Source organism: Borostomias antarcticus, assembly GCF_949987555.1.
Source record: "Borostomias antarcticus genome assembly, chromosome: 5".
Taxonomy (NCBI): domain Eukaryota; kingdom Metazoa; phylum Chordata; class Actinopteri; order Stomiiformes; family Stomiidae; genus Borostomias; species Borostomias antarcticus.
In genome coordinates, this window is record NC_140238.1 from 34,531,697 (window position 1) to 34,603,785 (window position 72,089).

At 46.1% G+C, this 72,089-nt stretch overlaps 1 protein-coding gene across 1 annotated transcript; it reads right to left on the minus strand.

Annotated features, from left to right (window-relative positions):
* Positions 1-22,685: 22,685 nt before the first annotated feature.
* On the minus strand, positions 22,686-56,195 carry shisa9b (shisa family member 9b; the record flags this gene model as incomplete). Its single annotated transcript, XM_084439152.1, has 4 exons — positions 22,686-23,083; positions 27,418-27,600; positions 28,556-28,638; positions 55,690-56,195. 4 exons carry the CDS (start codon positions 56,193-56,195, stop codon positions 22,686-22,688), a joined length of 1,170 nt encoding a protein of 389 aa, XP_084295278.1.
* Between the last annotated feature and the right edge of the window lie 15,894 nt (positions 56,196-72,089).

Sequence of the window (72,089 nt, forward strand, 5' to 3'; positions counted from 1 at the left end):
CTATTGAAAAAAAGTACTGTTCTTTCAGCGTTCATTTACAGTATGTGATTAAATATCAGAGAACTTCTTTTAATGTCATAATTGTATCTCATATTTGAGAAAACAATGTTTTGCATGGATGGAGACCACTCCCCCTGGTGTGCCTCCTTATGGCCACACAGTAACGGAGTACCCTGCGGGTAGGTCCCAGGTCCCTAACGGAGTACCCTGCGGGTAGGTCCTAGGTCCCTAACTGAGTACCCTGTGGGTAGGTCCCAGGTCCCTAACGGAGTACCCTGCGGGTAGGTCCCAGGTCCCAGGTCCCTAACTGAGTACCCTGCGGGTAGGTCCCAGGTCCCAGGCTAAACGGGAGGGGATCTCAGAGCAGCAGTGGCCCCACAGGAAAGGCACAAAGGCCCACCTGCATGTGGACAGGCCCTGGCGTCTTCTCAACCACTGTCCCAGCTATGGGCAAATAACAAGGGCAGATAGGGCCCAGCCATGGTAGCCAACCTATCTAGGAGAAGATCACTCAAACAAACAAAAAACAGGGCTATGAGGCTTGGCGAACCCGGCAAGAGGCCAAGGGTGAGTGGGAAGATCAGCAAGGAGAACGAGGCTGGCTGGATACTGCTACAGACACCGTGAGCTTCCGGCCAGCAGGCTGGTGTTATGGGAGCCATCTCCATGGTGTGGACGCAAGTCGCGAGGACGTCCTACTAAAGATGTGGAAGTGGAGACCACTGATGAGATGGCCAGGTGTATGGAGGACCAGGATAACTGGAGACCATGATGGGAGGCCCGTCTGTGGGCCAGGTGTATGGAGGACCAGGATAACGTGAGACCATGATGGGAGGCCCGTCTGTGGACCAGGTGTATGGAGGACCAGGATAACGTGAGACCATGATGGGAGGCCGTCTGTGGACGACCCGATGATGATGACCAGCGAAGCTTTGACTCACTGGTAATTCCACAGACTGAAGCAGTAATATGGTGTCTTACAGTTCATTTCACTATACTTTCTGTGTTTCTGTTTAAGTGTCAATAATCTTAGGACTTACTTGTTGACTCACATCACACACGGCCCAGATCGCATAATGTACTGGAGCATGGTTCTGGGCAAAACCACAAGAAGATTAACAGGTTGTGGTGGCGAGAAGAATGAATCTGCTCTTCCACAGCACATTGGCAACGATCACACCTCAATCCAATCCACTGAAGAACATCGCCATTAGAGATGCACTGTATATCTGTGTAATCTAGCCTCTCAATGAGGAATTCTGTGAGCGTTAGCAGGCTAATACTTCAAAGGAGCTGTGGTGTGGCAGAGGATAGGCGCAGTATCTGGATCTCAGTCGGCCGTGTCAGCAGGATTACTCCCCCCCCCTTCTGCAGCCCATTGATAGGATTGTATCCTGGCCTCCCTCAGATATTTGGCCAGCGATTCATCAGTCCACCTTCGGCATTCTGAACCTTTGGAATCCTCTTAAAGGAGACACTGAAGGGTGACCCGACAAAGACACATATATACAGTAGTATAGTCAAAGGTATTGCCACCATCATCCCCCTCTTGGGCATTCAATGCCATTAATTTCATTTAATTTCAAACCTTTATTTATACTTGTGAAGCACTGAGGTTACCCTAATTTACAATGATGACGAGTTTACACACACAAATCAACAAAACAAATGCAATGTACAATAATAATAATAATAATAATAATAATACAAATTAAAATTAAAAACAGTTTCAGGTTGAAGTACATATGTCTAGAGCCATGGACTTAAAGCTCAATGAGAACCTTTTTATAGTTCAATATTCACCTTTACTTGCTATTAGTTGCTATTAGACTTGGCCTTATCAAGACCCCAAAAATCATTTTCAAGACATGAGATTGCATGAGACCCTGTGAATTTATTATTTTAGTATTTCGGTGTACTGGCTAGTACACTGGCGGGAAATCTTGTGGTGGAAGCGGAAGTGACGCGTTTTGCGTGTCACAATATCAGGAAGACAACAAACACTTCGCCCCGCAAATTTATCTACATGCACATAAAAGAAAGAAGACCGGTATTTACCTGCATTGAAGCCATCCTTCCAGAAAGTCCATTGAAGTAGCTACAATCTCCCAGTCCAGTCTGCTCCACGCACGTTTGTTATCATATTTTTTCCCCATCATTACAGTGGGGGAGTGGGGAATTGTGGGAAGTGTGGTTCTTAAAACGCAGTGCTGATTTTATCACGACCAGAGAGGCCGCCAGAGTGCTGAGATATCTCATGTAGCTTTAAACTCTGTGACTGAAGGAAGGACCTCAAGCTTTGGAGCATCATAGAAAAAAGCAGCCCTTCCAAGTTCAGAATGCACTCGATGAACCCTGAGAACAAACTGATCATTAGATCGGTTCTGGTAGGTGCCAAGACTCCAGTTCAACAGAGACGAGATCTAAGGTGGAAGTTTACCAATAATGGCTTTGAAAATAAACAAATACCAGTGATAGTTACGCCTTAGAGAAAGAGATGGCCTTCCCACTTCACGATAGAGAACACAATGGTGAGTGGCATATCTATCACCCGTAATGAATCTTGGGGCGGAGTGGTAGACAGAGTCCAAGGGTTTCAAGGTTGTCATGGAAGCATGTCTATAGATAGTGTCACCAAAGTCTAATACTGATAGAAAAACAGCTTGACATTTTTTTCTTCCTGCTGAACATAGGAAAGCTAGAACGGTTTCTGTACAGGAAGCCAATTTTATGCTGCAGTTTATAGGCTAGATTATCTACATGAAACTTGAAAGAGAGTTTATCATCCAACCACAAATCAAGATATTTGTACTCTGTGACCCTCTCAATATGCAGGGCATTAGCAGTTGAAAGGTGGAGTCGATCATAATCAATAGTCCTGGCTCTAGAGAACAACATACATTTAGATTTTCTGGGATTGAGGACTAGTTTAAGATTGGCGAGAGCTTCTTGTAGTACATTGAAAGCAAGCTGCAGATTAACAATAGCTTCCTAAACAGTATCCGCAATACATTGGACAACTGTATCATCACCATTAACTCTCAACACTCAACGCTGTGCTGAAAGATGCACATTAGCGTGACAGGTGACAGAAACCCATTTGTGTTGTTGTGGTGATTGATTGCTACTGTGTTATTTGTTACACATGGAAGGCAGTGAATAGATTTACAATGTTACCTGGCCAGCCATTTCTCTTCTGTCAGTGGATATACACTGGCAAGTCAAGGCAAGTTTATTTGTATCGCACATTTCAGCAACAAGGCAATTCAAAGTACTTTAAATTAGACATTAAAAACATCAAGACAAAGTGCAAGAAACATAAAAGGTCATATAAAACGAAATGCAAAAAAAGGACATTTAAAACAAAATGCAGGAACAATAAAATACAGGAATAAAAGCTACAGTGCAGTCTGTATGAATTATTTGATTTAATGAAAATTGCGGCAAAAAGAAAAGTCTTTAGTCTTGATTTAAAAGAACTGAGAGTTGCAGTTGCGTCCCTACCTGGACGTTTGTTTCAGATATGTGTTGCATAAAAACTGAATGCTGTTGCCATGTTTTGTTTTAACTCTGGGGACAGAAAGCAGGCCTGTGCCAGACAACCTGAGAGGCTTGGATGGTTCATAACGTAGCAGCAGATCAGAAATGCCCTAAACCATTCAATGCTTTATAAACCAACAGCGGTATTTTAAAGTCAATTCTTTGACAGACATGAAGCCATTGCAAGGACCTCAGAACTGGAGTGATGTGATCCACTTTCTTAGTCTTAGTGAGGACTTGAGCAGCAGCGTTCTGAATCAGCTGCAGATGTCTGATCGTTTTTTTAGAGAGACCTGTAAACACACCGTTACAGTAGTCGAGTCTACTGAAGATAAACGCATGGACAAGTTTTTCCAGATCCTGCTGAGACATAAACCCTTTAATCCTTGATATGTTTTTCAGGTGATAGTAGGCTGACTTTTTAATTGTCTTAATGTGACTGTTGAAATTCAGGTCTGAGTCCATGACTACACCAATATTTCTGGCTTTGTTTGTGGTTTTTAGCATTACTGATCGGAGCTGAGCGCTGACTGCCCAGATATAACTTGTCTAATCAGTATGCAACAGAGGTAGAAATCTTGTCCACCTGTTGTTTCAATCAGATTGTCTAATTTTTTCAGTGTCCCCATATGGTGTCTCCTCTTGCTTTTCGCCAGGTGCTGTCACTACACATTGGCACATTGAAAGCCTTACCTCCGGCCCAGAGCCAAAATAGACAGGCTTGGGTTGGGGGAATACCCCTGAAAATGCCTTTTGTTCTTTCACACCATGTCTGAATAATGTATTCACCACGTTTGCCTCCTGAGTCATATCATTTAGGGTTGTGCACTCCCACACACTCCTGCACGGTGTGAATTTTGTGCGTGTAAATAACAGAAATCACCCAGATTCAAGTCGAGGAGGCAAAAAACTGTTGCTCCTCTTCTGGTCGCCCTTCGCCTTGTTGCTTGGTGGCCGTTGCAGAAAGTGGGTCAGCTCAAATTAAATGATATATGTCACTCAGGGATGCCAATTACAGGGGAGGGTATGTGCTAAATGGAGCAGAACATTCATATTGGTGGGAATCAGTCACTAGGCTGCATGAGTGCACCAGGGCAGGCTACTGAATGAGCCATGTGGGGGTCAGGATGGGTTAGTCACTGGGGTCCCAGCCAAACACCCCGGCATCTCTGTCTTTGTCTCTCTGTCACCACCCCCTCCAGTGTCCCATTCCAGGGTCACGCCACACCCAAAGTCAAGCACTCTGAGAATATTACCTGAATCCTGCCAGAGCTCTATCACTACATAAAAACCTATTTATCCTACTCATACTGTATGACAGGAATAATGGGTCCCTGGGGAAGGCAGTGGCAAGGTGAGACTGAACACTATAATGTAGCTCTACCCAGGCAGGCAGAGGTTGGGGAGGTTCGAGAGATAGTGTTAAAATGAGAGAATGTTCTAGACATGATTTGACATGAACCTGACATGAAAAGTGCTCACTAGCAGTTTGTAAAGGTCTCGGTGGGTTCTCAGGGAAGACCTCAGAGACACAGAGAAACGTTCCTTCACACTCTCCAGACGGATAATGGACTGCAATCTGTAATCTGTCTTGCGACCGTGTAACCCCAGACGCATTAAGGGGTTGACCTCCCATGGACTGGCCATTCATCAATCTAATGTCAAACTCACATTCGCAACATTCATTCCTCGGAAAACACGCAGGGTGTTGCGCAATCTCCACAGCTTGTCTCCTCCTGTTGGAGATTTATTCAGTTTGCATCATTCAATACACCATTTGAATGTGTCATTCCATTAGAAATATTTTTTCACACATGAAGAGTGCATAGTTATGTACTACAGTTGCAATCAAAATTATTAAACCCACATTGCATATTAGGCTTATTGGCTAAATTAAAAATGACTCAGCTGTTTGAAATAGTTCAAGAAAACTAATATTGCAATGTTTTTTTTTTTCCAATTTCAAGACAAAATGCTACTTTTAATCACTACTATAGTCTCAAAATTATTCAACCCCCTGCCTCAAAATTATTCTACTCCCTATCTCAAAATTATTCTACCCACTGTCTCAAGCACACCTGATGCAACTTATCAGAATTACCCACTTGTTTCAAGCACACCTGGTGGGAGCAAGTTTCAAGTTAAAGGAACAGTGGCCACACTACCTGGACGTGGCAGAAAGAGGACCACACTACCTGGACATGGCAGAAAGAGGACCACACTACCTGGACGTGGCAGAAAGAGGACCACACTACCTGGACGTGGCAGAAAGAGGACCACACTACCTGGACGTGGCAGAAAGAGGACCACACTACCTGGACGTGGCAGAAAGAGGACCACACTACCTGGACGTGGCAGAAAGAGGGCCACACTACCTGGACGTGGCAGAAAGAGGACCACACTACCTGGACATGGCAGAAAGAGGGCCACACTACCTGGACATGGCAGAAAGAGGACCACACTACCTGGACGTGGCAGAAAGAGGACCACACTACCTGGACATGGCAGAAAGAGCTGCCACCAGACTCCTGAGGAGGCAAGAGGTCAGAAACCCCAGAGTGACTGCAAAACACCTGCAGCATGATCTGGTGGCAGCAGCACTGAGGGTTCAGGTTCCACAGCAGCACTGAGGGTTCAGGTTGCACAGTAAGGTGCACTGAGGGTTCAGGTTCCACAGTAAGCAGCACTGAGGGTTCAGGTTCCACAGTAAGGTGCACTGAGGGTTCAGGTTGCACAGCAGCACTGAGGGTTCAGGTTCCACAGTAAGCAGGACTGAGGATTCAGGTTCCACAGCAGCACTGAGGGTTCAGGTTGCACAGTAAGGTGCACTGAGGGTTCAGGTTGCACAGTAAGCAGCACTGAGGGTTCAGGTTCCACAGTAAGGTGCACTGAGGGTTCAGGTTGCACTGTAAGCAGCACTGAGGGTTTAGGTTGCACAGTAAGCAGCACTGAGGGTTCAGGTTGCACTGTAAGCAGCACTGAGGGTTCAGGTTCCACAGCAGCACTGAGGGTTCAGTTTGCACAGCAGCACTGAGGGTTCAGGTTGCACAGTAAGGTGCACTGAGGGTTCAGGTTGCACAGTAAGGTGCACTGAGGGTTCAGGTTGCACAGTAAGACGCATACTGAACACTGAAGGGCTCCATGCCCGGACTCCAAGACTCACACCACTACTGACCCAAAAGCACGAGAAAAGTTTGCTGCAATATGCTCAAAACCATATAAATAAGGCACAGACGTTTTGGAATTCTGTTCTGTGGAGCGATGAAACAAAACTGGAACTTTTTCGGGCCAATGGACCAGCGGTACGTCTGGAGGAAGAAGAATGGAGCATATGCTGAAGAGAACCCCCTGCCTACAGAGAAGCATGGCGCTGGCTCAGAGAAGCATGGCGCTGGCTCAGAGAAGCATGGCGCTGGCTCAGAGAAGCATGGCGCTGGCTCAGTGATGCTCTGGGGCTGCTTTGCTGCCTCTGGCACTGGAAACCTGCAGTGTGTGGAGGAGACGATGGATTCAGTCAAGTATCAGGACATCTGAGGGGAAAACGTCATGTCGAGTCTGGGTTGTCTGATGGATGAGTCTGGGTTGTCTGATGGATGAGTCTGCATTGTCTGATGGATGAGTCTGGGTTGTCTGATGGATGAGTCTGGGTTGTCTGATGGATGAACTCCACTAGGCCTTAGATAGAGTAGGTTGAACCATAGGCTAGTGGCATAGTGTAACAACTAGTCTGCTCTAAAGTCTCAGAGGCTCGGTGAAATGCTGAGTCCACAGAGAGTCCTCCCCTACCCATCTACAAAACACACACACACACACACACACACACAGCTTAAATGGTATGGTCAGGAATGAATGGAGCAGGAGATGGGGGTCACTGGCTCCCCTGGGGGAGTAAATAATAATGTAATAAATAATAGCGTTTGGCAAAAATACTGTCCTTGCTGTCCCCTTACCATTGCTTCAGTGACCCCATTAGGTCTGAATTATACCGGTTCACAGGGTCCTGCCTGCACAGGTAGTCTAGGCTATAGTGCTTAGATTAGAGTAAGAACCAAGAAACCAAAGTCAAATATCTTGTATGTGAGAATGTACTTGACAAATGAACTGAATTCTGATTTTGCCTCGGATTCTGAATTGTTACATTACTAGTATCAGCACGGGTTACATTACTAGTATCAGCACTGGATACATTACTAGTATCAGCACTGGATACATTACTAGTATCAGCACTGGTTACATTACTAGTATCAGCACGGGTTACATTACTAGTATCAGCACTGGTTACATTACTAGTATCAGCACTGGTTACATTACTAGTATCAGCACGGGTTACATTACTAGTATCAGCACTGGTTACATTACTAGTATCAACATTACTAGTATCAACACTGGTTACATTATTAGTATCAGCACTGGTTACATTACTAGTATCAGCACTGGTTACATTACTAGTATCAGCACTGGTTACATTACTAGTATCAGCACTGGATACATTACTAGTATCAGCACTGGTTACATTACTAGTATCAACATTACTAGTATCAACACTGGTTACATTACTAGTATCAGCACTGGTTACATTACTAGTATCAGCACTGGTTACATTACTAGTATCAACACTGGTTACATTACTAGTATCAGCACTGGTTACATTACTAGTATCAACATTACTAGTATCAACACTGGTTACATTACTAGTATCAACACTGGTTACATTACTAGTATCAACATTACTAGTATCAACACTGGTTACTAGTATCAGCACTGGTTACATTACTAGTATCAACATTACTAGTATCAACACTGGTTACATTACTAGTATCAACACTGGTTACATTACTAGTATCAGCACTGGAAAACGACAGACCGCACTTTTTTGCAGAAAATATCAGTTCTGTTTGTTTCTGTGCATCACAGCTGGCTGAACCTATTTTTAAATCCCTTCTATATATATTTCGCACTTAATATCATCCAATATCAATTCAGTATCATTCAAACTTCACAAGTTCTGAGGAGAGACAGAAGGAGAGAGGGCGCACTGACTGCTGCAGTTGATACCAGCTTTTCAAAAGCGGTATTTGCACCTCTAACTGCGTGTGGCAGTTATCTCATGGTGTTTGTGGATCAAAGCCAAAGGCTTTTTGCACAGAAGTACCTAATTTACATACATTCAAATGAGCCTGGCGCAGCCGTGGAGCTATTAGCTCATCAGTGCAGTTTGCAATGCTTTCCTCCCTTTGCGTCTGCTTGGTGGATTGAATGCTATTTTTTTGTCTCATTTGCATGGATTTTGCCGCTGCAAAAACCGCACAACGCTTTTGTGGATTTGGCCCTAAGAGTATAATCCAGTGCTTAAGGTAAAGTGCAAAAGTAAATAACAAAAAAAAGTGCTTAAGAGGGACAATCCTGTTAGTACTTCTGGAAGAGTTGAGTTTTGAGCCTATGTTGACATTTGAGCAGTCCTAGTGGGCAGTTCACTGTGTGGCCAGGACAGAAGGAACTGTGACCATGTCACAACCTCAAACCTTGTTCCATCTCCTAGCTGTAGCAGTTAACAGGAACACATATCCCTGCACCAGTTTGTGTATACAGTATGTGTGTAAACCTAGACCCTCATATATTTGCCATTTGTCTCCTTCCTCCTCACTCCGCCCGGCCCCGACCCAGTGCTGCACAGCAGATAGAATTGTTGTTGATATTCTTCAACAGCTGTGAAAGAAAAGAAACAACCTTGCATTGCAAAGGTTCTGCACTGAATGATTTCCATATGGATCATACACGTCTCAAGAGCATAACAAAGTACCACACAAGGAGCGTAGAATGCACAGTCAACAAGTTTCCAAAATAAATGTGAGCCTAGCAAAACATGGCTGAAGGGCTCCAAGCACATTTATAATTCACTTAACACAGAAGCAGCAGCTTGTCCTCCCACCCCTCCATCTGCCTGCTGGCCCAAGGCCCGGTCCCCAGGGCCAGCAGGACCAGGTTGCCTCACAACCATACTGTGACTGTTTCATCTCAGTGCTCGCTGCACAACACCGTTCTGTTCTCTGGCTGACGCTGGTGCAGAGAGCATGGTGGTCCTACCAAAGGATCCCAAAATATGGTGGTTTCATTAACAAGCTGCCATTTAGAACTCTTTGTTCCACAACCTTTTGTTTCCCAGATTTATGCTGTGTTCCATTTGGCTCGTGAAGTCGTGATTCATGCGATACTACTTTTTAATATCGCATGATACTAAACACTGTTTTAACTGGAACACCTCTCACGACTTCTTTTCTCGGCTCGTGAAGTCGTACCACTTGACCCTTCCTCCATTTAGCTCTGGAAGTCATGAACAAGAAGGCAGCTCCCTGGGTAACTGGGTGAAACTTCAGTAATACTGTTTTATTAACATTTCTGTCTTATTTGTGTCTCATTTAATCAGTCGTACACAGTATTCCCCGACTGTTATCTGAGGACATGTTCACAAGCTCTTTTGTATGCGCAAAATACCGCGTAGTGCGTTATCTGCTGGTTTGGCAAACAAAGCTAGCTAGCGTCCATCTGTGTTCCCAGCTGTTGTTGTCTGCTGTAACGCGGTGACCTTGTGGGTGATGTTGTTCTCCATCTCTCCCACCTCAGCACTTCCCAGACAAATGGAACGCAGCATTAGAACTTGTTTTTAACAAGTTGTGAAGTTGTGACTAACACTTTAGACCAATCAGAGCATAATGTAGGCACAAAAAACAAATGTTGAAATAATGTAGCTTCTATTTTATTGTATCTACTTTAGGTTACTCAGATGGTAAATCAAAATGTGAACATTTTGTCATGGTTTGTCATGTAAAGGTTTAAAAGTAATTCCAGATAAAAGCAAACCCTGAAAAGAGCAATACCTAGTGTAGAGTAAAGGGGAAAGGGCCTCAGAAGCAGTTGGAAATATCAGTGCATCTCTCCTTTCACTTCTTGTTCGCATAAACTGATGATTTATTTAGGGGCTTAGGGAAATCAGGAAATACGTGTTTTAATGAAACCTTTTAAGGTGCTTTCCTCTCTTATTACAGGTGTTTAGGTGTTTGCTCATTGCTCTGCATCAGCAAAATCGGGTTAGGGTTACCTCCGCCCAAGCAACAGCAACGTTTGTTGCATTTGTGTGTTTGTTTGTTTGTCTGTTAGCAGGATTACGCAAAAACTACTGGACCAATTTTCATGAAACTCAGTGGAAGTGTATAGCATAGTCTGAATTCTGGAGCAGATCCGAATCACGGGGTGAGTCCATTCACCATAATTCATTTTGTGGACCAGGATTATGCAAAACATTAACTTACATAAAGTTCTCAACCTAATGATTGCAGCAATACCAAATCTGTCCTGCTCACAGCCAGGGAACGCGTCCATGGGCAGAGGTCTGTGCTCTCAGAGGTCTGTGCTCTCAGAGGTCTGTGCTCTCAGAGGTCTGTGCTCTCAGAGGTCTGTGCTCTCAGAGGTCTGTGCTCTCAGAGGTCTGTGCTCTCCGAGCACCATTTCTAGTCACACAAGGAAGAGGATCTAGACACCTGCTGTTCAATGCATGCAGGTTTTCACACATCTTCTGATGCACACCTGGACACATCATGACTGTTGCATCCTGGAGTCACAGGGTGATTCGGGTCTTGCAACAGACGCCCTCATCCAGGCGACCCGGCCGAGATTGGTCAGACCTTCATGTGTCCCAGGGGCTTCCTACAGACCCTACTGCTCCCCCCTTTTCAGGCACAGCCACCTTAGAAGCTCTCTGCCAAGAACTCTGTCCTCCTCATCACCCAGAACTCCTTTCACTATGGATTTCTTTTCTTCTTTTTTTATAGATTATTTTTCAATTTATAAAACTTGAGCGTGGCTTGGAAATATCAAAACATTCTAAAAGGTGAATTACTTTGTTGCATCAATACTATAGCTCAAATCCATTCTGAGCTGCACATTTATTTTTTGTCCACCTTTTGAAAAACTGACGTTGCCTCTAATCTCAGGGATTTAGTAACAAACACAAAACTCTCCAAAAGGTGATGCAGGAGACAATTGGAATCACATGACAGCCAAAACGCTGTCAGTACAATCTGAAAGGAGATGCCACTATTCCATAGATGTTTACATTGTAGGCATTTTATATGAACTGTTTCTTAAAATTACGATTTTTCTAATTCATTCTTGCAGTGCTACCTCAGAGTAAATCGCTTGCAGAACAGAGACGCTGGGTTTCCCACTGTAGGGAACTGTGTACCAGTCATCACAGTAGCTACCATCCAAGTGGTGAAGATGTTGATCTTGGAAAGAGGAGAAACTGCTTCATCCTGCAGCCCCTCAGGAAGCCGACTGAGACTGTAGGACATGAATGACGCTGCCCCATTTAACATCCATCAGCACAGGGTCACGTGTTTGAGCAGTTATCGTGTCTAAAATAGTCAGTGGCCCACTTCTTGTCTAAAAGGTGTAATTTCATCAGACTGACTGCTATGCTAATGACAGTAAGTGGCTCTACATTGATCAATCTTCATGCCGTCAAAGACTTTGGTCCTTAATAACATTTTACAATTACAGTGACCACAGTTATGATTTCATAATGGCAGTTGTGAAATAATTGCGATAAAAACACATATATTCTCAATAGAACAAAAGGCGTGTGCTAAGTCTCTATACAGTTTGATGTTCTCTGTTGTAGCCCATGCCTTTCATCTATGAACACCCTCCCACAAATGTTTTAGTGGAGAGAAAAACAACCGATGAGATGTTTCATCCCTCTGAGGTCATGAAGGCGGCACTGCACCTGCACATCCAGAGATCAATCATGTCATTTTGCTTCTGGTTTTAAAGGAAAAAAGGAAAGGTTGTTCATTCATCTTGACACACACACACACACACACACACACACACACGCGTGTGCAGGGAGCGATATCACTGAGACACACATGCAAGCAGGAATGGTCAATAAAGAAATGTGTTGTGTGCATCCATGCTGTCCTCCTCCAGGGGCAGCCGGGAGCAGTGGGCAGCCCTCACCCTAACCCTAACCCTAACCCTAACCCTAACCCTAACCCTAACCCTAACCCTAACCCTAACCCTAACCCTAACCCTAACCCTAACCCTAACCCTAACCCTCATCAGCAGCACAGAGGGAACCGGGTCCAGGTGCTCATGCCCTGGTTTGGGTTAGGGACAGGAGAGGGATCGGTTCTGCATGCTTTTATATTGGGGTTCTTCATGGAAGAAATCCATGTGAGCACGGGGAGAACATGCCAACTCCACACAGAAAGGTCCAGGAGAGAGAGAGCCCCCCTGGGCACCGACAGGCCCCCAGGCCAGCAGCAGCCATGCGGGGCCACCTGCCCCTGAGCCAACCACCTGCCCCTGAGCCAACCACCTGCCCCTGAGCCAACCACCTGCCCCTGAGCCAACCATCGCTTCTGTCAACCAGAGTTTTGGAACAGTGCTGTCAAGTTCTGCTGCTTTAACCGAAACCAGGACAAGATTTTTAGTGTCCTCATTTACAGTAGATGCCCTTTGCCTTGTTAACTTGAAAAAGCAGCGTGTTAGATTTAAAATCAACTTCCTGCTCAGCTTTCACAACCTTTAAGAGAGACAGAAATGAGGCCAGCAGGTTAAGAGGCAGCATGGGACAGCGTCATGGGAGAGGGTGGCTGGTCACGCCAATGTCACTGAGGAAGTTTAAAATGATAACAGGCTGTCACTGTTGATACACAATTTATTCCTTGCTGGGTTTCTGGGTCAATACTCAAGTGTCTCAAAATGAAAATAGCATTGCTTTGGGACAAAAAGATCCTTAACCCATCACAAAGGAAAGTTCTCAGCAAGAGAGAAGGGGTGGTTGTTCGGCCAAACCGAGCAAACTCATCTCTGCGAGCCCAGTATTGTTTAATTAATAACATTGTTAGCACATTGATAGGATATGTAGGCTAAGAACACACTGCAACCAGAACTGGCACTGGGCTTGAAGTGTGACCGGGGGATTCTCCAGGATGAGCTTTAACTCCCCGGAGCACATGGCCTGCAGGTGGGGCTTTTATTTGTCTACGCCCCAGCAGGAGATAAGCAGGTGGGTCTTTTATTTGTCTAATCCCCAGCAGGAGATAAGCTCATATTGACCACTTCACATGAGTGACAGATCCACTTGGAGAGGTGCCGTTCAACAGCAGATTCCTCTGCAGTAAGACGACAGTCAGCAAGTCAATTATCTGATCTCCTTGACCGACCCAATAAGAGCATTTACCACCATTAACCTCAGATGTTTCTATCATGCTTAATTAATTACATTACATTAGTCATTTAGCAGACGCTTTTATCCAAAGCGACTAACAATAATTGCATTTAACGTAGGAAAAGCCAATGCACTACTGCCAGAACTCACAAGTGCATCTCCATTCTAAAACAAGTTATTAAGAGCATAATCTGGTGCTGAAGGCAAAGTACAAGAATAGCAATCTAAAATACATAGGTTTCAGAGGGTGGATCGTTGTAATACTTCTTGAAGAGGTGAGATTTGAGCCTGCGACGAAAGATGGGCTCTGCTGTCCTGACGTCAGTGGGCAGTTCATTCCACCACTGCGGGGCCAGGACAGAGAAGAGCCGTGACCGTGGGGCCAGGACAGAGAAGAGCCGTGACCGTGGGGTCAGGACAGAGAAGAGCCGTGACCGTGGGGTCAGGACAGAGAAGAGCCGTGACCGTGGGGTCAGGACAGAGAAGAGCCGTGACCGTGGGGCCAGGACAGAGAAGAGCCGTGACCGTGGGGCCAGGACAGAGAAGAGCCGTGACCGTGGGGCCAGGACAGAGATGAGCCGTGACCGTGGGGCCAGGACAGAGAAGAGCCGTGACCGTGGGGCCAGGACAGAGATGAGCCGTGACCGTGTTGATCGACCGCAGGGGCCTCGGAGTGACGGGGAACCCAGTCGCCCCGAGGTAGTAGAGCGTAGCTGTCAGGTGGGGGTATAGGGTTTGACCATGGCCTGGAGGTAGGAGGGGCTGTTCCTTTCATTGCCCTGTAGGCTAGCGCCAGAGTTTTAAACTGGATGCAAGCTGCTACAGGGAGCCAGTGTAGGGAAAAGGTTAAAAGGAAGCAGGTTAAAATTCATCATTTTAACTTATCTGCATATTGTTTCAGAATGACCGGTTTTTACATACAGTATGACCTCAGTTTTTATCCTTTCTGATGAAGAAAATGTAATTTGATCAAATTAGATAGAGATGGGTAAGATGGATGCAATGTGACCAGAGACCGAAGGGAATATGGAGCAGGAGGAAAATAATATAGAGAATATGGAGAATATGGAGCAGGAGGAAAATAATATGTGGACTTTTGCATATTCTTAGTATGCATAGTTTTGTTCAGAGTATGAACGTTACAGCCCAATCTCAGTTATGAGTAAACTTACAGCAGTTTTACAGCTCAAACAACATGACTTAATAATCTTTAATCCAGATTTCTATTTGAAACACCACTATTGTACATGCAGTAAATCTGTATAGACATAAGCCAGGTCAGGGGGTCACTAATAAACGGTACCACTATCAGTCTACTTACTTACTCCTCTAAAGATCCCTGTTTGGAGCATTCACTGAGATAGCCGGGCAGAAAGACAACAATTTCCATTGAAAGGTCAGTAGAGTTCCCTGTTAATAAAACAGGTAGAGATTAAGTTGTAATTAAGAGGAACCCAGTAGCAATGAGAAAGGCCTGTTCTCCCGATGATAGATGACCTGACATGGGTGCTGAATGAACAGGACGGGCAGATTAACTCATATAACGGAAGAAGCCGTCCACGGCTGGGATCTTATTAGCTATGTTGGAACACAATCAGTCTCTTTAGATGTTGATCAAAGGTATTCTGTAAAAGATTGAAACAATCTCTCTGTTCTGTGGGTTAAACACACACTAACGGTACAGGTGGAGTTAACTCCTAGAATCACACAATAGATCATACGAGCCCTTCATGTTCGTAATGATTCTAAATCTGAAACTAAAACGTTGGCTTTTTAGAGATAAAATAAGACAGCATTCCACACAAAATAATTGAAGAGAAACAGATTTATTGTAAATGTGTTTTTAGGTGTGTACAATACAATGGTGCTTCCTTTTTTTTTTTTTTTTTACAACTTGTACATACAAATATGGAAAGTGCTTTTTACGTTTTATAAAAAAAAAAAAAGTATTTCATGTTGAAAATGATCGACTGACCACAGGAGTAAATCCTCTCCCCTCCATGTTTGTAATCAAGCCTAGTCCAGTTCAATGACGATGGGTTTGTTCTATAGAACAAATTCAAATTACAATGTTCTACAGAACAAATGCCAATTACAAAATCCTGTAGCCTCACATGGGCATGTACTGCAGATAAAGGGACACTGGGAAAGACCATGTTTGATGTTTGGTTTCAAATGACAATTCTTTTGATTGTTTGTGGCTAGTTGCTGTATTCTCTGTCATGTGATATGATGACCAATCATTCACATTATTGAGCCGTTTAGTTAATTGAGTGTCACTCTGGGGAGGCTTCATGTTTTACTGCTGTGATTTCAGTGTTGAACATCATGGCTTTGGTGAAAAGCAAAAAGACTTCTAACTTTACGGTCCATGCAAACTGTTCTCACAAACAAGTGCACTCCACTGGGAACTACAACCAAAGCAACATTTTGAGGAGTTGAATTTGCACACAGAACACAGTGACCCTCTGATGCAGTATCTGGTGCTCGTTGATCGACTGCTTACTCAGCTGTTCCTGGCCTCAGGTCTGTTCCTGGTCTGGTCAGCCTGCTCTTCTCTCAAAGCTCTTCTAGTAAATGATCAGCCCTTGTTTTCCTCTTTAACGTGATGACTTTTCACTAAGCCATCGTTTCTACTCAATGACACATACCGTAGAACACTAGATTTCCAGTACACACAATACAAATGTGATACAAAGATATGTATACCTTGCATTATATTGTATATTGTATTTTTTGCATCACATAGTTGGTGCTCTGAATTTGTCTGTTTCATGTTTTTGGGGGAGGGGATTCAAAAATGTGAAGCACATATGCCTTACATATAGTGAACAAACAATACTGTATAGTATTACTATTGTTTATTAAACATTTGAAACTGCAGTAATAACTGCACTATTGTAGTTTGTGTGATGGAAACTTGCATGCAATAGTGAAATAAGGATTTTATCAATACGGTATAGTCAGTCAAATAGAGGCAAGAGCAGAGTATGTGTCTGGAGGTTAGGAGATTAGGAGATTAGGAGATTAGGAGCTCATTGGCCACTTGTGTGCATCCTGTGTCTGGATGCCCTCTGGTGCTCGGCAGCGCTGAGTGGAGAGGTGCAGAAGGACAGAAGCTACATGGTGAATGTGTTCTAAGCAGACGTCATGTGGAGCAAATGAACAACAAGCCGTCTGTCTCTACTTCCACCGTTGGAACCACAGGGTCAGAAGCAGACTGGCGGAACCAGAGGAACGCTTTAGAACCAGAGGAGTGCTTTAGAACAAGAGGAGCGCTTTAGAACCAGAGGAGCGCTTTAGAACCAGAGGAACGCTTTAGAACAAGAGGAACGCTTTAGAACCAGAGGAACGCTTTAGAATCAGAGGAGCACTTTAGAACCAGAGAAGCACTTTAGAACCAGAGAAGCACTTTAGAACCAGAGAAGCACTTCAGAACAAGACGAACGCTTTAGAGAGCTGAGAGACACGATTAACACATGCGGACAAGAGGTGGGCTGTGTTTGCATCACTTGGCAACAGACATAATGCAACACAACACATGGCAAATTGAATCAGAAGCCCTTTATCCAGAATGCATGTTTGGTAAGCTTTGCATCCATCATAATGTGCACTAAAATGCTTATGCTCCCATCGTTAACCTGATGACACATGACTATCTCACTTAACTCAACCAAAAATGTCCTTTGTATGTACTTTGAGGGACCTACTGTACTTCAGATGTCAAGGATGAGCTTGTATAATACAATATGTTTTTTTGATTTGTTTGAGAAAACGAATGATTTCTATGAGATGTTAAATGTTCTCTTTATTTTCAGTCAATGCCAGTGTAGCAGGTTTCCATGGGCCATGATGATGAAATACTGTACAACAATGTTTTTGCAAATTCACTTCCTCTGTTTATAGTTGAATGAAAGGAGTGGTAGGGCTCTGCGCATACAGTGCACTGACATTAATGCAGACAATTTCAGAGACCATCTCTGTCTCCCTTCATTTTCAATTAAATGTTTCCTCCCTCCAAAGGCGTTTGTTTGCTCCAAGCTCTCTGGTTCCACAACAGCCAAAGCTTGGGTTGATGGGTTCTATCTACGGACATCTAGGATAATCAAATACTTGCTGGTTCTGTTATAATGGAGGCAGATGAGGGCCCTATTACCCCTCTTGAACTTTGATTTATGCTACTTCAATTGCTGATGACCCCAAAAAACCTGTTCGCTAAATTATTGGCAGTGACTTGAGTGACGGGATACAATTAACTGACCCACAATGCATTGTTGAATTTTTAAAACAACAGATTCCGAATGTTTATTTAATATTTGTATTTTATCTCACTTCCAGTGGGCGTTTTAAGTAATATTATCATCCATCCTTATCCATCGTCGTCCGCTTATCCAGGGTCGGGTCACTCAAACTAGCCACTCAAAGGCCAGTGCGGAGATGTAGTCCCGCCACCTGGTCCTGGGTCTGCCCCGTGGCCTCCTCCCAGCCGGACACGCCTGCAACATCTCCCTAGGGAGGCATCCAGGAGGCATCCTCACTAGATGCCCGAACCACCTCAACTGGCTCCTTTCAATGCAAAGGAGCAGCGGCTCTACTCCGAGTCTCTCCCGGATGACTGAACTTCTCACCCGATCTCTCAGGGAGACCCCAGCCACCCTCCGGAGAAAACTCATTTTGGCCGCTTCTATCCGTGATCTCGTTCTTTCGGTCATGACCCATCCTTCATGACCATAGGTGAGGGTGGGGATGAAGATAGACCGGTAGATCAAGAGCTTTGCCTTATGGCTCAGCTCTCTTTTCGTTACAACAGTGCGGTAGAGCGACTGCAGAACTCCATCTCCATGGTTCCCTCACTCATGAACAAGACCCCCAGATACTTGAACTCCTTCACTTGGGGTAAGGACTCATTTCCTACTCGGAGCGGACACGCCACCGGTTTCCTGCTGAGAACCATGACCTCAGATGTAGAGGTGCTGATTCTCATCCCAGCCGCTTCACACTCAGCTGCGAACCTATCCAGAGAGTGCTGGAGGTCGCAGGCCGATGATGCCATCGGGACCACATCATCTGCAAAAAGCAGTGACGCGATCCCCAGCTCACCGAACTGCAAACCCACCTCCCCACAGCTACGCCTCGATATCCTGTCAATGAAAATCACAAACAGCATTGTTGATAAAGTGCAGCCCTGGCGGAGGCCAACCCCCACAGGAAAGGAAATTGACTTACTGCCGAGGACACAGACACAGATCTCGCTCTGGGTGTACAGGGATTGGATGGCCCTAAGTAGGGACTACCCTCACCCCATACTCCCGCATAACCCTCCACAAGACCTTTGAGGGACCCAATCGTAAGCCTTCTCCAAATCCACAAAACACATGTAGACAGGTTGGGCAAACTCCCAAGCCCCCTCCAAGATCCTTGCGAGAGTGAAGAGCTGGTTGGTGGTTCCATGACCATGACGAAATCCGCATTGTTTCTCTTCAATCTGAGTTTCGACTATCGACCGGACCCTCCTTTCCAGCACCTTAGAGTACACTTTCCCTGGGAGGCTGAGTAATGTGATGCCCCTGTAATTGGCACACACCCTCTGGTCCCCTTTTTTAAATATTGGGACCACCACCCCAGTCTGCCACTCCTTTGGCACTGACCTGGACTTCCACGCACTGTTAAAGAGGCGTGTCAGCCAAGACAGCCCCTCAACACCCAGCACCTTCAGCATTTCTGGACAGATCTCATCAGTCCCTGGGGCTTTGCCAGTGTGGAGTTTTTGACTACCTCAGTGACCTCCTCCAGGGAAATTGACGATGACCCCCCATCATCTTCCGGCTCTGCCTCGATCGTAGAGGGTGGGTTAGTTGGGTTCAGGAGTTCCTCAAAGTGCTCCTTCCAACGTTCAACGACCTCCTCAGTTGAGGTCAGCAGTGTCCCATCCTTGCTGTACACAGCTTGGATGGTCCCCCGCTTTCCCTTCCTGAGGTGCCGGATGGTCTTCCAGAAACACCTTGGTGCCGACCGGAAGTTCTTCTCCATGGTTTCTCCGAACTCCTCCAACACCCGCTGCTTTGCCTTGGTCACGGCCGAAGCTGCCGCCCTCCGGGCCTGTCGATACCCTGCAACTGACTCTGGGGTCCTCCGGGATAACATGTCCCGGAAGGCCTCCTTCTTCAGTTGGACAGCTGCCCTGACCACCGGTGTCCACCACAGTGTCCGAGGGTTACTGCCCCTTGAGGTACCTATAGCCCTCAGGTCACAGCTCCCAGCCGCAGCTTCAGCAATGGAGGCTTTGAACACCGACCACTCATGTTCGATGTCCCCAACCTCCACAGGGATGCCTGAGAAGCTCCGCCGGAGGTGGCAGTTGAAATCTCTCCGGACAGGCTCTTCCTCCAGATGTTCCCAGTTCACCCTCATTACACGCTTGGGTTTCCAGGTCTGTCCAGAGGCTTCCCCCACCATCGAAACCAGCTCACCACCAGATGTGATCAGTGGACAGATCTGCCCCTCTCTTCAAAACACATGGCCTCAGATCAGATGATACGATAACAAAATCGATCATTGACCTTTGGCCTAAGGTGTTCTGATGCCAGGTGTACTTGTGGGCATCCTTGTATTCGAACATGGTGTTTGTTATGGACAAACCATGACTAGCACAGAAGTCAAACAACAAAACACCACTCGGGTTCAGATCGTGATGGCCTTGCCTCCCGATCACGCCCCTTCAAGTTTCTCCATCATTGCCCACGTGTGCATTGAAGTCCCCCAATAGGACAGTGGAATCCCCTGCAGGAGCCCCAAAATAGGACTCCACTTAGGGTCTGCAGGAAGGCCGAATACTCCAAACTGTTGTTCATTCATAAGCACAAACAATAGTCAGAGTTTTCCCCCCCACAGTCCTAAGGCGCAGGGAGGCAACCCTCTCGTCCACTGAGGTGAACTCCTGCACAGAGGCGCTCAGCTGGGGGCTAGCTAGTATAGCCAAATCTGCCTTACGCTTCATACCGTGAGCAATTCCGGAGAAGAAGAGGATTCAACCCCTATACAGGAGTTTGGTTCCGGTACGGGTGCTGTGCGGGAGGTTAGCAATTGGTATCGCTCCCCCTTCCTCACAAGCTCCGGCTCTTCCCCCCCAGCAAGGTCACATTCCATGTCCCCAGAGCCAGCCTTTGCCACCCGGGTCCGGTCCGTCGGTGCTCTCTGCCTTCACTGCCACCTAGTTGGCAGCGCACCCGACCCCGACAGTTCCTCCCGCGGGTGGTGGGTCCACGGGATGGACGAGATGGAGATGTTGTTCCCACGTTGCTCTTTTGGTCTGGGCCCGGCCCAGTGGGCTCCGTGGAAAGCCCGGCCACCAGGCGCTCCCAGACGGGGGCCCCGGGCTTCCCAATATTGTCTAAGATCTATTTCATATGAACAGTATTGTATCAAAAAAGGCACGGCCCTACCATCAGTGACAGGACAGTGTGCAAGAACAAGTTTGGTTCAGTCTCATCTCTACTGTCTCATCTCAGACTGTCTCATCTTAAACTGTCTCATCTCAGACTGTCTCATCTCAGACTGTCTCATCTCTACTGTCTCATCTCAAACTGTCTCATCTCAAACTGTCTCATCTCAAACTGTCTCATCTCAGACTGTCTCATCTCAAACTGTCTCATCTCTACTGTCTCATCTCTACTGTCTCATCTCAAACTGTCTCATCTCAGACTGTCTCATCTCAAACTGTCTCATCTCTACTGTCTCATCTCTACTGTCTCATCTCAAACTGTCTCATCTCAAACTGTCTCATCTCAGACTGTCTCATCTCTACTGTCTCATCTCTACTGTCTCATCTCTACTGTCTCATCTCAAACTGTCTCATCTCAGACTGTCTCATCTCAAACTGTCTCATCTCAGACTGTCTCATCTCAAACTGTCTCATCTCAAACTGTCTCATCTCTACTGTCTCATCTCTACTGTCTCATCTCAGACTGTCTCATCTCAGACTGTCTCATCTCTACTGTCTCATCTCTACTGTCTCATCTCAAACTGTCTCATCTCTACTGTCTCATCTCTACTGTCTCATCTCAAACTGTCTCATCTCAAACAGTCTCATCTCAAACTGTCTCATCTCAAACAGTCTCATCTCTACTGTCTCATCTCAAACAGTCTCATCTCAGACTGTCTCATCTCAAACAGTCTCATCTCTACTGTCTCATCTCAAACAGTCTCATCTCTACTGTCTCATCTCAGACTCTCTCATCTCTACTGTATTCATAATAATTGGGCTCTATATGAATGCATGGCCATACTGGGCTGTGGTTGTGGAACTTCACTGTCTTCCTAGATTCGTCATAATGATAAAAAATGTCCCTGTTCCTGACATCCATTGAGTTTGTTTTAGATTAAGTTGTGCGTTTCTCCCTCAGTATGGTAAACTGTATATACACAATTTCAGAGGAACCTTCAATCAACAATAGATCAACCCAAGACTCTAGATAGAACTCTATTGAATAATCTGATATGGACTAAATGAGATTAAACATTTTTCTGGGCCATTGAGATCTCAGTAAATACAGATAGTCTATATGTTTTGTCTCTTACTTATAGAGTTTTGTTTCATCCCATCACTGCAGTGCTCCAGTCTCTCGACAAGATGGTCCATCAGAGGTCCAGTGTCTGCTCACTGGTTTTAGTCAGACTTGATGTGATTACTGGTTGCAATATAATCATCAATACGGTGTTTCAAATGGACCTTAGAGGCGTGAAGTAGTGAATGTTGATGCGGTCACTCTCACCCTCTGCCACCGTCAAGCGCTGCACTTCTCCTCCAGAGTCCTGGCCGACCCTTCTAGTACCGTCTCTCCCTCCTCCTCTCCTTCCTCACCTCCCTCCTCCTCCTGCAGCTCAGTGACTGTGGCCAGGGTGCTGTGCCGGGCTCTCACACCGTCACTTCTGTCTTGCTGTTGGTGACGAAGTAGGGCTGTGGGGGCAGGTAGTGCTGGCCGTGCAGGGCGTGTATCCCGCTGACCGGCCCCAAGGCGCTGGCTCTCTTTGGGCCGTACGTCTGCCGGCGCCCCACCGTCTCTGTGCCATCCCAGCCCCTCAGCAGACCCGGGGTGGAGACGCTGCTGGAGCTGTAGGCCAGGGTGTGGGAGCTGTAGGCCTGGCTGCTCTTGGACTTGTGTCCGTTCATCTTGAGGGAGGGCTGGGGTGGAGGGCTGTAGGGGTTACTGGGCTCCGGCTCCACGGGGACCGGCTGCATGGGCAGGCTGCCCTTGGCGGTCATCTCCACCACGTGCCGCCGGTTGGTGTAGAAGTTCTCGTTAGCCTTCTCCGCTGGGACACACACACATGCACAAGAATAAGAACATTAGCAACCAACACATGCGACACGTATTCGTATGTCGTCCTCATGTCAAACATACAGGCGCGTGAGAGGTTGTGTAGAGGCACAGTCATTTTTGCAAATTGTGGTTGAGATGTTGAACTTGTACATTTGTATTCTCATCCTAATGGAAAAGTATTTTCTCTAAGTAGTTATCTGAGATGAATTCTGATCTGGAGCTAATTGCATATTTTCATTTGGAAGATGTGGGACATAATTTTTAATGGGAAAAAATGTATCTAGGGTTTTGAAATGGTTCTGTGGTGTGAGTAATCGGCACATCATGCTTTTATTCACGAGTTATATTGAATGTTTGATATGTATGTCATCTTGCCTTATTATTTAAATGTAATTTATTTTCCCCCAAATTACCATTTTTACCATAATTATGATCTGGGAGCCTGCAGACTCTGGCTACATGGTAAACAGCCCAACTACAGGGTCTCCTCAGAGCATGTGCAGGGGTCTGTTGTACATGCACATGAGTGTGTCCCTGAGGATGCTAGGATGTTTATGTGGCTTGTCTCTTAGTACTACACCATGTGCAGGTTTTGTGTTTAATATTCTCGTCTTAGACATTTTGCTAACAGCCACCACTAACAGTATTACACAGTGTCATATACGTCAACATCCTGTACTAATTGATGATGAGCGCGCCGTGCCCCTGTGTTGGTCCTCGTTATTCCCCTGTGCCATCTAAGAGTTTTTAAATTAAATGTCCTGCAGGTGACCTTTAATGTGCTGTGCTCCCTGTCTGGGGCCTGGGGGGGTCTCTGTGTTCTGGAACATATGCCACAATTACAGAGAGACTCCCTGTCTGGGGCCTGGGGGGGGGGGGGGGGGCTCTGTATGCCACAATTACAGAGAGACACATCTGAGAGGGGCGGGCTGGCGAGGAGCACAGCGCCCTCAGAACAACACGGTCCTTCAGCCAGCACACATCAACACCAACACAGTCCAGCACACATCAACACCAACACAGTCCTTCAGCCAGCACACATCAACACCAACACAGTCCTTCAGCCAGCACACATCAACACCAACACAGTCCTTCAGCCAGCACACATCAACACCAACACAGTCCTTCAGCCAGCACACATCAACACCAACACAGTCCTTCAGCCAGCACACATCAACACCAACACAGTCCAGCACACATCAACACCAACACAGTCCAGCACACATCAACACCAACACAGTCCTTCAGCCAGCACACATCAACACCAACACAGTCCTTCAGCCAGCACACATCAACACCAACACAGTCCTTCAGCCAGCACACATCAACACCAACACAGTCCAGCACACACCAACACCAACACAGTCCTTCAGCCAGCACACATCACCACCAACACAGTCCAGCACACATCAACACCAACACAGTCCTTCAGCCAGCACACATCAACACCAACACAGTCCAGCACACATCAACACCAACACAGTCCTTCAGCCAGCACACATCAACACCAACACAGTCCTTCAGCCAGCACACATCAACACCAACACAGTCCAGCACACATCAACACCAACACAGTCCTTCAGCCAGCACACATCAACACCAACACAGTCCAGCACACATCAACACCAACACAGTCCTCCAGCCAGCACACATCAACACCAACACAGTCCAGCACACATCACCACCAACACAGTCCTTCAGCCAGCACACATCAACACCAACACAGTCCAGCACACATCAACACCAACACAGTCCTTCAGCCAGCACACATCAACACCAACACAGTCCTCCAGCCAGCACACATCACCACCAACACAGTCCTTCAGCCAGCACACATTAACACCAACACAGTCCAGCACACATCAACACCAACACAGTCCTTCAGCCAGCACACATCACCACCAACACAGTCCTTCAGCCAGCACACATCACCACCAACACAGTCCTTCAGCCAGCACACACCAACACCAACACAGTCCAGCACACATCAACACCAACAGATGAACACACATCAGAGCGACGGGGCCCACATGGTTTATCTCAAAAAATTTAATGCAGTTCAGTTTCCTCGGGCGGTCTCCCTTCCCCACCCCACCCCTCTCTCTCTCTATAAGATTCACCCTGTCTTTATTTCTCCTGATCATCAGTCTGCTTGACAGTCAGAGGATTAGCGCAGAGGAGCCTCAGCTGAATGTCACACAGAGGATCTGGCGTTTTCCTAGTTAGCTTCCTCCGGCGATCGGGCCAGCGAACACGACGCCGACAGCTGTCAGGCCATGAAGTCCTTTCAAGTGTTTGAATCCACTTTAATTGAATGAGACGGATTCCATAAGAGGCCCGTGTTTCTCTCTCTGCTAACTGCTATCAAATAAATATCCATCAATGCCTTCCTTCCCATCAGAGGCAGAGTTCCTGATGGCTGTGCTAATTAACCATTATAAGCCTCTCCAACACATGCATGCCTCTTGAACGTTGGTAATGGTGTGCAGACAGCATTTCTTCCAATTTTGTTCAAAGGTCAATCGGTGGAAAACCCTTGGAGATAAAGTTAACATATCCAAACTTTGATTTCTTGTCTGATTTACTTGATCATTCTCTTGAAGAGTTTATTTTAAAGTATGATCTGCTAATATACATATTTCAATTGAAGGTCAAAGAGGACACACAGTCCGGTTACATCTTGGTCCAAAAATGTAAGCATCTAATTCTTTATTACCCAGTTAGCGTTAGCGTGAGGCAGCGAGAAGGTCAGAATGTTACTGAACTGTTATCCATTTAAGCCCAATATCCAAAACAAGGAAAAGAGATTCTGACTATGTTCTCCTTTATTAGTTAGCTAGCCGTTCGTCAATGTGGCTAGAACTTATACTGTGACCTCACTATGTGGCTAGAACTCTAATACTGTGACCTCACTATGTGGCTAGAACTCTAATACTGTGACCTCACAATGTGGCTAGAACTCTAAAACTGTGACGTCACAATGTGGCTAGAACTCTAAAACTGTGACGTCACAATGTGGCTAGAACTCTAATACTGTGACCTCACTATGTGGCTAGAACTCTAAAACTGTGACCTCACAATGTGGCTAGAACTCTAATACTGTGACCTCACATTGTGGCTAGAACTCTAAAACTGTGACCTCACAATGTGGCTAGAACTCTAATACTGTGACCTCACAATGTGGCTAGAACTCTAATACTGTGACCTCACAATGTGGCTAGAACTCTAAGACTGTGACCTCACAATGTGGCTAGAACTCTAAGACTGTGACCTCACATAGTGACTCGGGGAACGAGGAGGGAATAACTGATTATGACATAATTTCCTTGGCCTAAGATCCATAGAACCCATCAACATTAAAATAAATGATGACATCATCTCCATAAAATCAATCCACCAATATCTGGTAACACTCTAGAAGGTTCCATTTGTAAATATAAAGGGTTTATTTGTTATTTAAGCCTCTGTAAATGCATTACTGTTATGTTATTAACTATTACAACATTAGCTAAAATGCTGGGATAGCTGCCAGCACCAACCAGCTATATTCCAGTATTTTGATGCTATCACAGTTTATAAATGGTTCATAATGCTTTTACAATTGCTAAAATAACCATTAATAATGTCATTATAAACCTTTTATAGACCCTTTACAAATGGAACCTTATTGTAAATTGTTACTGTTGAGGGAATGAGGGAACTGATCTTCTGATGGAGTCATGTTCACGTCGTTATCCTGTCTCATTTCAAATACATGCAGCAAACATCTCTGGGAAAGCCTCTTTCCAACCCTTTCTTTAAACAAAAGGTGTCACATAAACGCTGTCTCTCTGTAAACAACCATTTGCATGCTAGGACTGAGATAGAACGTGGAGATGAGGCTAAATGATAATTACATATCTCCAGTACTTCATGTGTTGATTGAGCTGGGAGAGATCTGCATCGTGTTAATTAGCTCACATCTCATCATGTAATTTGCTTGTAATTACTGAACATAGAACTTCCACTTCAGAGGCTGATGCTTTCTCTTCAGACTGTTGACAGTAATGTTTGTTCTGTATTAGTTTCCCCTGAGAGAGGATTCATCAACACTGATAGAGGTGCACATTGATCAGTGATGTTTCCATTCTTATCCTCATGTCCCTGGTATGAGCTGGCGGGTTGGGTTAGGGTTGGGTTAGAGATAGGGTTGGGTTAGAGATAGGGTTGGGTTAGAGTTAGGGTTGGGTTAGAGTTAGGGTTGGGTTAGAGATAGGGTTGGGTTAGAGATAGGGTTGGGTTAGAGTTAGGGTTGGGTTAGTGTTAGTGTTAGGGTCTCAGTCTCACCCACAGCCTTGAGGCAGGCGTATTTGCTGATCTCTTTGCGAGGCGTCTGCTGCTCATAGGGGCGGGTCAGCTGTCCAGGGGCGGGGTAGGAGCGGGTCAGCTGTCCAGGGGCGGGGTAGGGGTATGGCTGGGTCAAGCCTATCAGAGCTGATCCTGGGACCACACTGCTCATCTGGCCGCTCGCTACAACGGACAGAGACAAGACAAACATGAGGACCAAGACAGCCGTGATATGAGAGACTTGATCGTGGATCAGATTGTTCAACATATCGTTGCTGTCAGATGAAAACCACTTATCTCCAAAATGGAAAGTTTTCAGAATGTTGAAAATAACTTTCCAATTTCTATGTTTTTGAAAGAAATTTCATAAAATCACATATGATGATGAGCTGTTTAGAACACATTTAATTTGTCCCATGGCTGGGAGGTGTTCGGAGGTTGTAAGCGTAGTCCCAGCATTCAATTGATTGATGAAAAAAAATCTTCAAAATGGAGATAAGTTGTTTTCACCAGACAGCGGCGATATGGCAAGTTAATGTACTTTATGTACTGTAACGTCATGAAGTGAATTGAGACTGCATGTGTCATGGGCCATAAGAGATAAAGCAATGCCTGTGCACATTAGAGAATGAAAACGTTCTTGCTTTTTTTTTACACACATGAAGCAACACAGTGAATCGATGTTCTTAGTCTGGAGAGGGACTGAAATCTCCCATGTGAGCTGTGGGAGTTGAGCCCTGCCAGTCTACGGTCAGAGAGGGGTCTATCTCATTGACCCATCACCAAAACCTCACCGTTCTCTGCTGAGGGCCTCTCTTCGTGTCCGCCCCGGGTGTAAATCATTACCCATGATGCTCAGAGTGCTGCCAGGCCCCACTGTGCTAATCAGATACAAATCCAATCTCTCAACTGGTTTCCTCCAAACAAGCTCCAGCTGATATCATGTCCGATAGGCCTAAAAGAAGCTAGCTGGCGGATGGATGTAAATGGAGGCTGTTGATTGTTCCAGATCCTTGGTGACGTCACTCTCCCAGTGGTTGGCCGTCCCTAGGGACCAGCTGGAGGAAAGTCTTGACTGCTGTTTGTGAGCCTGTACTAATCCAGCAGCACATCTGCCTAATTGAGGGGTGCACAGAACCGCGCCTGGCTGACGACCCTCCCGCCTGCTGGCGCCACAGAGCAGCCAGATGTTCGGCCTTCTGGGCATCATCTTCTGCTGCCCTGGCGGAGCAGCGGTGGTCAGGAGAACGCACCCGCACACAGGTGGCCGTTTGGGGGATGCTGGATGCACCCTCACCCTGACAAATGATGCAGTGACATCATCACTCATTCCCCATCATGGCCAGGCTAGTAAAATATCAGCATGGCTACTGGAGCATGTTTATTTACTGAAAATGTCACAGCCCTGACATTTTGTTGTTTTCAGCATTTTCTCCATTCCCAATTACCAGGTACTGTACCAGCAAACTGCCTCCAAATGAGAACGGTGACAGGCGTGACTACAGTACCCAGCATGCTATGATCCAGTACTGCACCTGTCATCCTCTCTCCCTGCTCTCCCATACCTGACATCTCCACACTACCATGACCCCAGCCATGGGCCCTGGGGTGAGCACAATCATTAGTGCCTCTAGGCTTCTGTCTCTCTGCTCTTATCACCATGCTTTGGCATAGTGAGCCGCAAATAAGTCTTCAAAGTACAAACAGTTGTGTGAGAATGCACGAGATTGCCAGACAGCTAAACAGGGGGTACTAGTACATTAATCTATCTCTGAACTTAGAGTTCAGTTGCAGAATGATACAGTCCACATACATTAAAAATAATGATTGTAATCATGTCATTGTTAATCAGATCAGTTTCTCATATCTACAGAATGAGGATTCATGCACTGTTCAAAATGCATTCCATGAATAACCACAAGCACTCAGACATCATTCCATGAAACACTAATGGTTTATTTTCCAAGGCAACTAGTCATTACTTTAGTGAGGATGCAGGAGTTCCCTGGCATGTTCACACTGGAGAAGATTTGTAGTGGGTGGGGGTGGGGGGGGGGGGGTAAAGGAAGTTGAAAAGGACATAATCCTATTTGCTTCTGCCCTGAATGTTACTGGTCAGTCCATTTAATTGGACTGACTCATTTATTTAACAGCACATGTCTCCTTATGCACTTATGCTGAATGGAAGCGCAAAAGAATCTGCTAAATTACTGGAATGGAATGGAAGGCCAATACAGACCTGCAGTATTGTAGAAAGCTACAAATCAGTGGAATGCCCTGTCTGAGGAAGTGAGAGGATGTAGCTCTGTTAGCACTTTTAAATCCACACTGAAAAGCATCTTAAAAGCTGGTCAGTCATGCACTCATTGAGAGCAACTGGCCTCTCTGACAAGCATACATCTGTGTTGTGTTGTATTTTCTGTGTTCTCATGTTGTTTTTATTCTGTATCGCTTGTTGTGTTTTATGTACTCTGAGCTGCCAAGGAGACTGGAGATGCAAATTAGCTTGAAGCTAGAATCTGGTACAGTGCATTATATGATGTCATAGTAGCCTATGCGTAATGTATATGTTTCAACTGTACACTGTCCCTTTTAAATAAATACATTGAATTGAATTTACACGTTGTTATTCCAGACAGCTCATTGTCTGTAAGAGCTGCCTTCTGAATCCTGTTACTGAAGCAATAATGAAATATACACTATATTGCCAAAATTATTCACTCACCCATCCAAATAATTGAATTCAGCTGTTCGAATCACTTCCATGGCCACATGTATAAAATCAAGCACCTAGACATGCAGACTGCTTCTACAAACATTTGTGAAAGAATGGGTCTCTCTCAGGAGCTCAGTGAATTCCAGCGTGGTACTGTGATAGGATGCCACCTGCGCAACAAGTCCAGTCATGAAATTTCCTCACTACTAAATATTCCACAGTCAGCTATCAGTGGTATTATAACAAAGTGGAAGCGATTGGGAACGACAGCAACTCAGCCACGAAGTGGTAGGCCGCGTAAAATGACAGAGCGGGGTCAGCGGATGCTGAGGCGCATAGTGCACAGGTCGCCAACTTTCTGCAGAGTCAATCGCTACAGACCTCCAAACTTCATATGGCCTTCAGATTAGCTCAAGAACAGTGCGTAGAGAGCTTCATGGAATGGGTTTCCATGGCCGAGCAGCTGCATCCAAGCCATACATCACCAAGTGCAATGCCAAGCGTCGGATGCAGTGGTGTAAAGCACGCCGCCACTGGACTCTAGAGCAATGGAGACACGCTCTCTGGAGTGACGAATCACGCTTCTCCATCTGGCAATCTGATGGACGAGTCTGGGTTTGGCGGTTGCCAGGAGAACGGTACTTGTCTGACTGCATTGTGCCAAGTGTGAAGTTTGGTGAAGGGGGGATTATAGTGTGGGGTTGTTTTTCAGGAGCTGGACTTGGCCCCTTAGTTCCAGTGAAATTAACTCTGAATGCTTCAGCATACCAAGTGATTCTGGACAATTCCATGCTCCCAACTTTGCGGGAACAGTTTGGGGATGGCCCCTTCCTGTTCCAACATAACTGTGCACCAGTGCACAAAGCAAGATCCATAAACATGGATGAGCGAGTTTGATGTGGAAGAACTTGACTGGCCTGCACAGAGTCCTGACCTCAACCCGATAGAACACCTTTGGGATGAATTAGAGCGGAGAATGCGAGCCAGGCCTTCTCGTCTGACCTCACAAATGCGCTTCTGGAACAATAGTCAACAATTCACATAAACACACTCCTAAACCTTGTGGAAAGCCTTCCCAGAAGAGTTGAAGCTGTTATAGCTGCAAAGGGTGGGTCGACGTCATATTAAACCCTATGGATTAAGAATGGGATGTCACTTAAGTTCATATGCGTGTAATGGCAGATGAGCGAATACTTTTGGCAATATAGTGTATTGATTGTAATGAAGAATCCCGTCAGACTGTACCGACACAGTGGTGTGAAAAGAAGCAAACCACTACAGTGAGTTTATTGAAAGGTCAGTGTTATGCAACTCCTGTTATACAAGTCTTAAAGTGCACCATCTTGCCACCTACTGTAGCTGTACTCAGCCACTGATGCAGAATAGGACCCTTTACTGGACTAGTTGGTCTGATAGAGCTGGGAAGGCATACTGTACACATGGAAAACAATACATATTTCCCCTGTGAAAAACCATGATTACTGGAATACTTTTTTCCAAACAGGTCTGGTTAGTGGTTAGCAGGACCATTTGTCATGGAAAAGATGTCAGCGGTTACTAAATGTTTTCAAGACTTTTGTTCTCCTCGTCTTGCCCTGGCAACCTGTTTGATAGAATTTTAGTCCATCTTTCCAGACAGTTACTTAATGAATGTGCCAACTTTAGTTACGCCTGCTTCCTGGCGGGTGATTCAGCAGATTCCTCTAGTCCATCTGAGGAACATGGGCATCATCACTGGATCTACACAACTCTGGCACCACCTCATTCACGAGAGACCCCTGTTTTGAGAAACATTGATTGGTTTATTAGACAATTTAAAAACACTAGAGTACCTATACAGCGAGAACATCATGCATTCATTAAATGACTGCTGGATGGTTGAGGAGAACGGGGGTGTTTCAAACTTAACTGCTCATCAATTTGGGATACTGAGCCTTTATGTTAGAGTCAGTGGCTACATAGACCTTGCTTAGAAATTATTGTCAGAAGTACAACATTAAAGAATCACATTTTCCCAGGTGACTGATCTGATCCCTGTAGGTTCTCTGACATGAGGAACGACTCTAAGAGGAACAATGGGGGAGTAAAGCTTTAAAAGTCTAAAGAGAACCAGAAATGAATAAATAATGGATGTTGGAACACTTACGTTTTCCATGAAAAAGAGGAGTGGAACAGGAGACCATTGCATGGAAACTACAACTAATTTGTCTTTAAAGTCGCACAGAAATGAAAAAAGCATTCTGTCCCATTTTGGTTCACATAATTGGTCATAGTGTTCACCTATTCAACGATGTATGCCAAAAAAAAAAAAAAATTCTACTTTTGTTGTAATCTTATATCAAAGTATATCATTTCTTACTTCCTGGAAAACAGTAGGTCACGTGCCATTACGACACCAGGTACCTTAGATTTTAGGCCAATAATCTTACGACATCCACCCGTCAATCAAAACGTCAACTACTCTGCAGTATATAAATGTATGTAGAAGCCAGAATACGTTGCAGAGTAGTGGTATTTGAGATAGTTAGCTAGTGAGACAGCAAGATAGGGAGTTAGATAGCAAGATACAGTAGACAGCCTTGTAGAGAGAATATCCCGCCTGCTTGATAATGAAATGAAATTCATCTAAACGTATGTCCCGCCCTTGCAGCACGTTTCAGGCGGAAATACGTCAAAGTACGGAAGCAAGATGTTCTCCAACTTCCCTTTCAGTGTATCTTTAAAGAGAAGATAGGACCTCTTGGACAAGTTAAAATAGACAGTATTTTCTTTAGCAGTGTAATTAATGAAAGAGAATACTGTGTCCTGGGAAAGAAGGTGGGAGGTCAGGAGGTCAAGGTCAGGGGTAGGAGCTCACGAGGTCAGGAGGACAAGGTCAGGGGTAGGAGCTCAGGAGGTGCGGGGTAAGAGGTATGAACCAAACATAAAACAGCTGAGGCAATTCAAAAAGAAGTTCTTCACTTCACATCCTCTCTGCCTCTAAAAACAATGGTTAAAGTTTACTTTTCTAGGCAAGGTAAGGCAAGTTTATTTGTATAGCACATTTCAGCAACAAGGCAATTCAAATTCAAAGTGCTTTACATGAGACATTTTTTTTTCTAGAGAATTATATTTTAGTTGTTGGGAGACCAACGTTCCTTAGTGCAGCATCTCGATGGAAAAAAAATACAGAAAAAAAACATGATTAATACAGAAATTAGGCTAATTAGGACCTCATTCCCCACCGGTGAAAGCTACATTTCTGTGCTAATTACTTTGGACTGTGAAATTAGCCATGTTGTCTTGTGAAAAGATGTAACGTTAGAGGGACAGTTAAAGCCACTCTTTCACTACATCCCCAAGTATGTTTCTGTGACTAGGTGAGAACTGAGTGGCTTTCACACCAACAAACTGGTACTGAGGGAGGCAACACATGGACATTGATCATGAGGGCGTTCAACACAAACCTACGGGCGCACTGCCAGATGTATGGAGGATCAGGTTGACTGGAAGCACGAATGGAGCGCTCGTCCAAGACAACCTAGAGGGAGTTCATTACAACTACTTCCTTTCTGTGAATTTGGGCTATTCGTGCTGTGTAAAATTATCACATTTGTCATATTGTTTGAATTTCTGCGAAGCACAGAAGAGTACCGATTCTACCGGAAGGTATTATGTAGCGTAATCTGTGATTTTGTCCGTGGGACTCATCCAATGTCACTTCTTTTCTTTTAGGGTCAATAACTAATTGTGAGGGTTGAGATTTGCTGCCAGCACTGCAACTTGAAACCCGTCTGAGGGCCTCTTTAGTGTTGGAGCTCCATCCGTACAGTATTTCAGAAGCTCAAGAGATACAGAACCACCTCTCTCTCTCTTTCTCTTCTCTCTCTCTCTCTCTCTTTCTCTCTCTCACTCTCTCTCTCTTTCTCTCTCTCACTCTCTCTCTCTCTTTCTCTCTTTCTCTCTCTCTCTCTCTTTCTCTCTCTCACTCTCTCTCTCTCTTTCTCTCTATCTCACTCTCTTTCTCTCTCTCTCTCTCTCTCTCTCTCTCTTTCTCTCTATCTCACTCTCTTTCTCTCTCTCACTCTCTCTCTCTTTCTCTATCTATCTCACTCTCTCTCTTTCTCTCTCACTCTCTTTCTCTCTCACTCTCTCTCTCTCTCTCTCTCTCTCTCTCTCTCTCTTTCTCTCTCTCTCTAAAGGTTGTTGCAGAGAGTACGGGGGCCAACAGTACAGACACAGATTCCTCCCATGACTCATAAAAAATGCACAAGGGTATTTTGGGAGCCGGGTGCCTCAATGGGACGGTACAATGAGAAGGACACTCTTGTTCACAGGTTACTTTCAAATTGTTGAAAAGTCTAAACTGTGGAAGTCAGATGAAACCATCGGATAGAAAAGGATAGAATATAGAAGATCCTCCAACATCTCCAGTATCAGTTATTGGTTAGAGCTGCTTACATTTAGCGTAGGTAAATATATATATATATATATATATATATATATATATATGTACTGTACTACTACTTGCCAGAACTCAAAAGTGCATCTCCTTTCTAAAAAAAAGTGACTAAGAGCATAATCTAGTGCTGAAGTCAAAGTGCAAGAATAGCAATCTAAAATACAATAGGTGCTTAAGAGGGAGGATCATTGTAGTACTTCTTGAAGAGGTGAGTTTTGAGCTTGCAATGAAAGATGGGCAGCGACTCTGCTGTCCTGACGTCAGTGGGCAGTTCGTTCCACCACTGCGGGGCCAGGACAGAGAAGAGCCGTGACCGTGGGGCCAGGACAGAGAAGAGCCGTGACCGTGGGGCCAGGACAGAGAAGAGCCGTGACCGTGTCCATCAACCGCAGGGGCCTCGGAGTGACGGAGCAACCATTCGCCCCGAGGTAGCAGAGCGTAGCGGTCGGGAGGGGGTGTAGGGTTTGACCATGGCCTGGAGGTAGGAGGGGGCAGTTCCTTTCATTGCCTTGTAGTTTTAAACTGGATGCAAGCCCCTGTGCTCTTCCAATTTAAAGATTCACCAGGGATTCACTCATCAGTGCAGGAAGGAACCATGGCTCTGATGTCTTGGTAAAAACGATATATGTCCCTCAAATGTGTTGTATTGACTGCTGGTTAACATCATTAACAAATCAAATGAAAGCAAACAGTAAAATTATATCCATCTGCACAATACCTGTGTCTTGGGAATAAGCTATTGTCTCAAATAGAAGGGGTTTATTTTGATATCTTTAAAAGTTCTTTCAACATTTGATTGATGTTGTTTTTGTTTCAGAATAGTCACTGTGACATTTAATTAAGCCACAATTAAGTGCATCAAAAGCCTGACTTTACTGCACCTGATTGGGTTTTTTATCAGGTATTACAGAAAGGCCGGCCGGTTATCATGCTTAACAAAACGAGTATTGTTCATCTACCAGCAGCAGTATTGTTACTTTCACATAACTGAAATGAATGCGCAAGTATCAGCTTGTGTTAGTCTATCATATAATGACTGCACACGGAGCCGGGAGACTGCACATTATTCTGCACGCATGAAAAGTAGCATTTTTGCTGTTTTTAGGGAAAGCATGTACTCGATGTCCTGACAGGTTCGAGTTTGTACAGTCTCCACAAACACAATAGTTCACCATTATGAACAATACACTAACACTAACAAAAATAAACTAGTTGGCTAACGTTAGCTAGCGATGTAATGTAATTTAATGTAATGTATTACTTTATAAATGTTCTTAGCCGGTAGACAAATATACTCCTGGAGCTTGCTCGATCGCCTTGTTGAGAGGGGTCAGGGAAGAATTTTTACAGCTCACCTATCTGGCCCCCGGGTGATTACTGTTTTTTTGCTTCCCTCTGGAATATGCAGAGGTGGGTCGTATGTCCTCCTCCCTTGTTCTCTGTAAAGCGCATTGTGTTGCCTCTGGGTATGAAATGCGCTATACAAATAAAGCTTTGATTGATTGATTGATTGACTAGCTAGCTAAGTACAGCCGACCGACCTACTTGACTGACCTAGTTAACTGACTGGCCTACTGAATACTGACACCTGAACAAATTACTAACTTGACTGACTGACTGACTGACTAACTAACTACTTACTGACTACTGCTAACTACTACTGACTGCTCTAATTCACCACCACCTACTACTGCGCACTGTTACAGCACGCAGGGTCAAGGACTCCCCTTTCCTACGTCATCACTGAAATATGAAACAAATGTTTTTGGCGCACGCCTTAGAAAGCCACCTTTTCCCACCATATTTCTGCCCTTGGTGTTTGTAAGATGGATTTTTGGGGGGATTTTTTTTAAGGTGTCCTGATCATGAGTTCAAAAATGTAAATTCATAAAAAAATCAACCTGCACTATGCTCTTTAAAACCTTTATTTATACACGTTAAGCACTGAGGTTTCCCTCATTAACAGTGATGACAAGTTTACACAGAGACACACATCAAATCAACAAAACAAATGCAATATACAATAATAATAATTAAAAACAGTTACAGTTTTAAGTACATAGGTCTAGAGCCGGGGTCTGCAACCTGCTCGGGCTCTTTAGTCCCTCTACAGGGGCTCACTGGCTCTGACAAACATTATATGGAAATGAATAACTAAATAAATATATTACTATTAAATACATGTATTTATTACTAAAATAAATGGTCATGTTGGCATTCAAGTTAGCTAACTAGCTAGATAGCAGCTAGCCTCCTGAGACCATCCTGATTTTGTGAGCTCACATTGTTTCTTTCGCAAATCAGTCTGGATACTCTCCATAAAGATCAGTTTGTGCCAGATCAGAAAACGATCTCGCCAATCAGCGTTGGTTGTGAGAAATTTGAAATACAAACAGGCAGGGTGAGTTTAAGTGTGACGACAGTGAGGAGCGGTTGAAGTTCCAATCACCTGCCGAGTAATTTTGAAAGTGTCTGCCCTTTTCCAAACAATACCAAAGGAGATTTTGCAGATGATGATGTGAAGCAAACTATCTGGCGCGTCAGGTTAGATAGCAGCAGACTGCATAGAAATTCACCAGAATGCAGGAAATGTAGTGTTTGGTGCTCAAAACTTCCCCCTTGGACCCCCAGACACCCCTTTATATGTCCCCCCTGGGTGCATAGACCACCACGCCTGAAAATACATCTAAGGGGAAGCATTACCTTCATTTTAAGCTCAAATATGTTTTGCAGCTCCAGTCAGATTTTGTGTTAATTCTTTTGGGCCAAAAATGACTTTTTTGATGGTAAAGGTTGCCGACCCCTGGTCTAGAGCCATGGACTCTGTGACTGAAGGGAGGACCTCAAGCTTTAGAGTCTGTTGGAAGGTATTCCAAGTATAAGGAGCATCATGGAAAAAAGCAGCCCTTCCAAGTTCAGAAATGTGTGTATATTAAATAATGGTGGGATATACAGTATGCCTTTTTTTTTACTTTCACTAAATCAACATTATTTATTATTTTAAATAGGAGATACGAGTGCAGCTCTAGTCTCTAGACTAGTCTCTCACATGACAATATGATATTGTGTTCTTTTGAGTTGCTTAATGATGATTGACAATCCCCTTTGCTAAGTGTGCATTAAATGGACAACACTGTTTTTCATGACTTATTCATAGTGGCCCTGTTGTGTGCACTATAGGAATTGATAATGTAACAGTTGGGTGAAAATGAAAAATGCACTACAAAAACTATTTGCTAGAGGTGCATTAATAATACATTCACTATTCCATGCATTAAGTTATGTGTGCTCTGCATCTGTGTAAACTACTTAATGCAAAGCATAATGGTGGGCTTGTGTGCACATGTGATGAGAGTGGTGCTCTCAATGTGTCCAGTTGTGTCAGGGGCCCCAGTGTGTGGACATGTGGGCTCTAAGCATGCAGCACAACCCCAGGGGCCCCAGTGTGTGGACATGTGGGCTCTATGCATGCAGCACAACCCTGGCTTCACTGCCCACTGTAGCACCCTCAAAGACAATAACTATGATGTGATTGAGCTACTTAACACAGAGTGTATTAGCTGAGACAAATGAGTTGAATTTGTATCCAGCTGTGGGAACATTCATCACTCATTAGAAAACCATGTTGAATCATGCGGCTCTCATCAGCCTCATCAGAGAGCTTGAGAAAATGATAGAATTCATAGCAATTCATAGTCTTCAGCGCACGTTAGTATTCAGCATGTTTATCATCATCGGACATATAGATATGATACTGATACAGAGATGTGATACTGATACAGAGATATGATATGAAATAGATACCACGCCAGACTCACACCTGACCACAGCACACATGGGGATCAGGCCCCCCCGGCCCCCAGCCCCCCCGGCCCCCACCCCTCAGCACACATGGGGATCAGGCCCAGCACCCGGCCATGTGGCTGAGCCCCCCCCGGCCCCCACCCCTCTGCCCCAGAGTGAGTCACATACAGAAGGAGAAAAATAGCTGCTTTAGTGGAGCTTTTGCAGAGTGAAAATAGTTCCTCAGACACGTCCCTCCCTGTAAGATGTATGAAGAACACAGACCCTGCCTGTAAGATGTATGAAGAACACAGACCCTGCCTGTAAGATGTATGAAGAACACAGACCCTGCCTGGAGCCCGGCTGGTCCCCCGGGGGCCTCTGAACGCTCATCACAGTATAGCACACAGGTATGTGGAGGTAGTAGTACAGTATATGATAAACTGCACATCATAATACAAGCCTGAGGGCGTTCTGTATTTCAATGACAAACCTCAGTGCTGGTAGTGATGTCGGTACAGTGAGGCTTATTTAAGTGTTACAAAGTAATCTCTGGTGCAGCCATTTTGTTGAACATATCACTGATGTGTGAGCCTTGCAAACTACTGTTGCCAAACAAGAGAATTCATTTGCTCACCAACTCATAAGAGGAGGGATCAGTCACACACTCATAAGAGGAGAGATCAGTCACACACTCATAAGAGGAGAGATCAGTCACACTCATAAGAGGAGAGATCAGTCACACTCATAAGAGGAGAGATCAGTCACACTCATAAGAGGAGAGATCAGTCACTCACTCATAAGAGGAGAGATCAGTCACACTCATAAGAGGAGGGATCAGTCACACTCATAAGAGGAGAGATCAGTCACACTCATAAGAGGAGGGATCAGTCACACTCATAAGAGGAGAGATCAGTCACACTCATAAGAGGAGAGATCAGTCACACTCATAAGAGGAGGGATCAGTCACACTCATAAGAGGAGAGATCAGTCACACTCATAAGAGGAGAGATCAGTCACACTCATAAGAGGAGAGATCAGTCACACTCATAAGAGGAGGGATCAGTCACACTCATAAGAGGAGAGATCAGTCACACTCATAAGAGGAGGGATCAGTCACACTCATAAGAGGAGAGATCAGTCACACTCATAAGAGGAGAGATCAGTCAGACTCATAAGAGGAGGGATCAGTCACACACTCATAAGAGGAGGGATCAGTCACACTCATAAGAGGAGAGATCAGTCACACTCATAAGAGGAGAGATCAGTCAGACTCATAAGAGGAGGGATCAGTCACACACTCATAAGAGGAGGGATCAGTCACACACTCATAAGAGGAGGGATCAGTCACACACTCATAAGAGGAGAGATCAGTCAGACTCATAAGAGGAGAGATCAGTCACACTCATAAGAGGAGAGATCAGTCACACACTCATAAGAGGAGGGATCAGTCACACTCATAAGAGGAGGGATCAGTCACACTCATAAGAGGAGGGATCAGTCACACTCATAAGAGGAGAGATCAGTCACACTCATAAGAGGAGAGATCAGTCACACTCATAAGAGGAGAGATCAGTCAGACTCATAAGAGGAGGGATCAGTCACACACTCATAAGAGGAGGGATCAGTCACACACTCATAAGAGGAGGGATCAGTCACACACTCATAAGAGGAGAGATCAGTCAGACTCATAAGAGGAGAGATCAGTCACACTCATAAGAGGAGAGATCAGTCACACACTCATAAGAGGAGGGATCAGTCACACTCATAAGAGGAGGGATCAGTCACACTCATAAGAGGAGGGATCAGTCACACTCATAAGAGGAGAGATCAGTCACACTCATAAGAGGAGAGATCAGTCACACTCATAAGAGGAGGGATCAGTCACACTCATAAGAGGAGGGATCAGTCACACACTCATAAGAGGAGAGATCAGTCACACTCATAAGAGGAGAGATCAGTCACACTCATAAGAGGAGAGATCAGTCACACTCATAAGAGGAGGGATCAGTCACACTCATAAGAGGAGAGATCAGTCACACTCATAAGAGGAGAGATCAGTCACACTCAAAGGAGGAGAGATCAGTCACACTCATAAGAGGAGAGATCAGTCACACTCATAAGAGGAGAGATCAGTCACACTCATAAGAGGAGGGATCAGTCACACTCATAAGAGGAGGGATCAGTCACACACTCATAAGAGGAGGGATCAGTCAGACTCATAAGAGGAGAGATCAGTCACACACTCATAAGAGGAGAGATCAGTCACACTCATAAGAGGAGAGATCAGTCACACTCATAAGAGGAGAGATCAGTCACTCACTCATAAGAGGAGGGATCAGTCACACACTCATAAGAGGAGGGATCAGTCACACTCATAAGAGGAGAGATCAGTCACACTCATAAGAGGAGAGATCAGTCACACTCATAAGAGGAGAGATCAGTCACACTCATAAGAGGAGAGATCAGTCACACTCATAAGAGGAGAGATCAGTCACACTCATAAGAGGAGGGATCAGTCACACTCATAAGAGGAGAGATCAGTCACACTCATAAGAGGAGAGATCAGTCACACTCATAAGAGGAGAGATCAGTCACACTCATAAGAGGAGGGATCAGTCACACTCATAAGAGGAGAGATCAGTCACACTCATAAGAGGAGAGATCAGTCACACTCATAAGAGGAGAGATCAGTCACACTCATAAGAGGAGAGATCAGTCACACTCATAAGAGGAGAGATCAGTCACACTCATAAGAGGAGGGATCAGTCACACTCATAAGAGGAGAGATCAGTCACACTCATAAGAGGAGGGATCAGTCACACTCATAAGAGGAGAGATCAGTCACACTCATAAGAGGAGAGATCAGTCAGACTCATAAGAGGAGGGATCAGTCACACACTCATAAGAGGAGGGATCAGTCACACTCATAAGAGGAGAGATCAGTCACACTCATAAGAGGAGAGATCAGTCAGACTCATAAGAGGAGGGATCAGTCACACACTCATAAGAGGAGGGATCAGTCACACACTCATAAGAGGAGGGATCAGTCACACACTCATAAGAGGAGAGATCAGTCAGACTCATAAGAGGAGAGATCAGTCACACTCATAAGAGGAGAGATCAGTCACACACTCATAAGAGGAGGGATCAGTCACACTCATAAGAGGAGGGATCAGTCACACTCATAAGAGGAGGGATCAGTCACACTCATAAGAGGAGAGATCAGTCACACTCATAAGAGGAGAGATCAGTCACACTCATAAGAGGAGGGATCAGTCACACTCATAAGAGGAGGGATCAGTCACACACTCATAAGAGGAGAGATCAGTCACACTCATAAGAGGAGAGATCAGTCACACTCATAAGAGGAGAGATCAGTCACACTCATAAGAGGAGGGATCAGTCACACTCATAAGAGGAGAGATCAGTCACACTCATAAGAGGAGAGATCAGTCACACTCAAAGGAGGAGAGATCAGTCACACTCATAAGAGGAGAGATCAGTCACACTCATAAGAGGAGAGATCAGTCACACTCATAAGAGGAGGGATCAGTCACACTCATAAGAGGAGGGATCAGTCACACACTCATAAGAGGAGGGATCAGTCAGACTCATAAGAGGAGAGATCAGTCACACACTCATAAGAGGAGAGATCAGTCACACTCATAAGAGGAGAGATCAGTCACACTCATAAGAGGAGAGATCAGTCACTCACTCATAAGAGGAGGGATCAGTCACACACTCATAAGAGGAGGGATCAGTCACACTCATAAGAGGAGAGATCAGTCACACTCATAAGAGGAGAGATCAGTCACACTCATAAGAGGAGAGATCAGTCACACTCATAAGAGGAGGGATCAGTCACACTCATAAGAGGAGAGATCAGTCACACTCATAAGAGGAGGGATCAGTCACACTCATAAGAGGAGAGATCAGTCACACTCATAAGAGGAGAGATCAGTCAGACTCATAAGAGGAGGGATCAGTCACACACTCATAAGAGGAGGGATCAGTCACACACTCATAAGAGGAGGGATCAGTCACACACTCATAAGAGGAGAGATCAGTCACACTCATAAGAGGAGAGATCAGTCACACTCATAAGAGGAGAGATCAGTCACACTCATAAGAGGAGAGATCAGTCACACTCATAAGAGGAGAGATCAGTCACACTCATAAGAGGAGGGATCAGTCACACTCATAAGAGGAGGGATCAGTCACACTCATAAGAGGAGAGATCAGTCACACTCATAAGAGGAGAGATCAGTCACACTCATAAGAGGAGGGATCAGTCACACTCATAAGAGGAGGGATCAGTCACACACTCATAAGAGGAGAGATCAGTCACACTCATAAGAGGAGAGATCAGTCACACTCATAAGAGGAGAGATCAGTCACACTCATAAGAGGAGGGATCAGTCACACTCATAAGAGGAGAGATCAGTCACACTCATAAGAGGAGAGATCAGTCACACTCAAAGGAGGAGAGATCAGTCACACTCATAAGAGGAGAGATCAGTCACACTCATAAGAGGAGAGATCAGTCACACTCATAAGAGGAGGGATCAGTCACACTCATAAGAGGAGGGATCAGTCACACACTCATAAGAGGAGAGATCAGTCACTCACTCATAAGAGGAGGGATCAGTCACACACTCATAAGAGGAGAGATCAGTCACACTCATAAGAGGAGAGATCAGTCACACTCATAAGAGGAGGGATCAGTCACACACTCATAAGAGGAGAGATCAGTCACACTCATAAGAGGAGGGATCAGTCACACTCATAAGAGGAGAGATCAGTCACACTCATAAGAGGAGAGATCAGTCACACACTCATAAGAGGAGAGATCAGTCACACACTCATAAGAGGAGGGATCAGTCACACTCATAAGAGGAGAGATCAGTCACACTCATAAGAGGAGAGATCAGTCACACTCATAAGAGGAGGGATCAGTCACACACTCATAAGAGGAGAGATCAGTCACACTCATAAGAGGAGAGATCAGTCACACTCATAAGAGGAGGGATCAGTCACACACTCATAAGAGGAGGGATCAGTCAGACTCATAAGAGGAGGGATCAGTCACACTCATAAGAGGAGAGATCAGTCACACTCATAAGAGGAGAGATCAGTCACTCATAAGAGGAGGGATCAGTCACACACTCATAAGAGGAGAGATCAGTCACTCATAAGAGGAGAGATCAGTCAGACTCATAAGAGGAGAGATCAGTCAGACTCATAAGAGGAGGGATCAGTCACACTCATAAGAGGAGAGATCAGTCACACACTCATAAGGAGAGATCAGTCACACTCATAAGAGGAGAGATCAGTCACACACTCATAAGAGGAGGGATCAGTCAGACTCATAAGAGGAGAGATCAGTCACACTCATAAGAGGAGAGATCAGTCACACTCATAAGAGGAGAGATCAGTCACACTCAAAGGAGGAGGGATCAGTCACACTCATAAGAGGAGAGATCAGTCACACTCATAAGAGGAGGGATCAGTCACACACTCATAAGAGGAGGGATCAGTCACACTCATAAGAGGAGAGATCAGTCACACTCATAAGAGGAGAGATCAGTCACACTCATAAGAGGAGAGATCAGTCACACTCATAAGAGGAGGGATCAGTCACACACTCATAAGAGGAGAGATCAGTCACACTCATAAGAGGAGGGATCAGTCAGACTCATAAGAGGAGGGATCAGTCAGACTCATAAGAGGAGAGATCAGTCACACTCATAAGAGGAGGGATCAGTCACACACTCATAAGAGGAGGGATCAGTCACACTCATAAGAGGAGAGATCAGTCACACTCATAAGAGGAGAGATCAGTCACACTCATAAGAGGAGAGATCAGTCACACTCATAAGAGGAGGGATCAGTCACACACTCATAAGAGGAGAGATCAGTCACACTCATAAGAGGAGGGATCAGTCAGACTCATAAGAGGAGGGATCAGTCAGACTCATAAGAGGAGAGATCAGTCAGACTCATAAGAGGAGGGATCAGTCACACTCATAAGAGGAGAGATCAGTCACACACTCATAAGGAGAGATCAGTCACACTCATAAGAGGAGAGATCAGTCACACACTCATAAGAGGAGGGATCAGTCAGACTCATAAGAGGAGAGATCAGTCACACTCATAAGAGGAGAGATCAGTCACACTCATAAGAGGAGAGATCAGTCACACTCAAAGGAGGAGGGATCAGTCACACTCATAAGAGGAGAGATCAGTCACACTCATAAGAGGAGGGATCAGTCACACACTCATAAGAGGAGGGATCAGTCACACTCATAAGAGGAGAGATCAGTCACACTCATAAGAGGAGAGATCAGTCACACTCATAAGAGGAGAGATCAGTCACACTCATAAGAGGAGGGATCAGTCACACACTCATAAGAGGAGAGATCAGTCACACTCATAAGAGGAGGGATCAGTCAGACTCATAAGAGGAGGGATCAGTCAGACTAATAAGAGGAGAGATCAGTCACACTCATAAGAGGAGGGATCAGTCACACTCATAAGAGGAGAGATCAGTCACACACTCATAAGAGGAGAGATCAGTCACACACTCATAAGAGGAGAGATCAGTCACACACTCATAAGAGGAGAGATCAGTCACACTCATAAGAGGAGAGATCAGTCACACTCATAAGAGGAGGGATCAGTCACACACTCATAAGAGGAGAGATCAGTCACACTCATAAGAGGAGGGATCAGTCAGACTCATAAGAGGAGAGATCAGTCAGACTCATAAGAGGAGAGATCAGTCACACCCTGGTGCTTTCCTCCATGTACGTTAGTTCCTCATCAGTTAACAGTGACTCTATTAACTCTTTCCATGCCTTAGTCTTCTCTCTCACAATAGATTAGTGTATAAAAGCCTTGATGTCTTCAAACACATCAAAATGCCAGTGATGTGTCTGTGGGCGTGTTTTGATTGAGTGGCTTGTGTTTTATATTCCAGACCATGAACACAACAACAATGAAGCCACAATCCTGTTGATGATTAGGAATGTGGGCTGAGAGATTCAAAGTGACATTTTAATTCTTTTGAAGTCTTTTTTGGTAAAATTGTTGAAGACACCAGAATAGTGGTCATTCCACCATTCAGTGGACACCTCTGATACTTCACTTTCAATATTATGAGTTTCAAAGCTTAAATGGATCTGCCATTCTGAGACACCGACCAAAGACCCTCTTACACAATCAGAAAGACCCTCTTACACAATCTGAAAGACCCTCTTACACAATCTGAAAGACCCTCTTACACAATCTGAAAGACCCTCTTACACAATCTGAAAGACCCTCTTATTAAAGTAAGAAAGAGAGAAAGAGCGAGAGCAAGACAGCTGTGACTAGTCTGTGCGGGAATATCTAATTGGATGTCAGAGTTCCCCCCAACAGACCATCCATGTAATCTCCTAATCATCGGATCAACAGATCAGTCCAGGCAGGTTAGAGGATGTCAAGTGGTTATCATGCTGTGGAACAAAACAATAAGAATCTAATTGGGAATTTCAAGATTGATGGAATCTTCAGACATGAGCTTTGAATGCTGTCAAACATGATTGCATTGGATTTAATGTAAGACATGATCATCCTCTGTTAACACAGAAAAGCACCCTGCGATTGTTATGAAACATAGTGTAGCGTTTTCATATTAGGTATGATTGCTCCCTACAGTGCCTGAGTGCGACTGTGCCCCCCCTCCCCCGCCACTCATCTTTCTCATTAGTAATGTTGCTCCACTCATCTTTCTCATTAGTAATGTTGCTCCACTCATCTTTCTCATTAGTAATGTTGCTCCATGCATCTTAGTAATGTTGCTCCATTCATCTTAGTAATGTTGCTCCATGCATCTTTCTCATTAGTAATGTTGCTCCATGCATCTTAGTAATGTTGCTCCATGCATCTTAGTAATGTTGCTCCATGCATCTTTCTCATTAGTAATGTTGCTCCATGCATCTTAGTAATGTTGCTCCATGCATCTTAGTAATGTTGCTCCATGCATCTTTCTCATTAGTAATGTTGCTCCATTCATCTTTATCATTAGTAATGTTGCTCCATGCATCTTAGTAATGTTGCTCCATGCATCTTAGTAATGTTGCTCCATGCATCTTAGTAATGTTGCTCCATGCATCTTTCTCATTAGTAATGTTGCTCCATGCATCTTTCTCATTAGTAATGTTGCTCCATGCATCTTAGTAATGTTGCTCCATTCAATCTTTATCATTAGTAATGTTGCTCCATGCATCTTAGTAATGTTGCTCCATGCATCTTAGTAATGTTGCTCCATGCATCTTAGTAATGTTGCTCCATGCATCTTAGTAATGTTGCTCCATGCATCTTTCTCATTAGTAATGTTGCTCCATGCATCTTTCTCATTAGTAATGTTGCTCCATGCATCTTTCCCATTAGTAATGTTGCTCCATGCATCTTTCTCATTAGTAATGTTGCTCCATTCATCTTAGTAATGTTGCTCCATGCATCTTAGTAATGTTGCTCCATGCATCTTTCTCATTAGTAATGTTGCTCCATGCATCTTAGTAATGTTGCTCCATGCATCTTTCCCATTAGTAATGTTGCTCCATGCATCTTTCTCATTAGTATGTTGCTCCATTCATCTTTCTCATTAGTAATGTTGCTCCATGCATCTTAGTAATGTTGCTCCATGCATCTTTCTCATTAGTAATGTTGCTCCATGCATCTTAGTAATGTTGCTCCATGCATCTTTCTCATTAGTAATGTTGCTCCATGCATCTTTCTCATTAGTAATGTTGCTCCATTCATCTAAGTAATGTTGCTCCATGCATCTTTCTCATTAGTAATGTTGCTCCATTCATCTTAGTAATGTTGCTCCATGCATCTTAGTAATGTTGCTCCATGCATCTTTCTCATTAGTAATGTTGCTCCATGCATCTTTCTCATTAGTAATGTTGCTCCATGCATCTTAGTAATGTTGCTCCATGCATCTTTCTCATTAGTAATGTTGCTCCATTCATCTTAGTAATGTTGCTCCATGCATCTTTCTCATTAGTAATGTTGCTCCATGCATCTTAGTAATGTTGCTCCATGCATCTTAGTAATGTTGCTCCATTCATCTTAGTAATATTGCTCCATGCATCTTTCTCATTAGTAATGTTGCTCCATTCATCTTAGTAATGTTGCTCCATGCATCTTAGTAATGTTGCTCCATGCATCTTTCCCATTAGTAATGTTGCTCCATGCATCTTTATCATTAGTAATGTTGCTCCATTCATCTTAGTAATGTTGCTCCATGCATCTTAGTAATGTTGCTCCATTCATCTTAGTAATGTTGCTCCATGCATCTTAGTAATGTTGCTCCATGCATCTTTCCCATTAGTAATGTTGCTCCATGCATCTTTATCATTAGTAATGTTGCTCCATTCATCTTAGTAATGTTGCTCCATGCATCTTAGTAATGTTGCTCCATGCATCTTAGTAATGTTGCTCCATGCATCTTTCTCATTTGTAATGTTGCTCCATGCATCTTAGTAATGTTGCTCCATGCATCTTAGTAATGTTGCTCCATGCATCTTTCTCATTAGTAATGTTGCTCCATGCATCTTAGTAATGTTGCTCCATGCATCTTTCTCATTAGTAATGTTGCTCCATGCATCTTAGTAATGTTGCTCCATGCATCTTTCTCATTAGTAATGTTGCTCCATGCATCTTAGTAATGTTGCTCCATGCATCTTTCTCATTAGTAATGTTGCTCCATGCATCTTTCTCATTAGTAATGTTGCTCCATTCATCTTAGTAATGTTGCTCCATGCATCTTTCTCATTAGTAATGTTGCTCCATGCATCTTAGTAATGTTGCTCCATGCATCTTTCTCATTTGTAATGTTGCTCCATGCATCTTAGTAATGTTGCTCCATGCATCTTAGTAATGTTGCTCCATGCATCTTTCTCATTAGTAATGTTGCTCCATGCATCTTTCTCATTAGTAATGTTGCTCCATTCATCTTAGTAATGTTGCTCCATGCATCTTTCTCATTAGTAATGTTGCTCCATGCATCTTAGTAATGTTGCTCCATGCATCTTAGTAATGTTGCTCCATGCATCTTTCTCATTAGTAATGTTGCTCCATGCATCTTAGTAATGTTACTCCATGCATCTTTCTCATTAGTAATTTGCTCCATGCACCTTTCTTATTAGTAATGTTGCTCCATTCATCTGTATCAACTACACTACATTTCTTTATGTTGTAGATCCATTGTAGGAAAGTGCGCCCAATCAAAAGATCTTAAAAAGGGACTGCTATTTTGTTGTTATTAAAATGTGTAATTTAGTTTGTTGCTCAGGGAAGAATTTTTACAGCTCACATTTCTGAACCCCGAGTGAAACTGTTGTTAAGCTTCCCTCTGGAATATGTAGGGGCGGGGCTATGCACACTCCCCATTGCTCTCTGTAAAGCACATTGTGTTGCCTCTGTGTATGAAATGCACCATACAAATAAAGTTTGATTTGATTTGATTCCAAAAGAGACACCAACACAAAGGCAGAGGGAACTAGGACACAAGGGAACAGGAACCGGCGCTGGAACAGGGACTGGGACGAGGACAGGGACTGGGACTAGGACAGGGACTGGGACTAGGACAGGGACTGGGACTAGGACAGGGACTGGGACGAGGACAGGGACTGGGACTGGGACTAGGACAGGGACTGGGACGAGGACAGGACCCGGTCCACTTTCTCCTGATTCAAGTTTGCTTTGAGTGTTCAAAATGGATAATAAATACTCACACACTGGAACATGCTCCCTGGTGGTTTGGACCAGGCACTCTTGTAGCGCCGTGCTGATTTGGCTGGATGTGAACGCAGGCCTTTCTCCATGTCCCCGTGTTCCTCAGTAATAACCAGGCTAGGGAGCATCAGGGAGGTGCTCTGAGGGTCACAGCGCTGAGGCTCCTGGTCTAAGCCTCTGATTTAACCCACCATCTACCTGTCAACATGTCGTCTGGCTGGTAATCAACTAGTCATTACTCCAGGAGGGGGGCACATGGAAGAAAAGAGGAGTCTCCGTTTAAATAATGATTAATTATTTGCCTGTCATGGCAGCACCAAGACATTGCCTAAATTCACTAAACAGAATGAAGATTGTCATTTCAGCAGTAGGATAAATATTCTGATACCATGAGATACGCTGGCAGGCTAGTGCACTCATGAAAAGAGGGCAGACAGCTTCAGAGAGGTAAAGCCACATACCTAGTTCTACATAGTTCTTCAAACAATACTTTTTGTTGGTGGGTACTAACTACCTGGAATAATAAACATATTCCTGCATATAATAATTGAAAACAAATTAGCAGATCAAACTATGAATGTTCCTCTACAATATTATCCTATAGAAGTATGCATTTAATTTACGTATTTCATGACATTTCATTTGTGTTAGATACAGTAGTTGTTGATGCGAGTGGAAACATTACTTGCTTATTGTACAATTTGCAGGAGAAATTCCCTCTGAAAGGATCAGCCTAACGCTGGACCACGGGGATGGGGAGCTGAGCACAGCGGTGTGACGCTCTCCATGGAAACACCCATGCTCAGAATACCTCCTACAGTATATTTACAGTGTAAGCAAACTGTGAGAATGCTCCTTTAATCGTGGTAGGGAAATTCACTCAGTCAAATGTGCCTCTTACATTTCTGCATCAGTCTATTTTCACAGTTTACCGTGATTGGCTACCAGTGGTACGTTTGTTTCCATGGAGATGTCATGCAAATAGGTTCTGTAGATCTTAATGTACATGACATAACTCAAAGTAGAAACCCTTGACTTGAATTGGCCCTCTCACAGGGACAAGTGGACTATCAATGCTTAGATCTAGAGGTTGGTGGAAGCCCTGATCAAGATGGTTTCCTCGTTCTGCAGGGTGGGAGCCTCGTGAGACCATCCTGCTCTTGTGAGCTCACATTCTGTTTCTCTTGCAAATCAGGATACTCCCCATAGAGATCTTTTGCCAGATCAGAAAACGATCTCGCCAATCAGAGTTCTATGAGGAAATACTAGCAGCTGTGCTGGGTGGGTTTGGGTGTGACGTCAGTGAGGAACGGTCAAGGTTAGTGCATGAGAGACGGTGATAGACAGTTGGTTCATGATCCAATCACCTGACAAATACTTTTGAACTTTATTTTTGACTTTTCCACGAGAGGCCTGCACTGGCCTGTGAGCGGCTAAAGATTCCCCAGGCAGAGCTGGTTGATGCTGCTAGGGAAAGGGATGTCTGGGGCTCCCTGCTGGAGCTGCTGCCTCCGCGACCCGACCCCGGATAAGCGGATGAAGATGGATGGAAATTTTGCATAATAATATTTAGGATCCATATTTAGTGTGTTTTATACATGGGGCTCCCTTGCAACATCTCAACAAATTTCTCAGACACATTTTGTAATCCTGTTGAATTTAACTATTTTGTTTGTTTGTGTGTTGTAATTTCTAATAGAGCACAGCACTGACTATGGTATCACCAATTCCGTAGCTGATGAGCTTATTGGGATTGTGATGCCTCACTGTCTCAACGCAGGTTGCAGAAAAAGCTACTTCATTCTCTGCATGCATACACTAATTGAGGTGTGCCTCACCACATTGAGACCTGATATCCAGAGTGCTAAACTGCTCTGTCTCGGTCTCGCCAGTCCCCTGTGTGGAACTGGAACCTGATTCAAAACAATCACACACCAGCATGCTGCGCTAGGATTAGCTGATCCACTCGACTTTCACTCTGTAAGCACTTTAATGGCATTTCAGTGGGAGAACCTTTAATGGCATTTCAGTGGGAGAACCCCTGTGATGTCAAAGGGTTTTTTGCCTCATTTCTCTGTATAATGGCCCAGCGCCCCACAGAGCCTCACTCTCCTGTCTGTCAGGACTCTGCTTGTGTGCAGACGGCTCTTTAGCAGCACAACACCTGCGCCGCCGCTGCCAGCCTCTCCAGATCCCCAGCAGAGTTCATCTGAGACGGTTAACAAGGATTCTCCATCTCCTCTCCTCCAAAACAACATCCTACTCTGTTCAGATACTGAGTGAAGCTACACAAGAAGTGGCTCCTGTATGAAAACACAACCTCCTGCTCATGAATCAAGAGGCACAACATCAACATCACTCTTCACTGATGATCACTGCACCTCCCCACATGTCATGGACGGGCATAACATCAGATCTAGTTTACCAACCCTGACACTGGGCAGGATTAGGAGCAAAATGGGCAAGAAGCTAATTCAGAGAAGCTGGTGCTCAAAAAGGGAACACGGTTCCGAATTCCATCAGAGATCCCAACCCGTCTTTCAAGAAGCAACTGAACCACTGAGCTGTAATAGGTAGAGAGGCTATGGTTATGTGTTCATACCTGTACGTTCATGTTTGAATGTCTAATGTTGTGTTTTTATGTTATACTGTATGATCCATACACCCACACCACACTAACCGCGACACCAACGGAAACAAGTCTAGGTTATCCTGGATGTTCTTTTAATTGTGGGTTTAGATGTCCTTTTTCATTGAATTTTCAAATAAACCAAACAAAAACAAAACACCAGTGGTAGGTCAACTAACTTGTTGTGATTCTGTCCACTGTCTCAAAACAATTAGCAGAAAAAGCTACTTTGCATGATACACTAAATGAGGAATACAACTGTGAATAAGACACAATAATTTATCTGTAAACATAAACACAACACCAAATACATACACACAATCCAAAATGCTTAACTAAGTGTGAACTTCAGCCTTGCAAGCCTAATGGTGAATGGCGTACTAGACAATACTGAATGGCTCTATAGCACACTAAATTACACACCTCTGTGAACTGCTACTGACAGTGTGCACTGAAGAGGTCCTTCCTGCCCTTGAGCTGGTGGGCTGAGGGACTGTACTGTGTGAGGCAGGGCTGAGATTACCTGCTAACCAACTCTCCATGCACTCACCCCTATCATCTACGGGGCTATTGTGTGCTTGAGTATAGAACTTTCTCACTGCTGTGGGAAGACAATACCAGGTCAGCTACCCGAGAGAAGGGTCTCTTCCTCTTTTAGCACAAAGGTCTTCGACAAGTGAACCTCTAGCTTTATCAGAACCCCATTAAGCATGTTGTCATAGCAACGCAACAACAGACAGGTGTATGAGATCGCTCTGACACCAGCAGAGAGGGAAACGTCTCTTCATTGTTTACATCAATGTGACAGGTGTGATGGGAAAGGATGCATACTGTACTCTACAATACAGTCTGATGGTGTGTGTGTGTGTGTGTGTGTGTGTGTGTGTGTGTGTGTGTGTGTGTGTGTGTGTGTGTGTGTGTGTGTGGATGAGAGACCACTCCGCCCTAAGATTTATTACGGGTGATAGATCTGACACCACTGTGTTTGTTATCATAAGGCGGGATGGCCATCTCTTTCTCTAAGGCGTAACTATCACTGGTATTTGTTTATTTTCAAAGCCATTATTGGTAAACTTCCACTTTACATCTCGTCTCTGTTGGACTGGAGTCTTGGCCCCTACCAGACCTGATCTAATGAATGATCGTCTTGTTCTCAGGGTTCATCAAGTGCATTCTGAACTTGGAAGGGCTGCTTTTTTCCATGATGATCCTTATACCTGGAATACCTTCCAACAGACTCTAAAGCTTGAGGTCCTCCCTTCAGTCACAGAGTTTAAATCCATGGCACCTATACTTCAACCTGTAACTGTTTTTAATTATTATTATTATTATTATTGTTATATAATTTATATATATTATAATTATATTATATTATACATTGCTTTTGTTTTGTTGATGTCTGTGTTTAAACTCGTCATCATTGTAAATGAGGGAAACCTCGATGCTTCACGAGTATAAATAACGGCTTGAAATTAAATGAAATGAAAGATGGAGTGAGGGATGATGGAGAGGGAGAGAGATGATCGAGAGAGAGAGGGAGAGAGAGAGAGAGAGCAGTGGGAGAGAGATAATTGAGAGAGAGGGAGAGAGAGAGCGAGAGAGAGAGAGAGAGCAGTGGGAGAGAGATGATTGAGAGAGAGGGAGAGAGGGCGAGAGAGAGCGAGAGAGAGAGAGAGAGAGCAGTGGGAGAGATTGGTGCGGCTGTTGTGCTGGTATTACTCAGAAGCTCAGTTGATGGTAATTATCACAGTATGTTAAGTGATTACTCAGGGCATGAGTAATTGCTTCACCAGCCCAAAAGACTTTCCAAAATGGACGTCTTTCTTTCACAACTTCCTCTCTTATCTGGAACAGCTAAATTAGGCTATCAAAGCATGTGTGATGTTGAACAAGCCTTTGAATTTCCCAGCTGCACTCCTCTAACCACGAAGACGGATGTGATTCTGTAGGGCATTTGAATAGGCTCTGTATTTCTGAAAATAAAAACATAAATGTGCCTTGTATAATAAGAATTAAAGGCCAAAGACAGTTTGATTGTGACTGTTTCAAACTGCATTATGTGACGTGATTGTGGAAGGCATTGCCTGGTTACTCTGCCCACAGCTTTCAAGACATGAGAAGATGGCATCCTACTGTACATCCACATGTCTGTTTAATCTCTAAAATGAAAACGGAATGCAGCACTTCATGACTCACTTCTTACCACAGCTTTTATTTAAAATGTGTTATTTGATTTGACCAATAAAACAATGAGAGATGAAGCACACTCACGGTGACTGGTACCTGTGGGTCTGCTGACCTGCATGTTCTCATAGTGTTGCCCGTGTGACACCATCTCTCTGGGTCCGCATGGCGCAGGCTGGCGCAAGACCTGGGCAAGAGCTCTGAAAACACACAGGTCTCTCAGTGAGCTGGTCTCTCCACTAAACACACCATCCACTCAGTGAGCTGGTCCCCTCCACTAAACACACCATCCACTCAGTGAGCTGGTCCCCTCCACTAAACACACCATCCACTCAAGAACACAACATGGAGCCCAGGACATTGCTACTGTAGATATTAAAGGCACTACAGGTCAAGGTGTTCCATAAACTCCAGTCCAAGTCCAGTAATGCACTGCTTGCTCTAAAAAGTGGAGGAACTAAACATGATGAAATGGACAAATGAATGAGTCCCAGTGGGTCACTGGGCTCGGCTGCTCACTCAGACTAAAGGTGGCAGATGTATTTAAGCCGATGCGGCAGGCTGGGGTGGCTGGACAGGAACATATTAAAGGAGTAGTAAAGGGGAAATGCATGTTTAGCCCTGTTTTAAGGTTACTTATGATCATATACAATGGTTCAGATCAAAACGTTGACAAAACTAGCACTTTTGAGAAAGTCTGATAATTGCTCTACCACCGTTTTGGTCATAAAATGGATGTGGGTGGGTACCTTGAAAAATCATTCAAAAACATGTTAAACTCTCGATTTCAAAGACAAGAAGCTCACCGAGGGGGTAATTGGTGTCCGTTGGTGTTCTGACATCAAATTCGCCGCAAAGTATGAATCCTGTAGGATTTTATTGATCTTTTTATGAAATCCATTGACTTGTATTGAAGCGACTGTTGTAGATTTGTAGATCAATCCGCAGAGGGGATTCAGGAAGCGGAACTACTTACAGTAGCTATTGTTATTGTTTATGTTGCTAGGCTACCTAGTTTGCGGAAGTTTACACACGTATGTGCTGCGACTAAATAGTTCTATGCTAAATATTTAAAAAAGCCTTTCCAGATGAACTAGAATCTTACTTTATGGCGAATTATATGTCAGAACGCAAACTAACACCTAGAGTCTTGTCTTTGAAATTGAGAGTTTAACATGTTTTGAATGATTTTTCACGGTGCCCACCCACATCCATTGTATGACCAAAACGGAGGTAGAGCAATTATCAGACTTTCTCAAAAGTGCTAGTTTTGTCAACGTTTTGATCTGAACGATTGTATATGATCATAAGTAGGCTAACCTTAAAACAGGGCTAAACATGCATTTTGCCTTTACTACTCCTTTAAGTGGAGCCTAATTTAAATGACCAGTTCAGTCTGTGAGGCGCATTGTGTTGCCTTTGAGTATGAAATATAAATGATTTGATTTGATTTGAATAAATCAAAATGAGGAAATGAAGGTCAAAACAACCCCTGATGTAATAGAAAATGTGGCAGTAAATATGGTGTCATCGTGGGGGAAACAAATGCTGTTACACACTTAAAATGAATTAGCCTACAAATTGAATCTACGGTATCTTAATTGCTCTAGCATTTACATATCAAATGCATGTGGGGGAAATATGCACGAACAATCATTGCACTTTTGAATATGATTTCAGTCTGCTTCAGTGTTTCTGCTTCATGTTGTGTTCATTGAGTCGCTACCATACCTTGACATGTTCTCTCTGTGCGGCCGGTGCGCCTTCTCCAGACCGAGTTTAGTGAAGATCCCAACGAGCGCCATAATAGCCACGACTCCACAGACTATATAAACTATCAGATTGGTCTTATCCTTCGTGGGGTCGTGGGTGGGGTCGTTCCTCTTGGGCGGGGGTTTGCCTGTCATCAGCCATCGTGGGGTGTCGTAGTTTTTGCAGGAGTTTTGGTCCAGCCGCGAGGTTTTGTACTCACAGCAGAATCTGAAGCCACAGGTCCCGCAGCAGTACAGGTAGCTGCCCGTGGTGCAGTTGAACGGCGGGTCCCACTGACCCATCACATCGTAATAACCGCTGCACCTGCCTTCTTTGTGTGGGCTGTCAGATGACATGCTGTTCTCTCCATCTTTTGAGTCGTTGACCATGATATATCCGTCAAGTTTCTGCCCTGGCTCTCCCTCCGCGTTGCACACAAGAACTTTGACCAGAAAGTACCCGAGCAGCAGCCCCGCGCTCCCCATCATGCGCGTCCCCTGGTCTCCCCTGCAGCCCTGGTCTCCCCTGAAGCCCTGTTCTCCCCTGAAGCCCTGGTCTCCCCTGAAGCCCTGGTCTCCCCTGAAGCCCTGGTCTCCCCTGAAGCCCTGGTCTCCCCTGAAGCCCTGGTCTCCCCTGAAGCCCTGGTCTCCCCTGAAGCCCTGGTCTCCCCTGAAGCCCTGTTCTCCCCTGAAGCCCTGGTCTCCCCTGAAGCCCTGTTCTCCCCTGAAGCCCTGGTCTCCCCTGAAGCCCTGTTCTCCCCTGAAGCCCTGTTCTCCCCTGAAGCCCTGGTCTCCCCTGAAGCCCTGTTCTCCCCTGAAGCCCTGGTCTCCCCTGAAGCCCACGGACAGAAGAAGACCAAGTCTCATAACATGCCTGAATATATAATCCAAAGAGGGGCTACACAGCCATCCACGATAATCATGTTTGCCGCAACTTCTGGGTTCAATTGTCCCTAATCTTGTGATTTCTTCTTAAATATTTTTTCAGAACACTTTTTTTAAAGACGGATTGTATTTTTTTTAAAGCTCTCCAACCCTTGCTCCAGGTAGGCTGTCTGTCTCCAGCAGGTTTGAACCCACATGTCTGCGCGCTGCGCCACTGATACACCCGCTGCTAGTCGAGCTCTTATTGGTTGTTCACTACAGGCAGGGGGATATTATCGTATACGGATAGTGGGTGAGAGAGAGGGAAATAGAATGAGAGAGAGGGAGAGAGAGAGAGAGAGAGAGAGAGAGGGAGAGAGAGAGAGAGAGAGAGAGAGAGAGGGGGGAGAAAAGGGAGGGAGACATTTTCTATTTAACCTTTTATATATACCTTTTTTAGATACACCCAATGATTTATCCTACGTTTTATATTAACTGGACAATGAACATTAATTATTGTAGCCTAATATTCATTTTAGCAGCCTACAATGCACTATTTAATCAAGAACACCTTTTCTCTTCATGAACACATGGCTTAATGTTCAGCACTTGGATACATAATGGCCACTAATCCACAGGATTGACTCTAGGTGTAGAAATCTCTGAGCCACATCCTGTAATAGTGATCTTACACTGGCAATTATGACGTATAGGCTCTGGTAGCAGCAGTGCTATGGCAGATGCTATTTAAGGAGCCTTAACTGACTACAGCTGTAGAGCTGTGGCGCTGCTCCCAGATAACAACAGCAGCATCTTATCATTTGGCCTGGATGGAGGGCTGTTGAGAACAACAGGCCAATGAGACCCTTCAGTTGGTGCACCAATAGTGAGTCACTAATAGGCATCACTTGGCACAGCTATTACCATAGAAACCAGGAGCGTAATAGAGCCTAATCTGTCGTCCGCCCCATTATGTCGCACCAGTGTTAGTTAGTAGGGTTGTGGCCATTTGAGTGGCATCATCCTTAAACTTGAAGACAGTGATTTCTTTTTCTTTTCTTTCCATTATTTGATTCAGGGACATTGTACTTTAATTAACAATTTTACAATTGTAAATGTGCCAGGATTAGCAAACTAATTTTCACCTGTTGTCCCTGGCCTGATGTTAAAAGCAACCTAAGAAGGATCAAGGCATTGATTGAATAGATTTGCCTGTTCTATACAGACTGTGGATTTAGTCTATAGATTGTATATTTTTCCTTGCAAGCTTTACTGAACACAGGCATGATATCATACCATAAGTAGTTTTATTGGTTCTATTTTTCTGAATATCATTAAAAGTTCCCCCTCAAGCTTTTTTTTGCTCACTAATTGTATTCAGAGCAGCTTTAACCACAGATAATAGCAAAGCTCCTTAAATGCTTTGACACGGTGGACCATGGCTTCCTGTGTCAGCGCCTTCAGGAGGTGGGATTACAGGCACTGACCTTGACTTTTTTTTCCATTCCTACCTCACAGGAAGACAGGAGCCCTTAGCAATCTCTCCTCCCACATCAGATGTGTCACCTCTCCCAGGGGCCAGTCTCCGGGCCCCTGCTCTTTTTAATATACATGCTGCCCCTTGGAAAAAATACTGACGAGCCATAACATCAGATTCCACTGCTATGCAGATGACAGAAATCTTACCTGTAAACTTGCCCTGACAAACATGTGTCACTATCCGGGCCACCAAACGCCTCGATGACATCATCACTGGATGAGCAACAACTCCCTGCAGCTGAATGACAGCAAGTCAGAAGCCGTTCTCATTGGATCCCCCTATCAGACCCTAACCCTAACCCACATCACATCAGTGGTCTCCCCAACGCTCTCTCCTCCCTTGACACAAACCTGACTCGTCACTGTCCTTCAATGCACACCTTAAATGTCTGTCAAATCTCACCCTTCCACCTGAGGAACATCTCCAGACTAAGACCCTCCCTATGCAAACCCACGCCTTCATCAGCATCACCTGCTGTAACTCTCTGCTCGCGGCCTGGTCACATGCAGTCAAGCCGGAAAGTATCCACACCCTTTTCACCTTCTCCACATTTTATGTTACAGACTAATTCTACAATAGATTGAGTTCATTTTCTGTCTCAATATTTTACACAAAATAGCCCATAATGATAATAATAATAAATTATCAGTGGAAACAAAATGCACCTCAGCTCACTTTTGGGTGTCATATCAAAGGGTGTGCACAATGTGTACTATGATATTTTACCTTTAGATTTTTTAAATAGCACTAATGTCTAAAAACCTGTTTTCACTTTGTCATTATGGGCTATTTTGTGTAGAATTTGCAATCTTTTGTAAGGCAAGGCAAGTTTATTTGTACAGCACATTTATGCAACAAGGCAATTCAAAGTGCTTTACATGAGACATTACAGTTTTTCTCAATTGCTTGAACACATTTTTTGAAGGGAGACCACAAAAACACACACAAAATGCTAAACTCTGCACTTCACCTCAAAACACATTGAACCTCTTCTCAAAAATTGAACTTTGTGTTCAAATGACACACACAGCCATTACCACAGCAGTAGAGAAGACACTTCTAGCACGAATTGAACACTGGTGTACAAAATGGAAAACACTACTGTGAATGGAAAACATTCCAAATTATACCTTTGCATGTTCATGCTGTAACACTTGCCCCTTTTGTTACATATTACAGTATATTGTTTTACGTACGGCATACTCAAATATAAAACAACACACATATGCGGTAACAGAAACAATATTTTATTTCACACTCAAAAGTAACGACACAACAACAGAGAAAACAGAGTTAGGCCGCATCCTGCCTTTGGTGCCTGTCTGGCCAAAGGACCTCATCAACATCGCAGGCAACGGCCTGTCTGGCCAAAGGACCTCATCAACATCGCAGGCAACGGCCTGTCTGGCCAAAGGACCTCATCAACATCGCAGGCAACGGCCTGTCTGGCCAAAGGACCTCATCAACATCGCAGGCATGGCCTGTCTGGCCAGGCAACGAGGGAAGCAACGCCTGGAATGACCCATGACCCCTTGACAGGCCTCCGCTGTGATGTCCTCACAGGCCTCCTCCATGGGACAGTGGGACGCGTTGTTGTGGATTTCTCTCATACATCTTCCATCTCCACGCAGAGAAGAACTCCTCGATGGGGTTGAGGAAAGGGGAGTATGGAGGGAGAAACACAACTGAAAAGTTTGGGTGGTCGGTGAACTAGTCTCGGCCCACAACAGCCCGGTGGAAAGTCACATTGTCCCAGAGGAGTGGAGTGTCCAGTAAAGTCAGAAGAGCGGTATTGTAGGGCCTGAAGGTGGCATGGTGATGGAGGATGCCGTGGTGAGTCATGGCAGCACACATTGTTATGTTCCCTCCGCGCTGGCCAGGGACCTCCACAATGACACGATGGCCGATGGTATTCCTGCCCGACGCCTTCTTTTCACGAGGTTGAAGCCCGCCTCGTCGATGTCTATGAACTCATGCAGCTCAACGGCCGCATCTAACTCCAGAACTCTGAAATAGACAGCATGACAGTTATTATTTGAAATTAACTGGGAGGAGTTTGTCAGCGCGACGAGGGAACAATTTAAAAATAAGTTTTAAAGCTATCATGTTCAACTTTTGAAATGTAAGTAAAACACGAAAATGCTAACATATTTTAACATGAGCTTTACTTCGGAATGTATTGCGGTAATGTGACATACTGTATGTTGGGTGACTAGTTTAAAGGACATGGCCAACATTTTGTGAAATACGGGAAAATAATCTTCCCTTGGATTAGACAAGCAGTATGAAGCATTTTCAATTCTGTGCGTGCAATATGGAGTGGCGAGACCTGGACTGATTAGCCTAGCTTAGCGGCATTCACTGGTACCAGGTTAGGCTGATTAGCCTACTTTCCAAATGTCATGAAATAACCCCCCAATACAACTACAAAAATATTCTGTTTAGAGTTTTTAATGTGTGTATTTATCAGGTTGAGTGATCACAATTTTTTATTAAACATTTTCGTTTTCTAAGCAGAAATACTCAGAACTTCTCAGTGCGATGCCGATGGATGGGATGGCTGTAAACGTGAGAAACACTGTCATGGTTCAGTTTCTATCCATTTTTTGGTATTGGTCATCTTGTGCAAAATGATCTATGCAAATACGCTGCTTGTTGATTATCTCCCTCGGTGTGTTGGGATCCATGTTCAAAGCAAGTAGCCATAGCTTCTAGGCTAGGAATTAATTATTATTGTTGAAATTCAGGTCTGAGTCCATGACTACACCAAGATTACTGGCTTTGTTTGTGGTTTTTAGCATTACTGATTGAAGCTGAGCGCTTTTTTATCTTTGTTTAGTTGAAGAAAGTTAAGTCTGTAACTTAATAAAACATGGAGAAGCTGAAAGGGGTGTGAAGACATTCTGGCCTGACTGTATGTCCAAAACAGTGCTGCCCAGGTTCTCACCAGAACACATAACCCCAGTACTCCACTCCCTCCACTGGCTCCCAATGAACCAATGGATCATCTGCAAGATTCTCCTCCTAGTGTTTAAAGCCATAAGCTGTACCGGTCCCTACATCCAGAACCTCCTCATCCCTAAATCCACTCAGCAGACACTTAGATCCAGCCGGTTAAACCTCCTTGCTATCCCACAGAGCCGGCAACCATCGTGCCTTCTCATCCCTGGGACCACACCTGTGGAATCAACTCCCAGAAACGATTAGGGCTTCAGGCTCTGGCTGTTTTTAAATTCAATCTTCAGACCTGTTCCTCTCTGCTTCCCCCTAGGGTCCTGGTTGTTATGTGTTTTTAAACCTAGGTTTAAAGTTTTTCCTTTTATAACTTTACATGTTATCTTTTAACTAATTTCTTAATTGTTTGTTAATGTTATATTATTGATTTTGTATACATTGTTTTAGATTTTTGTCTTAAGCACCTTGAGATGTGTCTTTTTAAATTGTGCTATGTAAATAAAATCCACTAATTACTATTATTATTATTATTATTATTGTTAGTAGTAGTAGTAGTAGTAGTAGTAGCTCATTAGCTCTCTTTGTGCCAAATATGCCTCAAAAACAATTAATTACTGATCTCTTTAGTCTTTTATTACCAAGAATTGATGATGAAGGGGCTTTGACAAGCTTGAGTTTGCAAAAAGCTATGTATTCAGTACTTTATTTTTAGAAAGACTACTTTTTTTATCCAGCCTTCTTTGAAAGTATTATTTGCCACTTGAGAAATGTCACTCATTTGTATTTGAAGTTATTTTTGGCTCATCTTATTGATATCTCTAATGTTGCCTGTACATAGTTCACACATTCTCTAGGGATATTCTATTATTTAAAAAGTTTGTTGAGTGACAAACTGCAGCTTTATTAGGGCCTCATACCGGCACCAGCTGGTGGTTCTTCATCAGAATGGCAGATGGTTGAAGTCGTGTTACTCAGTGTGGGACTGCAAGGTTATTAGCTAAGCATATTAGCTAAACATGTTTTTAGGAACAAAGCACATTTTGTAACTCTTTTTGCCGGAACCATCCATCCATCCATCTTCATCCACTCATCCGGGGTTGGGTCGCGGAGGCAGCAGTTCCAGCAGGGGGCCCCAGACATCCCTTTCCCTGGCAGCATCAACCAGCTCTACATGGGGAATCTTTAGCCGCTCCGAAGCCAGAGCAGAGATGTAATCCCGCCACCTAGTCCTGGGTCTACCCCGCGGCCTCCTCCCAGCCGGACACGCCTGGAACACCTCCCTAGGGAGGCACCCAGGAGGCATCCTCACTAGATGCCCGAACCACCTCAACTGGCTCCTTTCGACACAAAGGAGCAGCGGCTCTACTCCAAGTCTCTCCCGGATGACTGAACTTCTCACCCGATCTCTCAGGGAGACCCCAGCCACCCTCCGGAGAAAACTCACCCTCACTACACGCTTGGGTTTTCCAGATCTGTCCAGAGGTTTCCCCCGCCATCGAAACCAGCTCACCACCAGATGGTGATCAGTGGACAGCTCTGCCCCTCTCTTCACCCGAGTGTCCAAAACACATGAACATGGTGTTTGTTATGGACAAACTGAGACTAGCACAGAAGTCCAACAACAAAACACCACTCGGGTTCAGATCGTGGTGGTCATGCCTCCCAATCACGCCCCTCCAAGTTTCTCCACCATTGCCCATGTGTGCATTGAAGTCCCCCAATATGACAGTGGAGTCCCCTGCAGGAGCCCCAAATAAGACTCCACTTAGGGTCTGCAGGAAGGCCGAGTACTCTGAACTGCTGTTCGGTGCATAAGCACAAACCACAGTCAGAGTCCCCCCCCCCCCCCCCACAGTCCTAAGGTGCAGGGAGGCGACCCTCTCGTCCACCGGGGTGAACTCCAGCACAGAGGTGCTCAGCTGGGGGCTAGCTAGTATAGCCACACCTGCCTTACGCCTCATACTGTGAGCAACTCCGGAGAATAACAGGGTCCAACCCCTATCCAGGAGTTTGGTTCCGGCGCCGGTGCTGTGCGTGGAGGTTAGCCCCACAAGGTGTAATTGGTATCGCTCCACCTCCCTCACAAGCTCCGGCTCCTTCCCCCCCAGCGAGGTCACATTCCATGTCCCCAGAGCCAGCCTGTTAAGGGTCAGGAGGTGAACCCAAGAGCAGACACGACGGCAGGATAAGGGGGAGAAGCCAAGATGGCGCGTTTAATTGGTTCAAGGTACAGTCCAGGGTTGGGCAGAGAATAGTCAATAATCCAGGCAGGGTACGGTACACGGGCAGGGTAGTCAGGCAGGCTGGGTTTGGTAGACGGGCAGGGTAGTCGGACAGGCTGGGTTTGGTAGACGGGCAGGGTAGTCAGGCAGGCTGGGTTTGGTAGACGGGCAGGGTAGTCGGACAGGCTGGGTTTGGTAGACGGGCAGGGTAGTCAGGCAGGCTGGGTTCAGGCAATGGCGGGAGTCCTGGAAGGGTAAACCAAAAACAAGACAGGTAAATAAAAAGCTCAGGGGACAAAAACGGTGGTTACAGTAGCAAGGTCAAAAACAGGCAAGGTCAAAAACAGGCAAGGTAAAGGGAGCTAGCGCCGTGAGGTTACCACATGGGAATTCAACGATCTGGCGCCGCATGCTGTGTGGAGTGGCTTCTTAACCTCCTGGGCTGATGGGCTGCAGGTGGTGGCTGGCCAGGATGGGGTGCAATCACCGGAATGACCGGCAGCTGCTCACGCCGACGAGCCCGCAGTTCCCTCTGCGCCCTCTGGGAGGTGCCAGGGGACTCGTTCTCGGAGATAGGGTTAGGGGCAGGCAGAGCAGGACCACCCCCTCTACGGGCGACTCCCGGCGACCGACCAGGCAGGCCAGGGTGGGCCCGGTGGAAATCCCGGACAAGAGAGGGGTCCAGGATGTGCCTGCGGGGCACCCAGCTTTGCTCCTCAGGCCCATAACCCTCCCAATCGACAAGGTATTGCAGACCCCGGCCCCGGCGACGGACCCTCAGCAACCGCCGGACAGTCCAGGCCGGATGGTCGTCGATGAGGCGGACGGGGGGAGGAGCATTGCCTGGGGGGCAAAGGGGACTGACCTTCACAGGTTTGATCCTGGAGACGTGGAAGACCGGGTGGATCCTCATGGCGGGGGGCAACCTGAGCTTGACCGCCACAGGGTTGACCACGCTCTCAATTACGTAGGGGCCGAGGAAGCGGGGGACCAGCTTCCTGCAACCTGCCTGCAGCGGAATGTCCCTGGAGGAGAGCCAGACCTCCTGGCCAGGCACATAGTTGGGGGCCGGGGTCCGACGCTGGTCGGCATACCGCTGGCTTCTGCGGGTGGAGCGGAGCAGGGCCGAGCGGGCGGTCCTCCAGATCCTGCGGCAGCGGTCAATGTGGGCCTGGACTGACGGGACAGCCAGCTCCTCCTCCTGCTCAGGAAAAAGGGGCAGTTGGTAACCCAGGGAGCACTCAAACGGGGACTGACCTGAGGAGGCGTTGGGCAGGGTGTTGTGGGCGTACTCGACCCAGGAGATGCGCTCGCTCCAAGAGGCCGGGCTCCGGCCCGTGATGCACCGCAGGTCAGTGCCCAGGTACTGGTTGGCCCGTTCCGCCTGCCCGTTGGTCTGGGGGTGGAAGCCCGAGGACAGGCTGACAGTGGCCCCCATAGCCCGACAGAACTCCCTCCAGACCCGAGAGGTGAACTGCGGCCCCCTGTCTGACACAATGTCGAGGGGGATGCCATGGAGACGGACCACGTGAGTCACCAGCAGGTCCGCAGTCTCAGAGGCAGAGGGGAGCTTAGGCAGCGGCACGAAGTGGGCAGCCTTCGAGAAACGGTCAATGATGGTCAGGATCACCGTGTTTCCCTGGGATGGGGGGAGACCGGTGACAAAGTCCAACCCAATGTGGCTCCAGGGTCGGCCGGGAACAGGCAGGGGACGCAGAAGTCCTGAAGGGGGCTGGTGGGAGGACTTACTCCGGGCACACACCGTACAGGCCTGGACGTACTTGGTGGTGTCGACGGCCATGGTGGGCCACCAGAACCGGCGCCTAAGCAGGGTTAGCGTGCGGCTGGCTCCTGGGTGACAGGCGAACTGGGACGTGTGGGCCCACTGGAGGACCTGGGTACGGACCCGGTCAGGCACAAAGAGGCGGTTTGCCGGACCACCGCCTGGGTCTGGCTGAGTCCTCTGGGCCTCCCTCACGATCCCCTCTACCTCCCAAGTGAGAGCACCCACCACACAGGAGGAGGGCAGAATAGTGTCCAGCTCTGCACTCCGCTCCGGGGGCGAGAACTGGCGTGAGAGAGCATCTGGCTTCACATTGCGGGACCCTGGTCGGTAGGTCAGGGTGAAATTGAAGCGGCCGAAAAACAGAGCCCACCTGGCCTGCCGGGGATTCAGCCTCTTTGCGTCCCGGATGTAGATCAGGTTCTTGTGGTCAGTCCACATGATGATCGGCTGCTCCGTCCCCTCCAGCCAGTGCCTCCACTCCTGCAGTGCGAGTTGGACCGCGAGAAGCTCCCTGTTTCCTACGTCGTAGTTCCTCTCGGCCGGCTCCAAGCGGCGGGAGAAGAAGGCGCAGGGGTGGAGCTTGCCGTCCGTCACGGCCCTCTGGGACAGGACCGCCCCAACGCGTCAACCTCCAGGATGAATTGGAGTGAGGGGTCCGGTTGGATGAGGACAGGTGCGGAGGTGAACAGGGCCTTGAGGGCCTTGAAGGCCACGTCCGCCGCAGGGATCCAGGTGAAGGGGATGGCCGTGGATGTCAGCGCCGTCATGGGGCTCGCCACCCGGCTGTAGTTCCGGATAAACCTCCGGTAAAAGTTAGCGAACCCCAGGAACCGTTGGAGCTCCTTGCGGGTGGTGGGGACCGGCCACTCAACCACCGCCCTGATCTTCTCTGGGGAAGCCCTCACCCTCCCGGCCTCAATGACGAAACCCAGGAACTGGATCGTGGGCACGTGAAACTCGCATTTCTCCGCCTTGAGGTAGAGCCTGTTCTCCATGAGCCTCTGGAGGACCTGCCTGACGTGCCCGGTGTGCTCCTCCATGGTGCGCGAGAAGACGAGGATGTCATCTAGGTAGACGAAGACGGTGTGGTTGAGGAGGTCTCTGAGGACGTCGTTCACTAGGGCTTGGAACACGGCCGGGGCGTTGGTTAGGCCGAAGGGCATGACGCGGTACTCAAAGTGTCCGAGGGGGGTGTTAAAGGCCGTCTTCCACTCGTCTCCTTTCCTGATGCGCACTAGGTGGTAAGCGTTCCTGAGGTCGAGCTTGGAGAACACTGTGGCGCCCTGGAGCGGTTCGAAGGCGGAGGCGATGAGCGGCAGGGGGTAGCGGTTCTTGACTGTAATGTCGTTCAATCGCCGGTAGTCGATGCACGGGCGTAGGGTGCCGTCTTTCTTGCCCACGAAGAAGAAGCCCGCTCCTACGGGTGAGCTGGAGGGCTTGATGAGGCCGGCGTTCAGGGACTCGTGGATGTATTTCTCCATGGCCTCTCTCTCAGGACGAGACAAGTTGAACAGACGGCCGGAGGGCAGGGGCGCTCCTGAAAGCAGTTCAATGGCACAGTCGTAGGGGCGGTGAGGAGGCAGGGAGAGGGCCCTCTGTTTGCTGAACGCCTCTCCGAGGTCATGGTAGATGGAGGGAACCGTGGACAGGTCAGGTGGCTCCAGTGAGGCGCTGACGCCCTCTGTAGGCGGGGTGGCAGAGGTGAGACAGGTCCTGTGGCAGTGATGACTCCAGCCAATCACCCTGTTGGTCTCCCAGTCGATGTGGGGGTTGTGGCGCCGGAGCCAGGTCTGCCCCAGGACGAGGGGACTCTGGGGTGATGAGATCACCAGCAGGGAGAGGGTCTCGTGGTGGTTGCCAGACAGACGGATCTCCAAGGGCTTTGTGACCTGGGTGACCTCGGCCAGCAGTCTCCCGCTGAGGTCGTGAACGGCAAGGGGCGTGTCCCGGGGTTGTGTGGGGATGCCGGCCTGACGGACGAGCGTGGCATCGATGAAGCAGTCGTCCGCGCCCGAGTCAATCAGAGCAGGTACGGGGAATGGCCGGTTGTTAGATGTGACCACGGCTTCCAAGTGCAGGCGCCCCTGGTGGCTGGGGGTGAGTACGCCGCCCATCAGTGACACCCCTCTCACCGACGGGCTGGAGCTTTTGGGCGGTTCGGGCAGGTGTTCCAGGTGTGTCCAGGGCCGCCACAATAGAAACAGAGCCCCTCTGTAACCCTCCGGAGGCGCTCCTCAGCGGTCAGATGAGCCCCGCCCAATACCATGGGCTCGTCCTCAGGGGATGGAGAGGCAGACAGAGCAGAGGAGCGCAGGGGGGCGGAGTCGGGGCGAGACGAGAAGGGGGCCGGCTGGCCTGGGGGACGGTGACTGGGGGGCCGGACAGAGCCAGAGGGACGGGTGGCTCTTTCTCTCCTGCGCTCCCGGAGCCTGTTGTCCATCTTCACGGCGAGCGAGATGAGGTTGTCCAGGGAGGTGGCATCCTCCCTGAGCGCCAGCTCATCCTTAATAGTCTCTGTGAGGCCTGAGCGGAAAGCGGTCTGGAGGGCGGCATCGTTCCACCCGCTCCCCGCAGCCAGGATGCGGAACTCCACAGAGAATTCTGCCACACTCCGGGTGCCCTGCTGGAGATGGAGCAGGCGTGAGGCGGAGTCGCGGCCGTGGGCTGGATGGTCGAAAACTCTTCTAAACTCCACACAGAAAGTCTCGAAGGACCCGAAACAGGCCGCCCCTGACTCCCAGACTGCTTCAAACCAGCGGAGGGGTTGGCCGGTCAACAGGTTGGAGACGAAGGCAATCCTCTCCGCGTCCCCAGAATACCGGCTAGGCTGGTGAGCGAAAATGAATTTGCACTGCATCAGGAAGGACCCGCACTCAGCCAGGTCGCCGTCGAATGGCCTGGGGTTGGAGAGCTTGGGCTCTCTCCGGGGCAGAGCGGGGGAAGCGGCCTCGCCAGGAGCTGGAGCGGCGGGCTGGTCCTGGGGTGGTGCTGGGTCCTGGGGTGGTGCTGGGTCCTGGGGTGGTGCTGGGGCCTGGAGAGGGGTAAGGTGGGCGATCAGGTTCCGGAACTCCTGGGTGAGAGCCTGCAGGCCCTGGTCGGTTTGGGCTGCCTGGGTGGCGAGCGCGTTCACGCTGGTGGAGAGGCCCTGCATGGCACTGGCCGCATGTTGGAGGTCAGAGTCGTGTCTCCCAATCAGCGTACCTTGGCTGGCGATGGCAGTGCGTATGGCGTCGACGTCCGCTGGGTCCATGTCTTGGCCAGATCGTTCTGTTAAGGGTCAGGAGGTGAACCCAAGAGCAGACACAACGGCAGGATAAGGGGGAGAAGCCAAGATGGCGCGTTTAATTGGTTCAAGGTACAGTCCAGGGTTGGGCAGAGAATAGTCAATAATCCAGGCAGGGTACGGTACACGGACAGGGTAGTCAGGCAGGCTGGGTTTGGTAGACGGGCAGGGTAGTCGGACAGGCTGGGTTTCAGGCAATGGCGGGAGTCCTGGAAGGGTAAACCAAAAACAAGACAGGTAAATAAAAAGCTCAGGGGACAAAAACGATGGTTACAGTAGCAAGGTCAAAAACAGGCAAGGTAAAGGGAGCTAGCGCCGTGAGGTTACCACATGGGAATTCAACGATCTGGCGCCGCATGCTGTGTGGAGTGGCTTCTTAACCTCCTGGGCTGATGGGCTGCAGGTGGTGGCTGGCCAGGATGGGGTGCAATCACCGGAATGACCGGCAGCTGCTCACGCCGACGAGCCCGCAGTTCCCTCTGCGCCCTCTGGGAGGTGCCAGGGGACTCGTTCTCGGAGATAGGGTTAGGGGCAGGCAGAGAGGCAGGGTTAGAGGCATGGGTTGTGACACAGCCTCTGCCGCTCTGGTCCGGTCCGTCGGTGCCCACCGCTTTTACTGCCACCTAGTTGGCAGCGCACCCGACCCCGACAATTCCTCCCGCGGGTGGTGGGTCCACGAGACAGAGGAGATGGTGTTTCCACGTAGCTCTTTCAGGCTGGGCCCGGCCACCAGGCGCTCGCAGGCGGGCCCTCCGTCTGGGCCTGGCTCCAGACGAGGGCCCCGGGCTTCCTCTTGGCCGGGTCTCTCTTCCTCTTAGGTCTTCCATCATGGGTTTTTACCTGTTACCCCAGGCAGGGGGGCTAGGGGGTACTACCACTTGACCAAGGTGGACCCCCAGACTAGTGGAGGGAAGGAGGCGTCTTACTTCTCCATTCTAGTTTGCACTGAAACTAGCCACTGCCCATCCACTGAATGTCCATCCATCTACACAGTAATTGAAGGTACAGTGTATTTTCTGAAGACTCACTGAAATAGAAGACAGAATGATTTTTGCTTAACAGCGTTGTCCGTGTCTTCATTCTGTACTATATGCAGCTCTGCTTTCTACCTCTCTTGCTGTATTGAAACGATTTACCATGAACCCATTTCTTCATGAAAGACTTTGGTGCATGTTTGACCTTCTGGAGGGAGGTGAAGAGGGGTCCCTGGGAGAATATAAAGATCATCATTGAACCAGGAAGGAAATGAGTGGTTCATTATCCATTCAAACCTCATCTGTTCCTTCACATTCCAACGGGACCCATTGTGAAACGGCCTTGGAAACCTACAGTAGCCATATCTAGCATGTATCAGCACATTGCACTGGAGACTTACTGTAAGCAGACATCCTGATAGGTCAGGGAATAGAAGGACATTGTCAGTGTTAATTCCTGAGTTGAAATTAGGTTCTCTTGTAAGACATGTGTACATGAATCAATATGTATATACAGTTGTAACTGTAGATGCTGTGTTTCTATTAGAGAACATATTGTCCTCTCATCACATCGGCAGAAAGTTACAACATGTCCTTAGTTCTTTATTGATATCAAATCTGATCAATGTTGGTTCTATGACCTCCATTACAGTATTTATCATTCTTGAATCAGTATCAAGGGCCTCTTTCTTTATTCGTCTAGAAGATGACTTTACACATTGAACACTTGCTTGAGAAAAAATTCAGCACATTTTATGTGACAAAGCAATTTGAGTATTTTTCTGACATGAACAGGGGATGGTTTAAGACAGAGGAGGAGACGTTAGGCAGGTGATCGCTAGGTGGGAAGCATGGCAGGTAAGTGTCTTCTTATGTAACGAGAGTAGAGCAACAGAGAGAGCGTTCAGACTGCAGTCGTATATGAGTAGAAATCTTGGAATATATGGTGGGATTAGACAAGAGCACCAGATCCTTTACAATCTATACAATGTTTACTGTATCCTCCAAGTCTGGGTAATTCGAGTAGATCCGTGTGCTGCAAGTGCTTCTTATACAGAATGGTGCATAACATGTATGTGGCCCAAGCCTGAGTAGTATATGTACACAATTTAATGAGATGTCTGACATTTTGAGTGAATAGTGATTAGGTGCATACCATGGCGTTTAATACAGAGATACAAGGCCAAGTCATGCACATACACAGAGCATAGAAATCCCCTGGTTGAAGCAACTGTCAGAGATGAATATTACATGGGGGGAATCTTGCTGTGAACCAGCAGGCCCCTACATGGAATCTCTCACTCCAGCTTTCGCTGTGACCTTTCTCTCCATCTCTGTGTCTGAATTATCATTCTTCTCATTGCTTGACTGTTGCCAGATCTGTCCTGTGTGGGCAGAATCCTAGGAAGAGACATGATGACAAAAACCTTCTCAGAAAGCAGAATGACAATTACAGTGGCCCATTGACATAGAACCTTCTATAGTGATGATCCACCATGTTCACTGCTGTCTAAATGATAGGGTACTTACCAGAAATGATGCTTATTTCTGTAGAAAACAACCAGAATCTGAAGCCAACACAGATATTGCTTAAGTGTCGCCTCTCTGGACGTGATTAAAGAGACATTTATGTTAGAGTGAAACGTGGCTTAATGAGGATATTCCAGGCGAGATCTGCCCAGAGGGTATCAGCCTATAGCATGCACTGAGACGTCATTATCTGTATCTGTTCAACCAACAAAATTATCTGTATCTGTAGCTTTATTCGGATAGAAATTGGAAGTTGGCATGGTCTATACCAGAAGTTGTGTTAAATTTTATTTTCTAAGATAATAGTCATTGCCAATGCAATTTTTGAGCCTTCAAATCATCAGATTGTGCAGTCCATTTACCATTTATTCCAAGCCATCTGGTTGTAGATGATGTTGACTGTAAATAAATCCCTCAACTCTAAACATCAATTTGAAATAGCTCTCTGAGATTACAGAGAATAAATGCTCTGGATGTTAAATCTATACTGGGATTCTGCCGTGTCAGATGGAATGATTACAGTAGGTCTATTCAGGAACAGTCAAGCCAACACACCTGGGAGGAGAATCTAGTTATCTTACTCAAAACCCTCTCACAAGACTAGCAAAATCATGAAACATAATGTGAATGAATTGCATGTAATCAGTGGACTGAATGCCTCATGGTAAAAAAAAAACCTGTATTGACATGAATCCGATCAGCTTGCATCTTCTGCAAACGTGTGTAATATTGAGTAACATTGAGTAATATTGAGTAATATTGAGTAATATTGAGTAATATTGAGTAATATTGAGTAATATTGAGCCAATAATTTCGTTCATAGCCGAGTTCTGCCCAGAGGTAGCGGGACGGGGAGTTTGCTCATCCACAGCCTCCATCAGAGCAGCCTCAACAGCCTCCATCAGAGCAGCCTCAGCCTCCATCAGAGCAGCCTCAACAGCCTCCATCAGAGCAGCCTCAACAGCCTCCATCAGAGCAGCCTCAACAGCCTCCATCAGAGTAGCCTCAACAGCCTCCATCAGAGCAGCCTCAACAGCCTCCATCAGAGTAGCCTCAGCAGCCTCCATCAGAGCAGCCTCAACAGCCTCCATCAGAGCAGCCTCAACAGCCTCCATCAGAGCAGCCTCAACAGCCTCCATCAGAGTAGCCTCAACAGCCTCAGCAGCCTCAGCAGCCTCAGCAGCCTCAGCAGCCTCAACAGCCTCCATCAGAGCAGCCTCAACAGC